The sequence below is a fragment of the Dendrobates tinctorius genome, unplaced genomic scaffold (genome assembly GCF_039654945.1).
Source record: "Dendrobates tinctorius isolate UK_male_01 unplaced genomic scaffold, ASM3965494v1 ptg000075l, whole genome shotgun sequence".
NCBI lineage: Eukaryota > Metazoa > Chordata > Amphibia > Anura > Dendrobatidae > Dendrobates > Dendrobates tinctorius.
In genome coordinates, this window is record NW_027361743.1 from 24,019,502 (window position 1) to 24,091,590 (window position 72,089).

The window sequence follows — 72,089 nt, forward strand, 5'->3', positions numbered from 1 at the left end:
GACCTTGGACTTTGTTCTGACCATCTGCCTGTTTAATCCCTTCTGCTCTGATCTGTTATCCTCTGTTACCTGACTACGCTTTTGTCTCTTCGTTCTGTTTATGACGTACCCTCCTGGCTTCTGACCTTGAACTCCTTGACCACTCTGACTCACAGCTTGACCATGAGTTGTGACTATTGTCACAGTCATCATGGTGACCACCTGCTGATTTTCACATACTTTGCATAAGTCTTGGATATTTGCAATCATTGGAAGAAATGTCTAATGGGGGACTGTTATGATTGAGTCACCGTAGGAGGCAAAAACAGAAATGCTAGCTAAGTCCAGAAAACCAGAGAGGTTGGCAGCTATCGGATTGCAGACCCCTGATCCTATCCACAACAACTAACAGTAGCCGTGGGGGGTTCCTACGATGCCCTAGACCCCTCGATCACAGCCGGAGAATTAAATAGGCCTAAAGAAAGAAAGGGGAAAACTAAACTGCCCCAGAGCAGACCCCAAAGCAATAGGCAGCCCCCAACATATAATGACGGTGAAGCAAGATGAAAACACTAACACAGACAGAAAGATAGACTGAGCAAAGACGGGGCCCAAGCTAACTAGATAGGAAAGGACAGGAAGGCTGCTGTCTGCAATCCGTGAAAAACCCTATGAAAATAAGAGCCAACAGACTGACAGTGAAAAAGGCCCTGAAGACGCTAGGCTTCAAAAAAGCTATGTCAGTACTCAGGATTATTCTGAAGACAGAGCAACCGGCAAAAGGAGATTCAGCTCACCCCAGCAGGGAATGGCAGAATCCAGAAAAGCAAGGAAAACAAAAACAAAACACAAATGCTAACAGGCAAAGCAGAAAACTTAGCTTTAAAGGAGCAGAATCAGACTGGTGTCCTAGAAGTCCACAGAGAAATCACCCGCAGGGCAGAAGGGCGTCGGCAGCCTTATATCCAGTCCGTGACTCCACTCAGCCAGTCATCCTCATTAGGCTCAGGTGCCTGATAATCAGGCTCATTACCTTCCTTTACCAGAATAGGGAGTTCACCAGACCTCAGTGACGAAGGGGAAAATGAACTCACAACAGGGGACTGAAAAAAGTGCACATGCGCACAGTGGACCTACACCAGCAGATGACATGGCTCCCGAAACCATTGATTGTGGATACTTCACACTAGACCTTGGAAAGGTCCCAGAGTCTGGAGGAAGAGTGGAGAGGTACACAATCCAAGCTGCTTGAGGTCTGGTGTGAAGTCTCCACAATCAGTGATGGTTTGGGGTGCCATGTCATCTGCTAGTGTAGGTCCACTGTGTTTTATCAAGACCAAAGTCAGCGCAGCCATCTACCAGGAAATTTTGGAGCACTTCATGCTTCCCTCTGCCAACAAGCTTTTTGGAGATGTAAATTTCATTCTCCAGCAGGACTTGGCACCTGTCGACACTGCCAAAAGCACCAATACCTGGTGTAAAAACAGTATCATTGTGCTTGATTGGCAGCAAACTCGCCTAACCTTAACCCCATAGAGAATCTATGGGGTATTGTCAAGAGGAAGATGAGACACCAGACCTAACAATGCAGATGAGATGAAGGCTGCTATCAAAGCAACCTGGGCTTCCATAACACCTCAGCAGTGCCACAGGCTGATTGCCTCCATGCCACGCCGCATTGATGCAGTAATTGATGCAAAAGGAGCCCCGACCAAATATTGAGTGCATTTACTGAACATACATTTCAGTAGGCCAACATTTCGGATTTTAAAATCATTTTTTCATGCTGGTGTTATAAAGTATTCTAATTTACTGAGATAATGACTTTTGGGTATTCATTGGCTGTAAGCCGTAATCATCAACATTAACAGAAATAAACACTTGAAATAGATCACTCTCTTTGATATGACTCTATATAATGTGTTTCACTGAAATAAATTAACTTTTTGATGATATTCTTATTTTGTGAGATGCACCTGTATAATATATAGGCTATAGCACAGTATAGTACATAGTACAGTGGGGAAAAAAAGTATTTAGTCAGTCAGCAATAGTGCAAGTTCCACCACTTAAAAAGATGAGAGGCGTCTGTAATTTACATCATAGGTAGACCTCAACTATGGGAGACAAACTGAGAAAAAAAAATCCAGAAAATCACATTGTCTGTTTTTTTTTCATTTTATTTGCATATTATGGTGGAAAATAAGTATTTGGTCAGAAACAAGCAATCAAGATTTCTGGCTCTCACAGACCTGTAACTTCTTATTTAAGAGTCTCCTCTTTCCTCCACTCATTACCTGTAGTAATGGCACCTGTTTAAACTTGTTATCAGTATAAAAAGACACCTGTGCACACCCTCAAACAGTCTGACTCCAAACTCCACTATGGTGAAGACCAAAGAGCTGCCAAAGGACACCAGAAACAAAATTGTAGCCCTGCACCAGGCTGGGAAGACTGAATCTGCAATAGCCAACCAGCTTGGAGTGAAGAAATCAACTGTGGGAGCAATAATTAGAAAATGGAAGACATACAAGACCACTGATAATCTCCCTCGATCTGGTGCTCCACGCAAAATCCCACCCCGTGGGGTCAGAATGATCACAAGAACGGTGAGCAAAAATCCCAGAACCACGCGGGGGGACCTAGTGAATGAACTGCAGAGAGCTGGGACCAATGTAACAAGGCCTACCATAAGTAACACACTACGCCACCATGGACTCAGATCCTGCAGTGCCAGACGTGTCCCACTGCTTAAGCCTGTACATGTCCGGGCCCGTCTGAAGTTTGCTAGAGAGCATTTGGATGATCCAGAGGAGTTTTGGGAGAATGTCCTATGGTCTGATGAAACCAAACTGGAACTGTTTGGTAGAAACACAACTTGTCGTGTTTGGAGGAAAAAGAATACTGAGTTGCATCCATCAAACACCATACCTACTGTAAAGCATGGTGGTGGAAACATCATGCTTTGGGGCTGTTTCTCTGCAAAGGGGCCAGGACGACTGATCCGGGTACATGAAAGAATGAATGGGGCCATGTATCGTGAGATTTTGAGTGCAAACCTCCTTCCATCAGCAAGGGCATTGAAGATGAAACGTGGCTGGGTCTTTCAACATGACAATGATCCAAAGCACACCGCCAGGGCAACGAAGGAGTGGCTTCGTAAGAAGCATTTCAAGGTCCTGGAGTGGCCTAGCCAGTCTCCAGATCTCAACCCTATAGAAAACCTTTGGAGGGAGTTGAAAGTCAGTGTTGCCAAGCGAAAAGCCAAAAACATCACTGCTCTAGAGGAGATCTGCATGGAGGAATGGGCCAACATACCAACAACAGTGTGTGGCAACCTTGTGAAGACTTACAGAAAACGTTTGACCTCTGTCATTGCCACAAAGGATATATCACAAAGTATTGAGATGAAATTTTGTTTCTGACAAAATACTTATTTTCCACCATAATATGCAAATAAAATGAAAAAAAAAACAGACAATGTGATTTTCTGGATTTTTTTTTCTCAGTTTGTCTCCCATAGTTGAGGTCTACCTATGATGTAAATTACAGACGCCTCTCATCTTTTTAAGTGGTGGAACTTGCATTATTGCTGACTGACTAAATACTTTTTTTCCCCACTGTATATAACACAGTATAATACATAGAATATAACACAGTATAATACATAGGATATAACACAGTATAATACATAGGATATAGGATATAACACAGTATAATATATAGTATATAACATAGTATAATATATAGGATATAACACAGTATAATACATAGTATATAACATAGTATAATATATAGGATATAACACAGTATGATACATAGAATATAACACAGTATAATACATAGTGTTCTGTCCAGCCATATAATTGCTGTCTAGAAGGTCTAGTCATTTTTTATGTCTTCGATTATTACAGACATTGTATTTTTGTGTGTATTAATCCTTCATATATTTCATACTGTAAGGTAACAGCACCACCTGCTGGCCATTTAATGCATAGATTCTAGTTTAATTTGCAATGTATTGTGGGATTGTTCCTGTTACATCATAGTCTTGTTTATGATACTGTGAGGGGAACAGCAGCCATTATTCCTCCATGTGTCTTAGGAAAAACTACACCATTTGTGTTCTTCATGCTTCCTAAACAGCCTGCTCTAAGCATAGTTGGTAAGCACTATCCAGGTGTTATAATCCTGTGTTTATAACGTTTGTTGTATAAAATAGGTAATCATCAGCTATGTATTACCTCATGGAACCTATGTATTACCTCATGTTACTGTGTATTGCAGACTATCTGTATTTTATGATCTGTGCAGCTATATATTCTGAAATGCTCCTGTTATTGCATCCTATAGTTTCACCCTTTCCTGTCACATCTGCAATCAATAACAGAAGGTTACAATTTTACAGCCTCTTTTCTTAAAGAAGACAGGGGGTTTAGCTACATGTCTCATTGCACACCCTGCTAACGTGTATGAGGACAGTATAGTGAAACACCTGCTGACAACAAGCTCAGAAGATCTGACGTTACAGAGCCCGCCATTATCCAAACATACGGTTATTGCATACGGATATTGCAGCAACCTCCCAATGGTCGGACCGAATAATCGGACCATACGCAGCAACCTCCTAATGGTCGGACCGAATAATCGGACCATACGGAGCCCGCCATTATCCACGCAGAGCTGACAAAGGGATATCACAACGGTCACCTAACTGTTGAATCATGTCTCAAGGACGAGCATCCTCTTTCAAGATGAGATCACGAGTTGGTTCCTCCAAGACATCATCCGTCAGCAATGCCACAGCTATTGCCCGCGCAAAAGCTGAAGCGGCAAAAGCAAGAAGCACCTTTGCTGAGCAAGAGATAGAGTTGAAACTACAACAAGCATGCCTGGATGCAGAGAAAACACGCCAACAAGCATGCCTGGATGCAGAGAAAACACGCCAACAAGCATGCCTGGATGCAGAGAAAGCACGCCAACAAGCATGCCTGGATGCAGAGAAAACACGCCAACAAGCATGCCTGGATGCAGAGAAAGCACGCCAACAAGCATGCCTGGATGCAGAGAGAGCGTGCCTTGAAGCAACATTACAGAAACTTGCTATTGAAAAAGCAGCAGCTGCCATAGCAGAAGCAGAAGCCTTAGAAGCTGCCGTATATTCTGACGATGAACACAGCAGACACAGTAGTGTGCTAGGTCTACAACAAGTTACTCACGATCCATTGCAGCGTACTGCAGAGTACGTCCATCAGCATTCCAAATCAAATGACGATCCAGACCCACAGGCGAAGGCAGAGCATTTTGTCGATAAGCCAAGCCAACCAGATAATTCGGACCCCCAGAAAGCCAACTATCAGTCTCCCTACCAAAAGCAAAGAAATACACATTGGGATGATACTGACTACAATAATCTTTCTCCAGAACAGAAGATCCGGAATTTATCCCGGCTTAAAGAGAATCCCTTCGCTTCAGAAAGGTACTACAGCAGTTGGACCAAACCAGAGACATCTAACAGGTATGATCGCACAGCACACATGTACTCTGACAACACTGCATCAGCTGGCATCAGTGCCAATCAAGCCACGATGGACTTTGCCAAGTTCCTTGCTCGACGTGAGTTGGTCACTAAGGGACTTGTAAGTTTCAGCGATCGCGCTGAAAACTACAGGGCTTGGCGAGCCTCCTTCAAAAATACCATAAGAGACATAGGTCTATCATGTAGTGAAGAAGTGGATCTCTTGGTAAAATGGCTAGGAGGTGAATCTGCCAAACACGCAAAGAGAATCAGAGACATTAATGTAAATTTTCCAGATGTCAGCCTCATAAGAATTTGGAATAGACTTGATGAATGCTATGGCAGAGGTTATAGAAAGTGCCTTGTTTAAAAGAATAGAGGACTTTCCTAGAATAGCGAACAAGGATTATTCAAAGCTCGGAGAATTAACTGACTTATTAATGGAGTTGTGTGTAGCAAAAGCAGAAGGAGATCTTGTGGGGTTGACATATCTCGACACTGCTAGAGGTGTGAACCCCATAGTTCAAAAACTCCCATATAACATGCAAGACAAATGGGTTACATATGGTTCGAGGTATAAACAGACTTACAATGTACCATTTCCTCCATTCAATGTGTTTGTAGATTTTGTCTCAGAACCAGCAAAAATTAGAAATGATCCTAGCTTTGATTTCATGCTGTCATGTGCCAATAACTCTGTTAGTAAACCTCGTAGAACAACTGTAGAGGTCCACCAAACTAACATTTCTTCCACAGGTTCAGTTCGCAAAGAGTTCAGCTCCGGTCAAGGAGAAGACAAATCCAAGGACCCAAGCAGGCAGTGTCCCTTACACAAGAAGCCACATTCCTTACTTAAAGGGGTTGTCCGGACTTTTCACATAATCTCAGTGCATATCTGGGCTGCAGAATGTTGACAATAAGTAATTTACCTTCTGCTGCCAGTTTGCAGCGTTTGCTAGATATCATCTCCTGCTTGTAAGAAAAACGTCCAGGGGTGTGTGTTCTGGCATTGAAACGAGAACTGGTCGTTTCCTCCTCAATAGTTTCACTTTCCATAGATCACTGTTCAGCGTGTGTCTGGGGGAGGAGCAGCTGCTCTCTGCACTGAGGCTGCTAGAGGGGGAGGATTTGTTACTGTGTGAGGAGGGATAGACTTGTTCATGTGGTCGGGGAGAGCCTGTTGCTATGGAGGGTGGAGTTGTTGCTATGGAGGGCAGGTTTTTAGTAGAGTAGGAGGAAATGACCAGTTCTCATTTCAATGCCAGAACACACTCCCCCTTGGACGTTTTTCTTACAAGCAAGAGATGATATCTTGGAAACCCTGCAAACTGGCCACTGAAGGTAAATTACTTATTGTCACCATTCTGCAGCCCAGATATGCACTGAGATTATGTGAAAAGCCAGGACAACCCCTTTAAGTGCAGAGCTTTCAGAGAAAAGTCATTGGAAGAAAGGAAGGCCTTCCTTAAGGAGAACCACATCTGCTACAAATGCTGCGCTTCAACATCCCACTTCGCCAGGGACTGTGAGGTTAGTGCAAGGTGTACCGAATGTGACAGCACCGAACATAACTCAGTTCTACACCCTGGACCACCATCGGATGCTTTGCCCCAAGAGCATAGCGGGGAGCTGAATGACTCAAATACTGACACTCCAGCCATTACTTCTAAGTGTACAGAAGTTTGTGGAAATCTCATAGGAGGCAAGTCCTGCTCTAAAATTTCCCTAGTGAGAGACTACCCGGCAGACGAAAAGGAGAAAGCCATCAAAGTATACGCGATTTTAGATGATCAGAGTAACAGGTCATTAGCCAAGTCTGCCTTCTTTGATAGCTTTAACGACAGAGGACCCAGTGCCCCCTACTCTTTGAAAACTTGTGCCGGTATAGTAGAGACAGCTGGTAGGAGAGCAACAGGCTACGTAGTCGAGTCTATAGATGGCCAAATGCGTCTGCCCTTACCAACCATATTGGAATGTAACCAGATTCCTGACAACAGGTCAGAGATACCTACGCCTGAAGTGGCATCATATCATCCTCATCTGAAGCGTATAGAACGCCTGATTCCTAACCTTGACCCAGAGGCTCAAATAGTCTTGCTCCTTGGGAGAGATATTCTACGAGTCCACAAGATTAGGCAGCATATCAATGGCTCTCACAACGCTCCATATGCCCAGAGACTCGACCTTGGGTGGGTCATTGTAGGAGAGGACTGTTTAGGAGAAGCACACAAACCGACAGTGGTTAACAACATGCTTACCAGTACGCTTGATCTCTCTCTCCTTCAACCATGTGAAAATCACTACTTCATAAAGGAGTTGCTACACAGCACTTCAACACCAAGTATCTTAGCGAGTCGTGCTAATGATGATTGCATTCAGAATTGCGACCAAGATCACCTTGGGTGTACGGTCTTCCGCAACACCAAAGAAGATAATAGTACAGCAATGTAATTTGAAGATAGACTGTTCCTAGAGATGATGGAGCAAGGAATGGTGCAGGACAAAACAAAGAGCTGGATTGCATCTCTACCCTTCAAGCCTCAAAGACAACGCTTGCCTAACAACAGAGTTTATAAACACTTTGTCTCCCTCATGCACAGCTTCTGTAGTAGACCAAAGATGAAAGACCATTTCTAAACCTTCATGGAGAAGATATGTAGGAACGGTCATGCAGAGTTAGCACCTACACCTCAAGACTTTGAGGACCACTGGCACCATGGTAAACACGTCCACACAGCTCTACAGCTAGAGCAGTCAAAGAATATAATTATCCGAGCTGTACAACGGGAAAACTACGCCATAGAAATCGACTGTGTAACCAATCAAAAACCAATACCAAAAGATAGTGTTCTGAGGAAACTCGACCCAGTCATGGATGGAGACAGTCTCTTAAGAATAGGAGGACGCCTTAAAGAGGCAAAAATAGGTTCTGCAGAGAAACATCCCGTGATAGTTCCTGGACAACATCACATAGCTACTCTGCTTGTTCAACATTATCACGAGCGGACAAGCCACCAATGTCGTCTGTTCACAGAGGGAGCCTTAAGAACATCTGGTCTGTGGATAGTTGGAGCTAAGTGATGTGTGTGCAGATTCATCTTTAACCGTGTTACTTGCAAGAAACTTCGTGGTATGTCACAGATTCCGAAGATGGCAGATCTTCCATATGACTGATTTAGCACAGATCCACCTTTCACCAACATCGGTCTAGATGTGTTTGGTCCTTGGTCTGTGATTGTCCGACAAACCAGAGGAAGCCACGCAAACGTGAAACGATGGGCGATTATATTCACTTGTCTATCCATTAGAGCAGTCCACATAGAGGTAATTGAATCTATGTACACTTCGTGCTTTATAAATGCTCTCCTGCGTTTCATTGCCATCAGAGGACCCGTCAAACATATTTGTTCAGACCGAGGCACAAACTTTGTTGGAGCAGCAAGAGAACTGCAACTCTCTTCCAACTTGGATATGAAGGACGTAGAAAAATACCTAAGTGTACATGGGTGTACTTGGACTTTTAACCCACCACATTCTTCACATATGGGAGGTGTATGGGAGAGAATGATAGGTGTCGCAAGGAGAATCCTCGATTCAATCTTCTTACAGGAAGGATCTGCAAGACTGACACACGAAAGCTTGACAACATTCATGACCGAAGTGTCAGCCATCATAAACGCCAGACCGTTGACTCCAATTTCCAGTGACCCTGATGACCCAACTGTTCTCACCCCAGCCCTGCTACTTACGCAGAAGACCGACCCTAATTGCTCTCCACCTGGAGAATTTAATGTTAAAGACCGTTACAGGAGTCGATTGAGACAAGTACAGAGTCTCTCCAATGCCTTTTGGGACAAGTGGAAAAAACAGTACCTGCCTACTCTGCAACAGAGGAGAAAGTGGCAAACCAGCAAGCCTAACCTCCAGCCTGGCAATATAGTACTAATGAAAGACTGTCAGTCTCGAAGAAATGAATGGCCATTAGGTCTCATTACCCAGACATTCCCAAGTAAGGATGGAATCGTACGTAAGGTGGAAGTAAAAATAGGAAAACAAGGCGACACCAAATTGTTCCTCAGGCCAGTAGGGGAACTCGTTCTGCTGTTCTCGTCCAATAAACACAATAGTGACGTCGGCTGATGTCAAGCGGGGAGTGTTCTGTCCAGCCAAATAATTGCTGTCTAGAAGGTCTAGTCATTTCTTATGTCTTCGATTATTACAGACATTGTATTTTTGTGTGTATTAATCCTTCATATATTTCATACTGTAAGGTAACAGCACCACCTGCTGGCCGTTTAATGCATAGATTCTAGTTTAATTTGCAATGTATTGTGGGATTGTTCCTGTTATATCATAGTCTTGTTTATGACACTGTGAGGGGAACAGCAGCCATTATTCCTCCATGTGTCTTAGGAGAAACTACACCATTCGTGTTCTTCATGCTTCTTAAACAGCCTGCTCTAAGCATAGTTGGTAAGAACTATCCAGGTGTTATAATCCTGTGTTTATAACATTTGTTGTATTAAATAGGTAATCATCAGCTATGTATTACCTCATGGTACCTATGTATTACCTCATGGTACCTATGTATTACCTCATGTTACTGTGTATTGCAGACTCTGTATTTTATGCTCTGTGCAGCTATATATTCTGAAATGCTCCTGTTATTGCATCCTATAGTTTCACCCTTTCCTGTCACATCTGCAATCAATAACAGAAGGTTACAATTTTACAGCCTCTTTTCTTAAAGAAAACAGGGGGTTTAGCTACATGTCTCATTGCACACCCTTCTAACGTGTATGAGGACAGTATACATAGGATATAACACAGAATAATACATAGGATATAGTATCCCACATTCCCACATGCTTTATGCCTCCATTAGCCCTCTGTGTCTGTACTGTTACACACTTAACATTATGACTGGTCCATACAATCAGGGTAACTGTTACCACCCACCTTTAGTGTCTCCCTCTTTCCTCATAGACTGTAAGCTTGCGAGCAGGGCCCTCACTCCTCTTGGTATGTGTTATAATCTACTGTATGTGATTATTGTTATGCTGTAATGTCTATTGTCTGTACAAATCCCCTCTGAAATGTAAAGTGCTGCGGAATATGTCGGCGCTATAAAAATAAAATGTATTATTATTATTATTATTATTATATAACACAGTATAATACATAAGATATAGCACAGTATAATATGTAGAAATCGCAGGAACTCAGGATGTCACCACGAACAGAAGACAGATCAAGAGTTAATAGGTTTTTATTAACAACAAATATACTCCATGCAGTGAGTAGCAGGGCGTGGAGGAGTGGTAATAGGGCAAAGGATGGAAAAGGGAGTTTGGACAGGGTAGAACTGGGAGTGTCACATGGTTGATACGGGACGAATGAGAGTTCAGTAAGAATGAGTTTAAACTTATCGGAATGTAGTCTTCAGACGTGAGGAGGTTCAGGGTTCCAATGGTGGCACCGACAACAGCGGTCAACCTCCTTACATTTACATAGGATATAACACAGTTTAATACATAGGATATAGTATATAACACAGTATAATACATAGGATATAACACAGTACAATACATAGGATATAACACAGTATAATACATAGGATATAGTATATAACACAGTACAATACATAGGATATAACACAGTATAATACATAGTATATAGTATATAAGGCTACTTTCACACTTGCCTTTTTTTGCGCTGCGCCTCGTGCACATTCCAAACGCTTGCAAAAAATGCATTAAGCGTTTTGCATGCGTTTGCTGTTTTTTTGCGCATGCGATTTAACCAGTTTGTCGCTATGTTAACTCTAAAAACACATGCAATTTTAAACGCATGAGTGCACATGTCCTAGTGCACGCGTGCGATCCCATAGACTGTAATGTTGTCTTTTTTGCATATTCCGAGCGCTAACGTGCGCATGCGGTTTTTGGCAGCAGTTGGGTGCACAGAAAAATGCAACATGTTGCGTCTGGTGCGCCTGGGACACCTGGAAAAAACTCAGCACACGAAAACGCACATGATCGCGTACAAGCGCTCTACCATGCGCCCACCATGTTAAAGATAGGGGAGCAATGCGCATGCGCACGAGGCGCAGCGCTAAAAAACGCAAGTGTGAAACCAGTGTGAAGGGTTAAAACTAAAATCAAAGCTGAAGTTTCATTTTGTCCATTCTCTGAAGGTTTCGTTTCTCCATTTTTGTTGCTGTAAGATAAATTTTTGTAATTGGGATGGGCTGTCATGAAACCAGACTGTTCCCAACAGGTGCAAGATAAGGGAATCAGGGGTGTAGAATTCTGAAGAATATGCCATTATACTACTTTTGGATACGGACATATATGTAGTTTCCGGTTTTCTTGCAATATTATTGGCTTATAAAGTGAAGTGTTACCATGATGCTATTGGTCGTTGAGAATTAAGCAAAAGATTATAAAAGAAGTGACTAAAATAAAGGGGACTGGTGATCTGTCTCGATCCTCCCGTACAGAGACCCCCGTCTCTGTGTGGTCATTTGAGTTGCTAGCAACACTCTGTGGAATAATTTGGACATCACTGGCTCAACCGAGAAGGGTTAATTTAGCACTCTCTCAATAGCTACCCCGACAGCAGCCTAACACAGTATAATATATAGGATATAGTATATAACAAAGTATAATACATAGGATATACAGTAGGATGTAACAGTATAAGGCTGGAGTCACACTTAACGTATAAAAATACGGACCCTATTGTACGGTCGAAATACTCCGAAATATTCCCTGAACAGTGATCCGTATGTCATCCGTTGTCAAGGTGTGGCCGCGTATTTTGCGCATGTAAGCATCTGTATGTAATCCGTGTGGCATCCGTATGCTGAGATTTTCTCGCAGGCTTGCAAAATGGACATATAATGGAGCCCAATGACAGGGTTTCTAACAGAAACCAAAGATTAGATATACACACATAGAATGCATATATATATATAGGTAGATTTATATTTCATAGAGTTCTACATAGCAGAATAGCTGCTAAATCAATTACCAGCTTCTGTAAAATCAATACAAAACCCGACATGAAATAACACATGCTTTACATACAGTAAACCAATTCATTTCCTGTATTTTTTATATGTCCCTGACTAATAATTAGATGAGGGTTTGTGTGCAAAATTTGGTACATCTAGGTGTTAAATAAAGGGGTTAATTCGTTGTAAAAAAATGCGTGGGCTCCCGAGGTAAAAATTGCAACCAGAGAGGTAAAGCCAGTGAGTGAGGGCAGATTTTAATAGCCTTGAGAGGGACCATTGTTTTTGCCCCCCCCCCCCGCTACATAAATCTGCCCCCAGACACCCCAGATAAGGCGCATCTATAAGATGCTCCTTGTCTGGCACTTATCCTCTCTATTCCCATTGTCCTGAAGGGTTGGCTAATGGGTTAATAAGAAGGTGTTAATGTCACCTTACTATTGGAAGGTGACATTAAGCCAATTAATAATGGAGAGGTGTCAATAAGACGCCAATCCATTATTAACCCAACACTATGACAGGGTTAAAAAACACACAGACATTAATGAAAAATTATTTTAATGAAATAAAGACAAGTTTTTGACCAGATTTTTATTCCTCTGCTAATCTAAAACTAAACCATTGACCTGTAACAAAAATAAAATGAAAAAGCAACCATATCCTTACCTCTCCGCTGCTCAGTCAGGTCCCCTGCTGCCATCCATCAGAAGGGGTTAAGTGGCTTACACAGGGACCGGTGCTAATGTGACCAGACCCTCTGTAAACCACTGACAGAATGAATTATTTCATCTCTGCGCAGCCTCCTTGGCTGCCCGGAGATTAACTAATGAGCATGGGAAAGTTTCTGCATTTTCTCCCACGCTCATTAGTTCACCTCAGGTCAGCCAGGGACGTCAGTGAGGCTGCGCGGAGTCCCTGAACACTGTAGTTGACGTCTCAGGCCTCTTTCACACAGTTTTTTGCCATCAGTCACAATCCGTCGAATTTTGACAAAAATGGATCCAGCGACTGATGCCACTGCATCCCTTTTTTTTTCCCATAGACTTGTATTAGCGATGGATGGCAACACGTTTCATCCGTTGTTCGACGGATCCGTTGGAAATTCTTTGTCCATCAGCCGAAGACAACGGACAAAGGAACGTTTTCTGTCTCCGTTGAAAAGTTGGACAGCAACGGATTCTGTTTTTTTAACTGAGCATGCTCAGTTTACCTCTCGTCACTGGTGTCAGCTGATAGGACAACTGATCCCATCATCCGACACCTACTACTAATTGCAGTGAGAGCAGGAGCGGCGGATGGGAGTATTCATCTGCCTCTCCTGCGCTGAATATAAATAAATAATAAACATAAAAAAGTTGTGGGTCTCCCCTTATTTTTGATAACCAACCAGACAAAACTCAAAGCTTGGGGCTGCAACCCTCAGCTGTCAGCTTCAGCAAGGCTAGTTACCAAGAATAGAGAGGTCCCCATGCTTTTTTATTATTTAAATAATTAAAACAAAACGGCGTGGAATCCCCCCCATTTTTGACAACCAGCCTGACTAAAGCAAACAGCTGAGGGCTGGTATTCTCAGGCTGGTATGGGGCTATTGATCTTGGCCCCCCCCCCCAGCATAAAAATAGCAGCCCGCAGCTGCCTAGAAAAGGCGCATCTATTAGATGCGCCAGTTCTGGTGCTTTGCCCGGCTCTTCCCACTTGCCCTGTAGCAGTGGCAAGTGGAGTAATAAGGGGTTAATGTCACCTTGCTATTGTAAGGTGACATTAGGCCTGGGTTAGTAATGGAGAGGTGTCAATAAGAAACCTATCCATTACTAATCCTAGATTAAGAAAAGGGTTAAATAAACACACAATAAGTTTTTTTAATGAAATAAACACACAGGTTTTCCATCTTCATTGTTCTCTTAATTGAATCGAAGCACTTGATCTCCTGAAAGAAAAAATAAAAACCCAACAATATACCCATACCTGTCCGGCGAACAGTCAAGTCCCACGGCGTAATCCATACCTGGGGTGTAAATACTTTACAACCGGGAGCAGTGCTAATGCGACCACCCCGACTGTGAAGCACTGAGGAATGAGCAGCTGGGAGCGGAGGTTCAGTGACTAGCGCTGATGTCACTGAAGCTCCGCCCCCTCACAGCCTGACCGGGAGTGAACTCTGAAGCGTGGGAAAATCCATGGGAAGAGGTTACCGCAGGTAATGTATCTATTCTTTCTTTCTTTCTATTCTATCTTTCTATCTCTATTTTAAAAAATTGGATCCGTCAAAAAACGGATGAAAAAACGGAGGTGACGGACACCTTTTTCGATGGTTCTGTCAGTTGGATCCGTCGAAAAAACGGATCCATTGCATCAGTTTTTCACAATCTGCAACGGACCCGACGGATTGTGACTGACGCCAAAAAACGTAGGCTGTGTGCACACGCAGATTTTTGTCCTGCGGATTTTTCTGCGCGGATTTGGAAAAATCTGCAGGTAAATTCTTAGGTCAAAAGACTTGCGGTTTATCTGCAGTTTCACACCTCTACAATGGAGAAAGTGTGAAACCGCAGCGGAATCCGCACAAAGAATTGACATGCTGCGGATTTGAACCCGTGGAAAAATCTGCAGCATGTGCACAGCGGTTTTCAGTTTACCATTGAAAACAATGGTACTGTACAACGCACCTAGATCTGTTGCGGACCCGCAGAGCCTGAAACGCTCCTGAAACGCTGCAGATCCGCACCGTGTGCACATATAGTCCACCAGCCTGGGCACCGCGGGGAGCTGCTCTCTCATTACCTGTAGTTAGCGCCCTCTGCTGGCCGCCTGCAGAACTGAGGCAGTGGGAGGAGCTCCTGCGCCCCGCCCCTTCTTGTGTAACATTGCGGCAGGTTCCGGGCCCCGCCTACGTCACGCACAGGGACAGACATGGCTGCGGTGTGCAGACTGGTCGCCGGCTCCCGCTGCCTCCTGGCCGTGTGTAGGAGCGCAGTGTCCTCGGTGCAGCGGCCGCTGAGGGCTGCAGGGTGTCTGGGCCCCGGAGCGGCGCGGCTCTTCAGGTAACCCTGGGTGTAGCGCAGGTCGCTGTGACCCCGGCGGGCCGGACAGTTACTCCTAGAGCCGCCGCTGACAGCAGCTCCTGTGGTGGGGAACTACAGCTCCCGGCGTGCTTCTCGTTCTCTTACAGTTAATGGTATTGGAGTCTGCTCGCAGGGCTTTCTGGGATGTGTAGTTTTGGAGGCTGCTGGTGTTTGTGGCAGAACTTTCTTCTATTCCCCGACAGGTTGCGCTGCGCCTTGTAGTCCCACAGTGTAGCCATATGGTGACTGGTAATGAGGAGGTCTCCAGGGGTCTGGTTACCTGGGCACAGGTTACCTGACGCTGTGCTGAGACCCCTGGTGCTTCCATCCTGTGACAGCTGGGCTCTGGGAGGTGACAGGCTGGGGCATTACTGGTGCCCGGCAGGGGGCGCTGGGGGGCTGTGGGTGCCAGTGCTGGTGGGGTCCTGTGTGCTGAGGAGACCTTGGTTGGGGGTCTCCTGGGTGAGGGGGTGGGATCCTCAAATATGAGGGCACTGGGCGTATTTCATTATTGACTTTTGGTTTATATAAGCGACCTGTGCTCTGAGGTCAGACGCTTCGGTGTAAATATTCTGGTTTGTGAGAAATGGAATGAAAGATTTATAATTTTCTTTTTTTTCAAATTTATCACTTGGAGACGAATCTGTGATGCAAATGGGGGAAACCTGCCGGTTGTGACGCCGTGTCGGCTCCCTGTAGTCAGGCTGCGTCTCCCCCACACCCACAGATCCTAAGGCCTGGTTCACACTTCAGTTTTCAGCGTCAGTCAAAATCCGCCGTTTTGACGGAATGACGGATCTGTCGAAGTTGGTGAAAAACGGATGCAGCTGATCCGGTTTTTTTTTTTTTAGTGATCCATCTAGCAGATCCGCTGGAAAAAACGGAGCCGTGTAATCAGTTGCATCTGTGGTTTTTTTTTTTTTCTTTTTTTCATCCATTTCTTCAGTCGAAACTTCAGATTTTGGAATGTAGGGAACATGATGAGAGAGAGAACTTTTTGGTGCCAGAAAGACTTTTGGGGTTAAATTAAAGGAACAGAAATGAAAAAATGGAATCCGATGACGGATCTGTTTTTTGATGGACAGCAATGGATCGGCCACCCATAGGCGTCCATTCTAGCTGATGACGGATCCGTCACTGTCTGCCTTTTTGACTGAGACAAAAAAACGTTCCTAGGGACGTTATATTCTGCCTGACGGACATCTTGGAAAAAAAATAAATAAAAAGCTTCCATGTTTTTTTTTTTTTTTCTGACTTCATAGACTTGAATGTGTGGCTCCACGTCTTATATATGCGTATTCCATGTGTGCGTCCCATAGACGCTTTTATCTTCCGGAACGTTCTCGTGCACTCATCTGATCCTTGCTGTCAGTGAATAGGGGTGCTCGTGTTTACCCCCAGGCTGAAAACTCTTACTCCACGTTTAGATGACTGTCGCCCATGCGTGCTCTGTGCAATATTACTTTTTATCTTATTATTTTTTTTTCCCCCAGTGTCACTGCTGAGAAGGGCCAATACAAGTCTATAAGTTTGTGACAAACATGGATGGCATCGGTACAGTCCATGTTGAGGTGGTACTTAACATTGCAAAGCATAGGAAAAGCTTTGTAATCTATCCATGAAAAAAACTGATGTGGGGGGGGGGGGGGGAAGGACCATGCACTGATGCTAAACACTGACACATCGCACCATTTTTTTTTTCATGTATGTGTAACAAGGATTACCCTTAGCAAACACACAGATACTCAAGTTAATAAGTCTGCAACTCTGGCATATCATAGAAAATATACATTAAATTACCACTCCAACAGTGTGTTGGTTTTTTTTTTTTTTTTCTCCCAGTGTTGGATTGGTGCTACTAATGTACAGCTACTTTCACACTTGTGTTCCTTGGAGCTGCGTCAGACTGTGCACGGCCTCCGCTAAGCTTTGCCTCCTCCGGTCAGCTTCACCTATGGGCGCATGACGCTGCATGCGACCTGCGTACCCTATCTTTAGCATTGGGTACGCAGGCCGTGCGCAGGTATGCATTTGCCGGCGCATGCGTCCTTTTGACGGTGCGCCGACCTGCGCCAAACGCACCATGTTGAATTTTGTTGCGCTCAGCGCACCGTCAAAAGGACCCATGCGCCGGCAAACGCATACCTGCGCACGGCCTGCATACGCGATGCTAAAGAAAGAAATGAAGGTCTCCTGTATTTTTGACAACCAGTCAGGCAAACCTGACAGCTGCAGGCTGCAACCCTCAGCTTTCAGCTTCAGCAAGGCTGGTTATTAAGAATAGAGGTGACCCCACGCTGTAGAGATTTTGTAATGGGGGGGGGGGGGGGGGAACCTGGTGTGGGGTACCCCCAAATTTTGGCAACAAGCCTTGCCAAAGCAGCAACTGGGGCTTGTATTCTTGAGCTGGTAAGAGGCCATGGATATTTCTCATATGGCGGGACTGGATCTTATGTTAGTAGCATAATAAGAATAATCCTCTTAAATGGGTTGTTCTCTACTCGGTCAGTCTCAATTACTTTATTCGAACATATTGGTCAACAGCCAGTACTCTCCTGTGCTGGCGGATCTTCCAGAGTTTTTGTGACGTTATGTCAGGTAAGCCCTGCAGCCAATCAGTTGGCAGCATCCTCCAGATCTAACTGACATTCAAAAGAAGTCGCAGAGCAGCTCCAGCTCTTAACCTCTTCTGGGGAGTCCATTTCACATGACTTCACAAGAGGCTCCGTGCCAACATCGCTGAAACTGCACTGGCACCTGAGTAGTACAGGCTGTTATACATGGGAGCAATCTAGTGATTGAGAAGGTGTTTTTTTTTTTTCCTTTTGTGTAGTGGACAGCCCCTTTAATCAAAAGTGCACTGGAGAAAATATTCATTATAACCTGTATTTTAATCCTCCTGCTCTTTCTGGGAGTTTGGGTCCAGTGGTTGGTCCTAATCAGTGACTGAAAGTTTTCTCTGTGCATCCTGATGGGAGGACCACCCACTGGACCCAAACTCCCAGAAAGAGCAGGAGGATTAAAATACAAGTTTATATTGAGTGTTTTTGTTTTTTTTTGAAAACTATATATCAGTCTGCTCATCTCTCCCTGCTCTATAATATAGTGCTTGTTGCAGAATGGATGCCATTTCCATGACAGGTTCCATTTTAAATGGCAAAAACCTTGTGACCAATTCCCTTAAGTGTTTAGTTCACAGAGACTTGTCCACACGAGTGAGAAGTCTGAAGCTGCAGATATATTTTTTGCTTCATCATAAAGGGAGTGTACATGGGGATGTCTCCACATATGCCATTGACTAAAGCTGGAGTCACACATAGCGACTCACCAGCGATCCCTACAACGATATCAACGTGTCAGGATCGCTGGTGAGTCGCTATGTGATGGCTGGTGAGCTGTCAGACAGGCAGCTTCACCAGCGATCAGCACCAGCGAAGCCGAGTGCGCGGCATCACTGTGTACTTTAGTTACCAGCGCACTGATGCAGGGAGCTGGTAACTAAGGTACACTTCGGGTATCTAATGTACACACCCCTTGGATACCCGATGTGTACGTTAGTTACCAGCAGATCGCTGGTCTCCCGCCTGTCACACGCAGCGATGCATGCTGGCCAGCGGGAGACCAGCGACAAAAGAAATGTCCAGCAGTTTCTTACAGCGATAAGCGATACCGGCAGGTGCACAGGGATGGGACTATGTACTGGGTCTTCTGCTCCTCCGCCTGCTTCTGATATTTGAAGTTTATGTTCAGATGTTTGAACAATATGTTCGAGTCCCCGCGGCTGCATGTCTCACGGCTGCTAAAACAGCCGCATCACATGCAGGGATTGCCTGACTAACGGGTCATCCCTACATATGTTGCAGCTGTCGAACAGCCATGAGATGTGCAGCTGTGTGGACTTTAGCATTTATTTTGAGCACGCCAGTCACTCGGTTAGCACTCGGGCATGGTCTGATTACACCTGATCCCAGCACGTTTGTTCATCACGACTCGTAAAGTAACTACCGTAACTCCAGTTGGTGGCACTAGAAAGCTGGCTTTTTTCTGCGTTGCCGGTCCTATAAGTCTGCCTTTGCCAGCTGTCGGGGTCTCCTCCACCAGGAGAAACTGTACCTCCCACGGCAGGTTGTGGGTGTCACTATGGACCTCCATCCATATATGCACCTATTAGAGAACTGTCTGCTTCAATTGTACAATCTGCACATAGTGGACTTGAAAATGAGGGGACGAAAAAAAAAAAAAAACACAAATCAAACCTAACGTGTAATGAAAAAGATATGTAAAAAAAATAAATAAATCCAGGAATATCCCACTTGTTTGTTGGCATGTATCAAACACTTTAGGAGAGCAAACCTGTTGCTCAACAAGTTGGGCAACTTTTGCGCACTGCCTGGCATTGATATCTGTATAATAGTGGAGGAAGTGCCTGCCGTAAAGGGTTTTGTAGCTGAAATATGAACAAAATATACCTGTCTGCACCTTTTTTGACCCTGTTTTTTATAACTAGGACTACAGGTGAGCCCATGAGTCCCGCAAGGCCACATGATGACTCACTCCAGTGTCACTATAGCAAAGCAAGCCCATCTGCAGATTTGGCAAATTTTCCTTAAAGCTTCCACTACTGTGTACATTATAATGCTCAGATTTCTTCTGTTCGCATGTATGCTTTAGATTTTAACACCTGCCTCTGATTTTATACCCATTTTGTTGTGATTTTCCCATTTCTTTGCCAAAATTTGGGGTGATCAGATCTAAACAAGTATCTGCTGGATAAGTGATAAATTCTAGAACCTTGAGTAGCGCTTTAATATATGTGGATTAAAGGCCATCTCTGGTGTGTACAGGTGGCCCAGTGGCCTTACCAGATATCTGGCTATGTTCTTGTTGGTTATGGGTCTCTGGTTTGGCCAGTAGATGGGATGTTCATTGTGCAAATTATCTTTTTTTTTCTTTTTCTCTTTGCAGCTCAGAAGATAAAGTAACAGTGAAGTTTGTAAATCGGGATGGGGAGGCCATTGTGGCAGAGGGAAAGATCGGAGAATCACTTCTGGACCTTGTTGTAGAAAAAAACTTGGACATCGATGGTTTTGGTAAGTAGATGGCGACGGCTGCAGCAAACGGCGTGGAATTTTTACAGGTGTGGAGAAAATTCTGCAAGGAAAGAATGCTTTCGGAAATGGTGTGCATTTATCAACGAATAAAACAATTTGAATTAAAAGAATTATGAATCTAGTCAATATTTGGTGTGATCGCCCTTTTCCTTTCCAAACAGCATCACTTCTAGGAGCACCAGTTTTTTGAAGGCACTCGGCAGGGAAGTTGTTCCTGTCGTCTTGGAGAACTGACCACAGATCTTCCATGGATGTCACTTGCACATATCCTTCAGTCTCTTCATGTAATGCTGCAGACTCTGAGATGAGGGCTGTGTGGGGGCCATATCATCACTTCCAGGACTCTGTTCTGTACAATGAACATGGTTCTTAAAGGAATCTTATTAATAGTGATGAGCGAACGTGCTCAGATAAGGTCTCAGGCTAGTTTCACACTAGCGTATCTTCACGCACCGCACGGCCTCCGGTCATCTCCCTACTATCGCACAGTGCTGCATGCGATCTGTGCACCCTATCTTTAGCATAGGGTGCGCTCGGCGCACCTTCAAAAGTGTGCAGCGCACGCAAAAATCCTACTAGCACACGGTCTGCGCACCCTATGCTAAATTTAGGGTGCGCAGATCGCATACAGCGCTGTGTGATAGTAGGGAGGAGATGACCGGAGGGGGTGGGGCATAGCGGTGCCGTGCGCTGCGTGAAGATACGCTAGTGCGAAACTAGCCTTAACCGAGCATGCTTGGGTGCTTGGAAGGGAAGCTGCACCATTTGACTCTTTGAATGCAAAATTGGCTGGAATCGCCAAGACGTAGCGTTTTGAGAGCCCTTGATGTGCCTAAACGGTGACCCCATTTCGGAAACTAGAAATCACCCCCCCTCCACCCAAAGGAAATTGCTTAGATGTGTGGCAGGCAACATGACACCCCCCCCCCCCCCCCAGGTATAATGTAGAGCCTTGATGACTAAAAAAAAAAAATCACATCCAGATCTACCCCCCCCCTCCCAAAAAAAAAAGAAAGGTTTAGCCCCAATTCTAGTTTCACAAGGGTAACAGGAGAAAATGGACCCCAAAAGACTTGTGCAAGTACGCAGATACCCCATATGGGGGTGGGGGTGGGGGAGGGGGTACTACTGTAGGTCACACGGCAGGGCTCGGAAAGGAAGGGGTGACGCAGACTTTGATGGACTGGTCTGTGGGTGTCATGTCATGTTTGGAGAGCCCTGATGTGCTTACGGTGGAACCCCTCGCCCTTAAAAGTGACCCCGTATTTCATTTTGTTTTTCCTGGTATGTGAATTTTTTTTTTTTTTTTTTTTTGTGGTGGCATACGTGAGTTGTAGAAGTCAGAAATTTCAGTCCATGGATGAGTGGTAGACTCAAACAGTCATTCATACACTACACAGACCTGGTTTATTAGCGCAGGTGTCACACAGATACATTGTGTCCTTTTGTATGCCACTTCTGTAACACATTTTGCACCTTTTTATGCAACCTTCCTCTTTCCAGCTTGAGGGATCTCAGCGGGGAAATGTTGTCTTGGTACAACACGGGCACTTTCAGCTCCGGAAGTACTGGGGCCCGCTCCTTCCTGAAATATATTGGGGCCTTGATCACTACTTTCAGGAGCTGATTGAAGGTCTTGGTCTGGTCTGCACATTGTGAACTCATGAAAGATGTATACATTACCATCTGTATCATGTACACGGCCAGCTTATTGTACCACACATTGGCTTTTCTCCTGGTTCTGCTGTATGACTTGAGACCCCCCTTCCCCCATCCATCGTCTTGTAGTACCCCATTTCGCCTTTATACTCGGCTATTTCTTCTCTTTTCCACTAGGCCTATGACATCAAGTGATTAAAATTAGCTGCATCTTTGTAAGCTCTATGTAGAAAAGGAGTTCAAATTTCTCTGCACAAGTAATGAGCCATTGCAAAAGTCACTGGCAGAGGGGAGGAGGAAGCAGCTGGGTCAGGAGTTTAACAGGGGAATGATAAATGCCGGGACAAGAGACTTCCTGTTTCTACACAGAACAGAGAAAATAATTTGTTGGGCAGAAAGGCAAAATGAGCAATTGTAAGTACACAGTGCTATATAATATTATTGCAATATATTAAGAGGATAAATCCTTTGATGGGAGGAGGGCTTCTTTAATTGAATATATGTGTGCTGTGGCCAATATACAAACACATACTTACACAATGCATCGGTACACTGCGATTAATGAATGTGAACTCCAATATTGCCGTAAACGTTAAAAACATTGGGTGCAATGTAACATGGGGAACAGCGGTGCTTGCATCGCTGGAATGGCCTCGCTTTAGGAGAAAAGTATACTCTGGTTTCATTTTAAATTTGATCCTGTACTGATTAAGCTGAGGTTATCTGGTAGTGGACAAACCTCTAAAGAAGTGTTCATTATAAAGAACAAGAAGTGGTGGTCCGGCCCCCACAGAGCCCTGACCTCAACATCATAGTTTGTCTGGGATTACATGAAGACGGAAGGATTGGCACAAGTGACATCCACAGAAAATCTGTGGTCATTTCTCCAAGATGCTGGGCACAATCTCTGCACATTTTTTTTTTTTTATTTATATATATTTTTTTTTTTTTTTTTTTTGCAGAAAATCTCGAACCACAAATTCTTTTAGATTTATAAAACGTGGTCATACCAAATATTGATTCGATTTTAGATCTTTTTTTTTTTTTTTCTTTGCATTTTATTTCTTTTAAAAGTGGCAGATGGGAGATGAGGGGTTAACATCCGGGGGGGACATATCGGTGCACCCAAAGGGGTCCAAGAGTTGGTAAGGGGGCCCATTTCTACCTCCAAAGCAGGTGCAATATTGCATTTTTAGGAGCCATTGGGCTGCAAACGCCCATATATTGACAGCTGAGTTTTTTTTTTTTTCTCTACGAGTTTTACATATTCTGCATTATTTTCCAAGAATTTTACTTTGTTGCAAGTTGCTAATATCCTCTTAGAGCTTAATGTTGTTATACTTCCCTTGACTATTGCACCCTTCATGTCTTCCTCCAGGTGCTTGTGAGGGGACGTTGGCCTGCTCTACTTGTCATCTCATCTTCGAGGATCCTATATTTCAACAGCTGGATCCGGTTACTGATGAGGAGATGGATATGCTGGATCTGGCCTATGGACTCACTGACACGTAATGTCTCTTCTTGGCCTACTGCTTATTGCTTTACCGGGTCTGTAAGATTCTCACGCGCCAGTTTTCCTTGCAGAAGTGTGTTTGTTTCTGCAAGTTTTACATAGATCTCTGGAAGCATTGGCTACAGACCCCTGACTGCTGCAGAAACTTTGCCACATGCGCCTACCACTAAGCTGAAAATTGGAGGGAACAAGAAGAGAAATGAGAGGGATTGTCACCTCTTCAGAAGTAGCTCGCTAGACTCGCAGCTTGTTGGGGAGCTTGTCATTCCTGATTGGTCTCACGACTAACTTGTCCCTTACAGGATGGTTGGTCTCCAGGATTTTTTTTTTTTGCGTGTTCCTGAAACGCAAAGTCTTGTAGTGAACACATGGGTTATGATGGTGTTCTAATGTTCACAAATGTATAAAATTGCAAAGCAGCTCTGCAATTTACTTGATAAGTTTTTTTTTGTTTTTTTTTTTTTTTTTCTTCAATGTAACTGCTGCCTGTGTCCAGCAGTATTGATTGTGTGCAGTGCTTGTAGGATCTTTCCGATAGATTTTTAGTTCTCCTCTGAAGCTGACGAAATATTACAGCCCTCTATGTTCTAATCATGGATGGTGTCGTGTAATCGCTCTCTGCTGATGCTCATGGTTTGGGTCAGCACAATTCTGCTGGTCCGAACAGTTCCCCTTGCACCCTAGATGTCTGCTATCACAAATCAACACAAGTGATTTTCATGTCATTCTGTGTTGCACGGTCAAATAACACTTCTTTATTCGGACTCCCATGACAGCACCACGAGAAAGGGGATCCGCCCATCAGGAACAGGAAACCTACAGACAAAAAGGGCGGCACCTCTCCAACGCATCAGTTGGTTTCCTGTTCCTGAGGGGACTGGATCCTACAGATGGAAGTCCGAATGGATCCACGGCTGGCCGACACAGGTAGCGGGGGGGGGGGGGGGGTCTCCTCCTTGGCCAGGTGCGGAGCTCCTGGAGATGCCACAGTGGTCCTTGCTGGGCTGCACGGCAGTGGCGTTTGCAGCAGGGAGTGGAGTCCGGAGGATATCCGCCTTTGTGAAAAAAAGCCGCCGCCGGTAAGTATGGCGCCTGGGTCTCCCTGCTCCAGCGGCACGGTGGCTGGGGTTAGTGTTGGCAGCACGACCGAGTGGTGTCCGGGACCCAGAGGCGCTGCAGGAGGATACCCGGGCGTCCCTCGTAGCTCCCTGATACACAGGAAGTGTTTGCGGTGACGTCGGGGGCGGAGCCGCGGGCACTTCCGGGTTAGCGGCGCCACTACACAGGTGCGAAGAAACTAAGATGGCGGCGCTCATCGGAAGAAGTGCCCGGTAAACGCCGACTCACCTAGCGATAGCTGCACCAGCTGAGGGGGGGAGAGACCAATCGGGGGGGGGGGGGCACGGCATGTCTGCTGACCGGAGGAGGGGTATTTAAGCAGGGCCCAAGGGGGGTTCCATGCTTCTGGCCACATTATTGCATGCAATGATGGAGAGCGAACAAGAAGAGCAGCAATGACAACCATCGCCGCCACCCCTAGAGGAACATCAGCACGTCGTGCAGAAATTACGGGACAGTAAGGAGCGTGCCAAACTGAGTGACCAACTCAGTCGTAAGAGCTCCTCCAGACGGACGGGAGCATCGGCTGAGAGAAATCCCCCTCAGGCTGTGTGCACATGCTGCGTATTAGGTGCGGATTCATCCGCGCGGATTTTGTAAAATCCGCAGGTGAAACCGCAGGTCAAAATACCTGCGGTTTTACCTGCGGATTGCTCTGCGGTTTTTCATTTCCTCAATGGAGGAGATGGCAAACCGCAGGGGAATCCGCAGAAAGAATTGACATGTCAATTCTTTCTGCGGATTGAAAACCGCAGATAATCCGCACCGTCTGCACTGCGGTTTTTGATTCCCATAGGGAATCATGGTACTGTACACCGCAGCAAAAGCTGCTGCGGGTCCGCAGCGGCTAAAACCGCTGCGGAACCGCAGCAAAATCCGCAGCGTGTGCACACAGCCTCATACTCCGGTACCCATTTGCTGCACTGGTAAGTGATCTACCTGAATGTTCACTCGGTGATGGAGCTTACCCCTATGTTTTATTTTCAGGGGAAGAAGTCCACGGGTAAGGCAAAACACGGGGAATGCGCTGTCTGTGGATGCCCACTACCGGATTCATGCCCAATAAAGTTGTGCCCCCCTGTATCCAACAGACGGTGGCAGAGGAATTGCCTAGTATCGCTGCAAGCTAAAAGACAGTCAGGGGAGAAATGAGAGAAACCTTAAAATACCTGTCCCAAGCGGGGAGCTCAAAGGTTATGGGCCCTTTGGATTCAGACTCCTCGGTGGAATGGAGGAGAAATAAGGACTCCTCTGATTCATCCTCCCCGGGAGGAAGAGGACTCCGGTCGGTTCTGTCTGTCCCTAGATTGGGTTGACAAGCTGGTAAAGGCGGTGAGGGGAACAATGGAGGTAGAGGATCCCAAACCACAGTTATCTATGCAGGATGTCATGTTCGGGGGGCTGGATCAGAAAAAGCAAAGGGTCTTCCCTTTGAACGAAAAGATTCAACAACTAATTTCTAGGGAATGCAAGAAACCAGAAAAGAGGGGTTCATTACCACCAGCCCTCAAACGCAGATACCCCTTTGATGATCTGACAGTTAATACTTGGGACAAAGCCCCTAAATTGGATGCGGCAGTCACCAAGGCATCAAAAAGAGCCTCACTAGCCTTCGAGGACATGGGGACCCTTAAAGACCCCCTAGACAGGAAGGCAGATACCTTCCTTAAAAGAACCTGGGAGATGGCAGCTGGTTTCCTAAGACCAGCAGTAGCTTCAACATGCACGGCCAGGTCCATGAAGGTCTGGTTAGACCAAGTGGAGTCTCAATTAAAACAGGGGGCTCCTAGAGAGACAATTTTGGGTACCCTACCAGTAATCCAGGGGGCCGCAGCCTTCCTAATGGATGTCTCAGTTGATGCCGTTAGAGTGGCCGCTAGGGCAGCAGGACTTTCCAATGCGGCCCGCAGAGCCCTGTGGCTAAAGTGCTAGCCGTGCGAAGGAGAATATTTGTTTGGGACAGTCCTGGATGAGTTGCTTGATAAAGCGGGGGACGTCAAGAAGAAGTTCCCTAATCTGTGGTCCGCATCCTACCAACGTTCATTCAATAGAAGGAAGTTTGGTCAGGGAAGAAGGCGCAACCCATCGCCTACTAGAGACTGTCCCAGATGGGAGGATAGGAGAGGTTCAGGCATTCAAGAGAATGAAAGAAACCTGCCCAATGACTAGCGATTCCTGTGGGGGGTAGACTGTCAGCCTTCCTTCCAGCATGGCTACAGATCACAAATAGTGACTGGGTGCGGAGCGTAATAGCCACCGGACTCAAGCTGGAGTTTAGTTATGTTCCCTGAGATACCTTTAAACTATCTCCCCTATGGTCTTCGCCACTTGAACAATCTGCTTTAGAAGCAGAAGTCTTGAGTCTATGCCTAAAAAATGTCCTGGTGGAGATTCCGGAATCTGAGAGAGGTAGAGGCCTCTACTCTCCCCTGCTCCTGATCCAAAACCCAGATAAATCATTCAAGACCATTATTAATTTACGTTCCCTTAATGAATTCTTGATTAACTGAACCTTTAAGATGGAGTCTATCAGTTCAGCAATAAAGATGTTTAAAAATTGTTTCATGGCAGTCGTGGACTTGAAAGATGCATACTATCATGTGTCTACCCACGCAGACTTCCAGCAATTCCTGAGAGTGGCAGTTTCAATGGGCGGTTTAATCTGTCATTTTCAGTTTAGGGCTCTCCCCTTTGGTCTCTCAGTGGCCCCCCGGGTATTCACGAAGACAGTGGCCGAAGTTATGGCTCATCTACGAGAGTCTGATATCCTTATTGTCCTGTAGTTAGACAATTTTTTGATTGTGGGTGATTTGGTGGACCATTGTCTATCTCAGAAAGGACTAGGTCCAGACTAGAGCACCTCGGGATTTTTCATAATTTATTATCCACCCGATTTCAGCCCTTAAGAGTCCAAAAATTCCTAGGCTTAGTGTTAAATTCAGAAACGCAGCAGTGTCTACCATCAGATAAGTTTGTACACATACAACAGCACGGCCTTAGAGGGGTCTCTACAAGGTCAGATATCATTGAGCCCTTCAACCCTTACATCTCTTAGATGGTGGCTTGACAAAAACAACTTATCTTCAGGGGTGCCCTGGGTAACGCAGATAACCCGCATAATAACCACAGATGCTAGCCCCTCAGGTTGGGGGGCCTATATGGGGGCAATAGTGGTCCAGGGACAATGGGACTCCAAAACTGAGACCTTGTCTAACCAGAGGGAGCTGTTGGCGATTGAGTTGGCAGTTAAAAAAACCTCATGTACTTACAGGGTCATCATGTGAGGATCCTCTCGGACAGCCAGGTAGCAGTAGCCTATATCAACCACCAAGGTGGAACGCGCTCCGGGGCCCTGATGCGGATAACAGAACGTCTATTTCAAATAGCCGAGAGAAATTTTCAATCTTTAACACTGCTCCATATCAGAGGGAAAGACAACACAAAAGCAGACTTTCTAAGCCGCAGGGCGCTAAGGCAAGGAGAATGGGCTTTAAACACAGACGTTTACAACCAGATTGTCCGCAGATGGGGTCAGCTGGAGGTAGACCTCTTTGCCAGCAAAGAAAAGAGGAAAGTAAAAAAGTTCTGCTCTCTGAACCCCAGGGAAAATCCACTGGCATTGGACTCTTTCCTAATAAAATGGGATTTCTCCCTGGCATATGCCTTTCCACCGTTAGCCCTCTTACCTCTGGTGGTGAGAAAGATCAGGGAAGATCGAGCAAGAGTCATACTAATTGCCCCATTCTGGCCCAGGAGGACCTGGTTCGCATGGCTGAGGACCACGTCAGTATACGATCCCTTGGTACTGCCGAGCCTTCCGGATCTTCTCTACCAGGGGCCAGTCAACCATCCGCAAGTAACGGGGCTCCATTTGACGGCGTGGAGTTTGAGAGGACACTGTTGAGGGAAAGAGGTTTCTCCCAAAATTTAATACCCATCTGAAGAGCAGAAAACAGACTACTACAAATATCTATGCTAGAACCTGGAGGCGATTCTTGTCCACCTCAGAGTTTAATCTCGGGGATGGAATACCCACGAGACAGATTCTAGAATTCCTTCAGAGGGGTCTCGAGTTGGGTCTTTCCACAAGTACCTTAAAAGTACAGATTTTAGCATTGGGGGCCCTATTTACCTGTGATATTGCCAGCAACTACTGGGTTACTAGATTCATCAGAGCTGCTAGTAGATCCAGACCCATGCACAGGGATAAATGTATACCATGGGACTTAAATTTAGTCCTTACAGCTATGACAGAGAAGCCATTCGAACCTCTGGATTCGGCCTTGTTAAAGATTATATTTCTTAAGACATCTTTTTTGGTAGCAATAACATCTGCACGTAGGATAACTGACATACAGGCACTTTCCAGGCTGCCCCCTTATACAGAGTTTTTACATGATAGAGTAATCCTAAGACCGGACCCAGCATATTTGCCCAAGGTAGCACCACACTTTCACGGGACACGAGATGGTTCTCCCTTGCTTCCTCCCTAATCCTACCAACCCTAAAGAGAAGCTTCATGCGTTAGATGTTAAGATGCCTACTAGAATATATATCGGCTACTGATCCTTGGAGGAAAGAGAACGCATTATTTTAATCCTTCCAAGGTCCTAAGAAAGGGTTTAGGGTATCAAAACGCACATTAGCAAAGTGGATTAGGGAGGCCATCTCTCTGGCATATACAGCAGGTGGTGGTCCGGCTCTGCAGAACCTGAGGGCGCATTCCACTCGTGCCATGGCGTCATTTTGGGCGGAGATATCTGGAGTGTCAATTGACCTGATATGTAAGGCGGCCACCTGGTCATCTTCCACCTTTTTATAACCACTATCGGTTAGATATGGGTGCCTCCTCGGATCTCACCTTTAGGCTAAGGGTGCTGCAGGCTGTAGTCCCTCCCTAAGTTAGTTTACATCTCTGTAATTCTCTCGTTCTGTCATGAGAGTCTGAATAAAGTATTAAGTTACGTTACGGTATTTTTCGGAAGCCCATGACAGCACCCTTAGTTCCCTCCCTTGTTCACGTGTGGGGGTGCACTCCTTCCTCTTAGAAGTTTGTTTCATGGGCGTGCCTTAATTTGGAGTAAAGATTGTATATAGATTATAAATGGGTTGTATATATGCTGTGCCACTAACCATGGTAGCCTCTCAAGCTCTGTAATTCAGCTGATGCGTGGGAGAGGTGCTGCCCTTTTTGTCTGTAGGTTTCCTGTTCCTGAAGGGCGGATCCCCTCTCTCGTGGTGCTTTCATGGGCTTCTGAAAAATACTGTTACTGGTACGTAACTTAATACTTTTTGTGGAGAGTCACATCCTTGAATGGGGACTTTTAAGTTTTTTAATCTGCTTTTTTTAATTTATATTTTTTAAGGATCACAGACCACGTGATCCTCAATACCTGCCATGAAGCGTGCATGATCCCTACTGATGATCGCACGTTCCAGCAGATGTCCGATATTACCTCACTTGCCCTGTTTGCCTTTGACATATTCCTTGTGGCTTTCCTTCATAGCCCATCTGACCCCATTGACTTCTAATGTAGCGCCTCCAGGGATTCTGTAATGTCATAGCACAAACAGTTCTGTTTTGGTGGCTCAGTAGCCGTCAGCGCACACGTGAGTTTAGCATCTTTTGTGTCTAAATCTTATGCCGTATTTTATTCCCCTGTAGCTCAAGACTCGGCTGCCAAATCTGCCTCCGGCCGTTCATGAATGGGATGACTGTGAAGGTTCCTGAAGCTGTGGCCGACGTACGACAAGCCGTGGACATGGGCAAAAGTTCTTAAAATAAGCCAAATATGAAGCAACTCAACTTCTAGTTCCTAATCTTGTGTAATGAGGTGTCTTATCCTATAGGACACCAATTAGCAAAATATATTTTTAAAAACTTTTTTATCCACCCTTTTTTTTTTTTTTTTTTTTTTTTTTTTCCCCCCCCAAGCAGACACTGTCTCCTGTACTGTCTGTGTATTATGGATATTAGGAAAAGCGTTGCCTCTACCACCTACCTAGTACATATAGGATCCTCCTATTACCTGGAGACAGGTGGCAACGAAATCGTGAGTGACGTATGGACAAGTCGTCTATAGATGAGCGCAGTCCTCCAGTCCAGGCCTGAGAACAGAAACTCTATGCATCTATCAGATAGTTCCCACTCCTTCTTCTCATCAATGATTTAGTCTTCATTTATGTCCATTTATAAAATTTTCCGCAGTCAGACTCCACATTTGTCTCTTGCAGACTTCACAATACTCTTATGAATCATTTTATGAATGTTTAAAAAAAAAAAAAAATGTGGGAAAGGGATGTAATGGACTTTAATTCTCAGATTGAGAGCAGTTGGTGTTCTGGGTATTTTGGTCTGGAAAGGAATCAAAATTAAGAATTTACCAAAAGCAGGGGCATACGGACACTTTCTAGGAGGAGACTGGGCTAATCAGAGGAAAGTCTCCACATGTACTTTTTTTTTCCCCCCCCCCACTGGATGTCCACTGCATTTATTGAAGAGCAGAAATTTTGATCAAACAAAAACAGGCTAGCTGCTGTCAATCTTTATTTTAGTCTCTCGCTGTGAACCTTAATCCTCAGTCATCACTTTGCCTTATGTTATGACTTCGTTCACCCTTTCCCATCGTGATTTTTTTTGTTACTTAACTTTTGTACTTTCACAGGACTCTATGTATTCCAGAGGACTGTGACTGTCAAACAGTATCTTGTTCTTTGAGCTCCTTCCCAAAACTATAAGCTGATCACAGGATGTCCCACTGCTGAGGCCCACACAGGAAACGAAACGTTGTGTGCGCCACTTTTACAGGTCCCAGCCTCATGCACCATTAAAGGGAATATGTCACCCATATTTAGTCATATCATGTAAAGATATTACTAAATTGTGCGTCCCATAAGGATTCTATTCTGGCTTTTGACTCCCCTGACCCCGCACCATTGAGGCATAAATACCTTTTTAGCTTGTTGGGGATGCGTGCAAATTGCCGCGGTCCTATGGGCGTGGCTTAGTGGTCCCCCCCCACCTCCTCGACTTGCTTCACGTAATCTTCGTCAGACGCCGTTGGTTTCCGCACTTGCGCAATATAAAGGCCCCCGGCGCCTGCGCAGTATGCTTTGCCCAACTGTGGGCGAAACATAAAATCGCTACTGCGAAAGCGCCGGTATTTTCCAGCGCGGTCTATGCCCCGGAAGTCTTCACATGCAGGACACACTTCCGGGACATAGACCGCGCTGGAAAATACCGGCGCTTGCGCAGTAGCAATTTTATGCTTCACCCACAGTTGGGCAAAGCATACTGCGCAGGCCCCGGGGGCCTTTACATTGCGCAAGCGCGGAAATCAACGGCGTCTATGGTATTCATGTGAAGCAAGCCAAGGAGGTGGGGGGGAGAAGACCACTAAGCCACATCCACCGGACCGCGGCGATTTGCATGCATCACCAACAAGCTAAAAAAGGTATTTATGCCTCAAAGGTGTGGGGTCGGGGGGAGTCAAAAGCCTGAATAGAATCCTTATGGGACGCACAATTTAGTGATATCTTTACATGATATCACTAAATATGGGTGACAGATTCCCTTTAAGTTCATGTCATAGCTATTGCCCACAAGGTACTACAAATGCACCCGGCTCTTGCTGACTGCGACACTAATAATGATGACGTGTGGTGACCATGGATTAATTCGTCTACAAAAGGAGTTTTATTTTAGAATGATCCAATTAAATAATTTTCAATAAAAATACCTTTTCCAGATGTTTGTATGGATTCTGTTTTTTTTTTTCCCCTATATTTTGCACTTTGCATACACTGCAGAATTATTACGGAAGAGTATTATGACCGTATCATCACGTTCATGAAGATTTTTGGACTCTGGTGCTCTATAAATGTGACTGCTTCTTGGATGAATCGGTTCGGGTGAGGCCTAAGGATACAACACTCTATCAAGTTGATAGTCGCCCCGATCAGTCACCTTGTCGACGGTGGGACGGCTTTTATGCTATGTTTGATCAAATACAGTATTACCAAGTACTCGGAATTATTTATATGCACTTTTGCTTTTTATTTAATTACAGCAGGGTTTTTCTCATTTTGTCTTTTGTGGGTTTTGTATACTTTTATGGCCAATGTGAATACGTGTTTATGTGCTGCATGTATACCAACTCAAACCAAGCTCCCATTTTTGTTTTCTTTTTTTTTCTTTTAACTCTATCAAGTTGTGTAGAATTATTGGGCAGCTTGTTTTCCTCAGAAATTGGGCCAAAAAAATAGTTTTGTTTTTACTTTGAAATTGTTAGAATATTGGGGGGTGATCACAACCATCAAAAGTTTTGTTGCAAATGGGTACCTAGATAGGGGGGAAAAAAACATGTTGAGAAAGGGAGCCACCCATTAACTGCCAAAGATGGGACAAGAATCAAATGTAAAGTGACTAGAAAGCCATTATCCTCCAGTGCTGTCATATTCCAGAACTTCAGCCTTCCTGGAGGCAAAGAAGTACAAAATGCTCAGACATGGCCGCGGTAAGGAAGGCTGGACCTGACCACCACTGACCAAGAAACAGGAGGGGAAATATCAAGGTACAGACAAGAAGGGTATGTGCACATGTTGCGGATTTTGATGCGTTTCCGGCCGCCCGGAATTGCCTCAAATCCGCAGTGCGTTGTGCACATAATGTAAATGAATGGGAAAAGCAAAAAACGCTGTGCACATGCTGAAAATTCTGCGTGGAAACGCAGCGGTTTATTTTCCGCAGCATGTAAATTCTTTTTGCAGATCCACAGCTGCGGTTTCCATTCTGGCACATAGAGATCTCTTGACCTCGAGAGATCTGTCTCTCGATCTCGCTCTCTGTCTCTCGGTCTGCCTCAACTCTGCAGGAAAACTGCAAGCGTTTTCCGCCAAGAGGTGTCTCTTGACAGACCATATGGATGTACCTGTGGCTAGATCAGTAGCGGGCATAGACCTTCTCTTCCAGTAATGAAGAGGTGGGAACTGCTATGGGCTGGAATTATTTACGATGAGATAGTTGGACCTTTTTCAAGTTGAAGATGGACTCAAAATCAATCTTTCAAGAAAACCATGTTGATGGATTTTTTTTTTTTTTTTTTTTTTTTAATGCTGTGCAATGCTCCATCGCAACATCGAAGTCTCCACTGCTCGACTGCCAGTAAAGGCCTTAAAGATAAAAGAATAATTATCATGTCCCTTTCTCGCCCGACCTAAACCTTATGGAGAACTTGTGGCCATTAAACAGGAGACTTGCGGTGAAGGCAAACAGTTGCCTCTCTTTCCGTGTCTGGGAGGCTGGGTTGTTGGTGCCCAAAAAGTTGATTAATGGCAGGGTTAGAGACTGACAGACTTAATGGATGGAAGACTTATGATGGTTATTGATAACAAGGGGGGGGCTCTGATTTTTTTTTTTTCCTCACTGTAACAGATGGAAATTGGGGAAAATTTACATTTTAATTTTACTGCTTAATTCTGCATATTAACAATTGACCAATAATTCCACACACTAATAATTTTGCACACAGATATTCTCCCTAAAAAAAAACAAAAAAACCCTCACTTTTACTTTTCTTAACACCTTTACTCCCAAGGGTGGTTTGCATGTTAATGACAGGGCCAATTTAAAAAAAAAATTCTTACCATTGTCCCTTTATGAAGTATTAACTCTAGAACGCGTGCATGGACACTGGTGATTCTGAGAATGCTTTCTCGTGACATATTGTACTTTATGATAACGGTTTTAACTTACTTGATATGACGTGTTTATTTGACAAAAATGGAAATTTGGCGAAAATTTCACAATTTTCAAGCTTTCAATTTTTATACTCTTAAATAAGTCATCGCACAAAATAGTTAAATATTTCCCACATGTCTATTTTAGAGCAGCACAGTTTTGGAACCAAAATATTTTTGTTAGGAAGTTATATGGATTAAAAATTAACCATTGATTTCTAGTTTTTTCAACTAATTTTTTTTTTTTTTTTGGACCACATCACATTTGAAGTCACTTTTTTGGGGTCTATATGACAGAAAATACCCAAAAGTGACACCATTCTAAAAACTGCACCCCTCAAGGTGCTCAAAACCACATTCAAGAAGTTTATTAACCCTTCAGGTGCTTCACAGCAGCTAAAGAAACGTGGAAGGAAAAAATGAACATTCAACTTTAGTCGCAAAAATAATTTTTAGCAACTATATTTTTTTTTTTTTATTTTCACAAGTGTAAAAGGAGAAAATGGACCACTAAAGTTGTTGGGCAATTTCTCCTGAGTACGTTGATACCCCATATGGGGGGGAAAACTACTGTTTGGTGCACGGCAGGGCTCGGAAGAGAAGGAGAACCTTTTGACTTTTTGAATGCAAAATTGGCTGGAATTGAGAGCGGATGCCATGTATCGTTTGGAGAACCCTCAATGTGCCTAAACACTGGAAAACCCGGACAAGTGACCCCATTTTGGAAACTAGACCCTTAAAGGAACTTATCTAGCTGTGTGGTGAGCACTTTGAACCCCCCAGGTGCTTCACAGAAGTTTAGAACGTAAAGCCGTAAAAATAAAAAAATCATTTTTTTTCCAGCAAAATGATCTTTTAGCAACAATTTTTTTTTCACAAGGGTAACAGGAGAAAATGGTCTGCTAAAGTTGTTGTGCAATTTCTCCTGAATACACCTATACCCCATATTTGGGGGAAAACCACTGCTTAGGTGCATTGCAGAGCTTGGAATGGAATGAGTGACGTTTTCGATTGCAGGCTTTGATGGAATGGTCTGTGGGCGTCATCTTGCGTTTGAAGAGCCCCTGATGTACCTAGACAGTTTAAATCCCCCACAAGTGACCACATTTTGGAAACTACACCCCTGAAGGAATTTAACTAGAGGCATAGTTTTATAGTAATGATCATAATGATTTTGGTTTTGCTGGTGTATGAATTTATAATGTGGTGTTATTTGTAAGATGTGCGGGGTACAAGTGTGTTGTGTCAACAGGGTATAAACTAACTTTATTAATTTGTGGACATGTGGTACTCTTTGAAACAATCCTTAATGCAAAGGCCAGGTTTCTCGGCAGGTTTCACAATGGTAAGTTGTCCTTTCAGATTCCCCTCTTGGAACATACTCTGCACCGTTTTTGTGATCGTCCTTTCCGCGCTGTTTGGGGAACCTGCCCTGGGAAATGTTGACCTGGGACAATACGGGCACCATCAGATTTAGACGTACTGGGCCCCTACCTCCCTGAGTGCCAAACATTAGGGCCTTGATGACTACCTCCTGAAACTGAAGGAAGGTCCCCGTATTGCCTGCAGATGGGAACGGCACAAAAGCATTGTACAGTGCCATACTTTGGCTTCTCGCATGGCACTGCATGGTTGGAGGACCTGATCTGAGAGATCTACACTCCCCATGTACCGATTGTAATCCAAGATACAATCTGGCTTTGGAACTTGTGCTGTGGACCCACAAACCGTGACAAGGGTGCTGTTGTCACGGTGTATGGTGGTCAAGATAAGGACATCCCTTTTGTCCTTATACTTGACCACCAGCATGTTGTCGCTGCATTTGCCCCAACTAGCGGCTTGGAGAGGCCTCGCTGATTTTTTTTTTTTTTTGCATGATGCCACATGCATCTGTACCTCTAGCTGAGAGGGCCTTGAAGAATGGGATGCTGGTGTAAAAGTTATCAATGTAGAGGTGATAACCCTTAACCAGCAGTGGGTGCAGCAATTCCCACACAATTCTCCCACTTACCCCTAGGACAGGGGGGCATTCAGGGGAGGTAATCTGGGTGTCCTCCCCCTCGTAGACCCTAAATCTGTGGGTGTACCCTGAGGTATTCTTGCACAGTTTGTACAGCTTTATTCCATACCTGGACCTCTTACTGGGCAGGTATTGATAAGAGCGCTGCGGACACAGGAATAGCACGAATGCTCTGCGCAGGACGCCACACACACAAAGCGCTAAAAATTCATTGGGGGGGGTAATGAAACGGGTGGACGGGGACTGGGAAAAGGGACGCCGGCTACGCTGCTTTGCTACGTCTAAAACTACACTGTACTGACTACTAATTTTTTTTTTTTTTCTAAAAAAAAAAAAAAAAATTGGGACGTCGCTTAGACTGCGACGTCTGCTACGCTAACTAGCTAAACAAAGAAAAATTCCCGTGGCGCAGTCTCTGACAGCAGCAATACCGAGAGTGCTGTGGACACAGGAAGAGCAAGAATGGTCTGCGCAGGGCGCCGCGCACAGGAAAAAAGCGCAAAAAAGTGATAAAAATTCAATTGGAAGAGGGAGGGAAGGGGGAGGTGGGATACTGGAACAGGGATGGGGGATTGGGAAAGGTGGGGGAGGAACTGCTGCACACAGCAGGCAGATCACAGGAGGATTTTAATGGAGCAGCAGCACTTGGAGGCAGGAGGTCGCAGGGCCAATCGCACTGGCCACCAATGGATTCTTTCAAGTGACACCGAGGGGCTTGGTGAACCCCTCTGCACGCCAAATCTGAGGTAAAGATGGCGTGCAGGGCGATGATCCCTATTTTAGATTAACCCCTTTTGGCTCTGATTGCCTGAACAATAGCTTCTAGCCAATCAGCGCCATAGGGGTTAATCAGGTGAGGTGACATGGCGATCACCTCACCCACTGTGACAGCTGTGATTGGTGCTGTGTCACCAGCACAGATCACAGCCTGTCACATGCTTTTTTTTTTTTTTTTTTTTTTTTACAGCTTTATAGGTAACATTGCTGTGATTGGCTGGTGAGAGTTCACCAGCCAATCACAGCGATCACTGACAAGAGGGGACGGGTTAGCCCCCCGTGGTGACGTGCCGGGATGGTCTGCTTTCAGGAGGAGCAGCCATCCTAACCGGATCACCGCGTGATGCAGGGCGGTTACTGGAAATGGCAGTGCCGTACTAGTACTGTGGTTTGCCGAGACACAGTTCTCGCAGAGCAGTACTAGTACGGCACATGTCGGGAAGGGGTTAAACTTTATATTTTTTTGTAGCATTTTTAAAAACCTACTCTAAGTATCAGAAATGCTCACTTTCTATGAGACCCGACCACTGGGAGGCGCTCATAGCAATCTGGCAATGGCAACCACAATTATTCGTCTTGTAAATTATGTTGTAAAAATGAGAAATGTTTAAGGGTACGTGCACACGTTGCGGATTTGTGTGCGGATTCTGCAAAATCCGCAGGTCAAAATACCCACGTTTTTACTGCAGATGTCTAGTGGATTTGGCATGTGTTTTTACACCTGCGGATTCCTATAATGGAATGGGTGTAAAAACGCTGCGGAAACCGCACAAAGAATTGACATGCTGTGGAAAATCGCATTTCCGCTTGGATTTTTCTGCAGCACGGCACAGCGGTTTTTTTTTTTCTCCTTCGTCTCATTGGGGGACACAGAGACTGTGGGGTGTGTGCTTCTGCCGTCTGGAGGCCGACACTAAGTGTACAAAAAAAGAGTTAGCTCCTCCTCCGCCGCATACACCCTCGCCCCTAGGCCGGGCGTAACTCAGTTTTTGCTTAGTGTCTGATGGAGGCACACGCAGTCTGGAGCTCCAGACTAGATTTTTTTTTTTCCCTTTTTTTCTATGAAGATAAGACAGGGGCGACGGATCCTATAGAGAGGATCCGATCTCCCCAAATCATCAACGGGCGACCACGTGTGAGTAACCCTCCACGTGTCCTCTCCCGCACCGAGGGACACATCTGGGACTTTTTGCCAGACAACTATTTTTTAAAAGAGGGGCAACGCGTCCTGATAAGAGGATTCGGTTTCCCCATAACTTCATCAGGCGAGCACGTGTGAGCAGAACCAGGGGTCAGCCTCCACGTTGTTCCTCTCCTACAACAACAATGTATGGAGGCCCCTTCCACCCCTTGGTAGTGAGTCCAGGGGCTGATTTGGAGGCGCAGGTGAGCCGATCTAGTTTGTGGATGTGGCGAGTACAGGGGGAAGAAACCGGTACCAGAAGTCCCCCCCCCCCCCCCCCCCCCCCTGCCGGGGATGGAGCCCACGGCGGATGGCCCTGCTCACCTTTAATATTTGGGGGATCCGCTCCTGGAGCGCACCGCAAGTTTGCCCCGGTGAGTAACGGTAGCCAGAGTGGCGTTGCACCCGGATGCCGCACACCGCGTGTACCGGAGTGCGGCCGGAAGCCCGCCGGCGGCCGCGGCCCCGCTGCAGGAGGAGGTCCGTGAGTATCGCGCGAGGCCGCGCGCCGACTTCCGGTGGTAGCCGGAAGTCCCGCCCACTGACGTCGGGGAGACACGCTGTATAGGAGCAGGAGGCCTGGAGGTCAAGGGGTGGAAAACGGTGGGCGCACAGGTCCCGGAGAGGAGACTTCCGCCCTACCACCTCGCGTCCACGCATCCGGAGCTTCCCGGGGTACTTCAAACAGGAGTGGGACCCTGCCGGTGGGTGAGTGTAACTCCGTTTGGAGAACCGCGCTGGTTGTCAGGGAAGGGGTTACCCTCCTCCTCCTTCTACCCTGCCTTCAGCCTGTGCAAGTATGTCTGCCAAAGGGAAAGCTCACTCTTTCCTTTACGCGGTTTGCGTGTCCTGTGGGGTCAGGCTGCCAAAGGCACAGGCGGGTAAATATTGTGAAGCCTGCGAGTCGGAGCGCGCCCAGGAGCCCCCCACTGTTTCTGAACCCAGGGGTCAGGACCCCCCGGAATGGGCGGTGTCCTTATCGCATTCTATGCTGTCCCTTACAAGGGCAATTGAATCCCTTCAAGGCCCGGGCAGGAACAAGGATGGTGGTCTGCCAGCGGAAGAGAGCTCGTCCTCGTCTCAGGACCCTCCAACCATTAGAGGTCGCTCCAGTACCAGGCAAGCTCATATCAAAAGGGCTCGTTCCCCGTCGGCCGGGCCCTCCGGGGCTTCGGCGGCGGGTATTAGGGCATCCCGTTCCCCGTCGCTGAGCTCAGGGAGCGATCAGGATGAAGGAGAGGAGGAGGAGGCCTGGAATCTAGAAAGCCTGGGGTTCCAGGACTCGGTGGACAGTCTCATTGAGGCAGTCAACCAGACATTAGAGATCGAGGACGATGTGCCCACAGCCTCAGGTCACAAGGTCTCTTTCAAGAAATCCAGGCGACCACATAGAAGGTTTGCCACGCATCCGGAGTTTGAGGAGCTAGTCCAGAAACATAGAGAACACCCGGATAAGCGTTTTGCAATGCAAAAAGCGCTGCAAGCAAAGTATCCGTTTCCTCCTGAGCTCCATAAGGGTTGGGTAGAGTCGCCAGTAGTGGACCCACCGGTATCACGTTTAGCATCAAGATCGCTATTGTCGATACCCAGTGTTTCTTCTATAAAGGACCCAACTGATCGCCTCATGGACGGGCTTGCCCGCTCGGTATATGAGGCAGCAGGGTCGGCTCTGGCCCCCTCCTTTGCGGCAACTTGGGTGGCTAAAGCCATGGTTTCGTGGGGGGGCGCTCTGTATAAGGCCCTCCAAGACAGGGATCTGCCCGCGGAGGTCTTGGAGGTGGCAAATCAGATATCAGGAGCGAGTGATTATCTTGTCAGCGCCTCACTGGACGCGGCCGAGTGTTTGGCTGTGGCGGCAGCGAATGCGATCGCCATTAGGCGTGCATTATGGCTGAGGCTGTGGAAAGCGGATTCTATCTCTAAAAAATCCTTAACCTCATTGCCTTTTCAGGGCAATCGGCTGTTCGGTGAGAAGCTGGATAGGCTTATCTCAGAAGCCACAGGGGGGAGAAGTAGTTTCCTCCCGCAGCAGAGAAGTTGCCCGGCATTCAGGCAAACGCAGAGGCGTTTTCGACCCTTTCGTAGCCCCTGGGGGGGGACTTCGGCCAGGGCATACTCCTCCGCAAACGATGGCCAGAGTAGGGAAAAGCAAGCCTCTTACAGGGCCAATCCGCTGGGTAGAGGCCGAGGCCGTTTGCCCAGAGCGAGGGGGGCCAGGTCCCAAAAACCTCCAGCTAAATGACTGGAGGCGCTCCGTACCTACGGACGACAGAGTGGGCGGACGCCTACTAGGGTTCAGCCACGTTTGGGTCGCAGTGACACGCGACACTTGGGTGGCAGAACTAATATCGTCCGGGTACAAGATAGTTTGTCGGACGGCCACCACAGCGATTCTTCCGTTCCCGACTTTCCAAGACAGATTCGCAGGCGGAGAGTTTGTTACAGGCTATAATGACGCTACAGCGCAAAGGGGTCATCGCCCCAGTGCCGCAGGGCGAAGAGTCGCAGGGGTTTTACTCCAATCTGTTTTCGGTCCCCAAAAAAGACGGGACTGTGAGGCCAGTACTGGATCTAAAGATCCTGAACAGATTCATCAGGGTCAGGCGATTCCGGATGGAGTCCCTCCGCTCGGTCATTGCAGCCATGGATCCAGGGGAATTCCTGGCCTCGATCGATGTGCAGGATGCATATCTGCATATTCCGATATTTCCCCCACACCAGAGGTTCCTGCGATTTGCGATCGGAGGACGTCATTTCCAATTTGTGGCTCTGCCCTTCGGCTTAGCCACTGCCCCCAGAGTCTTTACAAAGATAATGGCGGTGGTTATGGCCATCCTGCATGCACGGGGCATAACGGTGTTACCTTACCTGGACGACCTTTTGGTAAAGGGGCCGTCGTTTCAGGAGTGCCAGGACAATGTCAGTATCACTCTGGATACCCTGGCCCGTCTGGGCTGGTTGATCAATCGGAGCAAGTCGTCCTTGGTTCCAGCCCAAAGAATCGTGTTCCTAGGCATGATTTTCGACACCTCCCGGGGGCTGGTGATCCTCCCTCAGGACAAGGCGCAAAAAATCAAGCAAGGGGTACGGAACCTTCTACAGCCGGGCACCAGATCCATCCGGTACGGCATGAGTGTGTTGGGCAGAATGGTGGCGGCGATGGAAGCAATCCCGTTTGCCCAGTTCCATCTCCGTCCGCTTCAGCATGCGCTCTTGACAGCATGGGACCGGAGGCTGCTGTCTCTCAGTCATCGGTGCAAGTTGTCTCCGCTGGTACGAGGTTCACTCCGGTGGTGGACTCGCGACTCGTCTCTGGTCCAGGGGAAACCCTTTCCCCCGGAACAATGGTTGGTGGTGACGACCGATGCAAGCCTGCAAGGTTGGGGAGCAGTTTTCCAGAGTCACATAGCCCAGGGGCGGTGGTCCGTTCAGGAGATAGTTCTCCCGATCAACATTCTGGAGATACGGGCAATACGATTGGCCCTGCAACATTTCCAGTGTTTCCTGAGACACCGGCCGGTGCGCATCCAGTCGGACAATGCTACAGCAGTAGCATATGTCAACCATCAAGGGGGCACGCGCAGCCAGGCAGCCATGCGCGAGGTCGGACTGGTACTGCGTTGGGCAGAGAAAAACCGCGTGGTAATTTCAGCGGTGCACATTCCAGGAGTCGAAAACTGGGCGGCAGATTTTCTCAGCCGACAGGGGGTCGTGGCAGGGGAATGGTCCCTGCACCCCGAGATCTTTCAGCAGATCTGCCAACGGTGGGGGACACCAGACGTGGACCTTATGGCATCCAGAGAGAATGCCAAAGTACAAAGGTTTGTCGCTCAATCCCTCGATCCGCAGGCAATCGCAGCAGACGCTCTGGTGCTCCCGTGGAGCCAGTTTCGTCTCCCGTACTTGTTCCCCCCGCTGCCGCTGTTTCCAAGAGTTATCAGGAAAATAAGGAGAGAGAAGGTTCCAGCAATTCTGCTGGCCCCAGACTGGCCCCGGCGGGCCTGGTATGCAGATCTGGTCCAACTAGTGGTGGACGTACCCTGGCGTCTTCCAGATCGGCCGGACTTACTGTCCCAGGGGCCGATCTGCCATCCGAACTTAGGGGCCCTGTGTTTGACGGCGTGGCCATTGAATCTTGGCTGTTAACACAGGCAGGATTCAGGCGCGATGTGGCGGCCACGATGGTGAGTGCCCGAAAGCCTTCCTCGGCGAGAGTATATCATCGAACTTGGGAAGTTTTTTTCCATTGGTGTAGGGATCGTGAAGTGGCTCCTCTGGTTTTTTCGATCCCCAACGTACTGGCTTTTCTACAGGCAGGGCTGGACGCAGGGTTGGCTCCGAGTTCGCTCAGAACGCAAATCTCGGCCCTGTCGGTGCTTTTCCAACGAAAAGTCGCTTCCGTCTGGCAGGTTAGGACGTTTATGCAAGGGGTCGCACATTTAGTACCCCCCTATAAGGCGCCGACGGAATCATGGGACCTGAACTTGGTGCTCAGGGCCCTTCAGGAGGCTCCTTTCGAACCATTGCAAGAGGTCTCCTTGCCTTACCTGTCCAGAAAGGTCGTTTTTCTAGTAGCTATAACGTCTATTAGGCGGGTTTCGGAATTGGCGGCCTTATCTTGTAAACCGCCGTTCCTGACCTTTTATAAAGATAAGGTAGTTTTAAGGCCAGCTCCTCCCTTCTTGCCGAAGGTTGTGTCTGCATTTCATATCAACGAAGACATTGTCTTACCCTCGTTTTGCCCGGCACCGGTGCACAGGGTAGAGAAGGCTTTGCACACCCTGGATCTGGTAAGAGCTCTTAGAAGGTATGTGACAAGGACAGCGCCATTCCGCCAGACAGACTCTCTATTCGTGGTTCCAGAGGGGCGGCGGAAGGGGCTCGCTGCGTCCAGAGCGACTTTGGCCAGATGGGTTCGCCTGACGGTCCAAGAAGCTTATCAAATCAGTGGCACGCCGGTTCCGGCAGGGATCAAGGCTCACTCGGCACGGGCAGTGGGTGCCTCATGGGCACTGCGACACCAGGCTTCAGCGGAGCAGGTATGCAAAGCAGCTACCTGGTCCAGTTTGCATACGTTTGTCAAACATTATAACGTACATACCCAGGCATCCTCGGATGCAAGCCTGGGAAGAAAGATTCTCCAGGCAGCAGTTGCGCACCTCTAATCAGGGGCGCAAATTAGCATGGATTGGGTGAGCTAAGATCCCGCCCAGAGGACTGCTTTAGAACGTCCCACAGTCTCTGTGTCCCCCAATGAGACGAAGGAGAAACATGGATTTTTGTGAGTACTCACCGTAAAATCCGTTTCTCCGAGACGCTCATTGGGGGACACAGCACCCACCCTATCAGCCAGTTGGCATTTACTTATTTTGAGTTATACAAATCCTTGTACAAGGTTTAGGGTGGCCCCCTTTTTCAGACATATAGTTTCTTGCCTGAGTTTAAGGCGCGTTCTCCTACTGCTTATGCACTAAACTGAGTTACGCCCGGCCTAGGGGCGAGGGTGTATGCGGCGGAGGAGGAGCTAACTCTTTTTTTGTACACTTAGTGTCGGCCTCCAGACGGCAGAAGCACACACCCCACAGTCTCTGTGTCCCCCAATGAGCGTCTCGGAGAAAAGGATTTTACGGTGAGTACTCACAAAAATCCATGTTTTCTCTCCATAGGGAAAATTGCGAAATTTTCTAAAATTTTTTTTTTGCCAAATTTCCAATATTTTCACAAAGAAACAATGAAAATATCGTCCTATATGTGCTACCAACATAAAGTACAATGTGTCATGAAAAAACAGTCTCAGAATCACTGGGATCCATTGAAGCGTTCCAGAGTTATTACCACATAAAGTGACAGTGGTCAGAATTGTAAAATTTGGCCTGGTCAGGAAGATAAAAACAGGCTGGGGTTTGAAGGGTTTATATCTACTAACTATATATACGTTATATATATATATATATTTATTTATGTGGACAGAACCCTGTAAGTAATGGCATTTATAAAAAATAAAATGCTAAGGATCCACGTGTATGCATTTTCGTTTGTGCCCACTAGAAGGCAGTGTTGGTTTACTGAAATTAGGTTTTTTTTTTTCTTTTTTTGTTAATACACTATGACATCTGCGATGGTTGTGTTTTCTATTAGATGTTATCGTTTATGTTTTTGTTACTCTTTTCTTGCATATATCCATATAGGTGAGATGTTGGGTTGTCCTATGCATTTGGCCATTTAATCTACCTCCTATTAATGCATAGAACGGTGAAATGTCAGCTACATTTTGTGGCTATAATTATTCCTGTTTTCTTCCTTCCCAGTCTCCACTTTGCTCTATTGATTGTTCAGATGTTCTGGATACTATTGAAGAGAAATAGTGCAATTTTGCATTATCCAGTGTAGGTATATCAATTTAAAAATAATGCACTCACCAGATGGAGCTTGTAATAAGCATGGAGGATTTGCTGCTGCAGGAACCACAGATCCACGAGGGACCGACGTAGAAAATGCAGGATAGGAGAAAAAGTGGTCAGGCAATCCGCGCTGCAAATCAATATGAACAATTATTATTACCGTGGTCTTTATTCGACGCGTTTCGAAGTTTCACAGAACTCCTTCCTCAGGAAAAAACCACATGCAAGTATCATGAACAGGTTATTGCTTGAACACATGGTAGACACTTAATAGACAAAATATATATAAATTTCTGTTATAAAATTATCTTTATTAACAATCAACGGAAAAAAATTATTAAAAGAAAATTTAAAAAGAAAGGGACAAGAACCTCCAAAAACGGGGGAAAAAGAAGAAATACCTTACAGGGAGAACATCCTCTCAAGAGAGCCACCAAGAAACCACACAAACAATGCCAAATCCAACAACATGTATAGAGAAACAAAATTATACCGTGAAATTTCTGAATAAAATAATCTTTCAAATGACATTTTGAATTAATATACAAGTCATTTTATAAAGCAAGTATAATAATTTTATAACAGAAATTTATATATATTTTGTCTGTGACCTGTTAGACGCCGAGCACCTTAATGACAAGTGTGCTGTTTTTTCTATTTAAGAACCTGTTCATGATACTTGCATGTGGTTTTTTTCCTGAGGAAGGAGTTCTGTGAAACTTCGAAACGCGTCGAATAAAGACCACTGTAATAATAGTTTATAGTGATTCGCAGCACGGATTGTCTGACCACTTTTTTCCTAACCTGCATTTTCAGATGTTCTGGATAAAATTGCCACAAAATGTTAAAAAAAGTAATTGAAAGTAAAGCAATAGGTTATCCTGAAAATCCCGTTGCCTGTAAGTGCTACAATGCTCTATAATCCTGGGGTGGAATAATGGGTGACGTACGTGCTGCAACATTTTTTCATGGCTTTTTTTTCAGTGCCCACTTTAAAATGGTAAAGACCCCCTTTATCAAGACTATAAAAATGATCACCAAATAAAATATTTTCATCTCCAGAACAGTTTGGCAGATTTGAAAATGTAAAAAAAAAAAAATCCGGATAACTCGGAGGACCAGCAGGAATAAAATAAGAGCAAAAATTGGCCACTCATGACCTGGTGGAGGGTCTTCTTTAATGGGAATCTGACCCCTATTTTTAGCCCTATGAGCTGCGGCTACCGCCATCAGGGGCTTATCTCCTACATTCTGCAATGCTGTAGATAAGCCCCCCTCAATGTAACCTGAAAGATAAGAAAAACGCCTTAGATTATACTCACCGGGGGGCGGGTCCGATGGGTGTCGCGGTCCGGTCCATGACTTCACCATGACTTTCGCTGTTGCAACGCTTTTTTTTAAGGCTTGGGTTACACGACGCCTGACTAAAAAATATTTGTTCTACTTGATGTAGCATGACTATTTCAGATTTGGGATTTATCTGCAGCACGTGCACATACCCTCACTAGTTCTCTAAAACACATTGACTAGTGTTTTTTTTTCAGTGGAGAAACCAAGCCTAATGTTGCACAACAAAACATAGTAACATAGTTTTGAAGGCTGAAGGAAGACCTAATGTCCATCTAGTTCAGTCTATTTTTAGTGCAGCTGTTCTGCATTGTTGATCCTGGGAAGGCAAAAAACCCACAGAGTAGAAGCCAATTTTCTCCATAGGGAAAAAAATTCCTTCCCCTAAGCTGGGTCAATCATCTACCTATAATATTCTGTTATTTGTAACCTTCTATACTGTTACTCACAAGAAAAGCATCCATTCCTTTCTTAAATTCATTCAGTGAGTTGGCCATCACCACTTCCTCAGGAAGAGAATTCCAGAGCCTCACTGCTCTTACCGTGAAGAACCCTCTTCTATGCTGGTGCAGAAATTGTCTTTCCTCCAAATGAAGAGAATGCCCCCTTGTTCTTGTCACAGTCCTTGGTACAAGCAGTTCATTGGAGAGATCTCTGTATTGCCCTCTGATATACTTGTACATATATATTAGGTCTCCCCTAAGTCTTCTTCTCTTTTCTAGAGTAAATAGACCTAATTTTGATAACCTTTCTGGGTATTGTAGTGAACCAACTCCATTTATCATTTTAGTAGCCCGCCTTTGAACCCTTTCAAGTTCAGTAATGTCTTTCTTGAGCACCGGCGTCCAAAATTGCACACAATACTCCAAGTGTGGTCTGACGAGTGATTTGTACAGAGGGAGAATTATGTTTTCATCTCGTGTCCCCAGACCTCTTCTAATGCATCGCATGACCCTATTTGCTATGGTGGCAGCTGCCTGACACTGGGCACTCCAATTTAGCTTCCTATTGACTAAGATGCCTAAGTCTTTTTCCATGTCTGATTTCCCCAGCAGTTTCCCATTTAGTAAGTAATTGTAGCATCTGTTTCTCCTTCCCATGTGCATAACCTTACAATTATCTGTGTTAAACCTCATTTGCCATTTTTCAACCCAATTCTCCAATTTACTCATCTGTCTGTAGTTGCAAACTGTCCTCCTTTGTGTTAACTACCTTACATAGTTTTGTATCATCTGCAAATACTGATATTTTACTGTGTAAGCCATCCACTAGATCATTAATAAATATATTAAATAGTAGGGGGCCCAATACAGAACCCTGTGGTACCCCACTAGTAACCCTGGCCCAATCTGAGTATGCCCCATTAATAACCACTCTTTGTTTTCTATCACTAAACCAACTACCTACCCATCTACACACATTTTCCCCTAGCCCAAGCTTTCTCATCTTACTTACCAATCTTATGTGGGACAGTGTCAAATGCTTTAGAGAAGTCGAGATAAATGACATCCAATGATTCTCCTTGGTGCATTTGAGAGCTTACATCCTCATAGAAGCTGATCAGTTTAGTTTGACAGGAGCGATCCTTCATAAATCCATGTTGGTATTGAGTTAAACATTTATTAACATTGAGATATTCCATAATGGTATCCCTTAGAAACCCTTCAAAAATTTTACCCACAACAGATGTTAAGCTTACCGGCCTATAGTTTCCAGGTTCCCTTTTACACCCCTTTTTGAATATTGGTACCACATTTTCTTGCCGCCAATCAAAAGGAACAAACCCTGTTTCTATAGAGTCTTTAAATAGACAGGCCTCTATTCCTTATATCACATTACTTTAACTCCCTTAATACCCGAGGGTGAATGCCATCAGGGCCTGATGATTTGTCAGCTTTAATCTTACTAAGGCGGTTCTGCTCTTCTTCCTGGGTTAGGCAGGTAATACTTAATGGGGAGTTTACATTATCACTCTGCATTTCCCCTGTGTGAACACTGTTGAGAAAAAAATATTTAAAACATTTGCTTTTCCCACATCGCTCTCTATGATTTCACCATCATTGTTCTTTAAAGGGCCGACACCATCAATTTTAATCATTTTACTGTTTATATAATTAAAGAATAGTTTGGGGTTTGTTTTACTTTCCTTAGCAATGAGTCTCTCAGTTTCCACTTTTGCTAAATGTATTTGTTTTTTACACATTTTATTTTTTTCTCTAACTTTTTAATGCTTCTTCATTGCCTTCTTGTTTTAGCTTCTTAAATGCCTTGTTCTTGTTATTTATTGCCCTTTTACATCCTTATTTAGCCACATTGGTGTTCTCCTGTTCCTAGCCCTTTTGTTTCTGTACGGTATGGCTAGCTCGCAGTGGGTGTGTAAAACGGATTTAAATATTTCCCATTTATTTTCTGTGCTCCTATTTTTGAGGACATTGTCCCAATCAATTCGGCGAAGGTCCTCTCTAAGGCCTCTTTCACACATCAGGTTTTCGCCGTCAGGCGCGATCCGGCTCTTTTGACAAAAAACGGATCCGGTGAAATGCAATGCCGGATCCGGTTTCCCCCCTATTGACTTGCATTTGCGCCGGATGGCCATGCGTTTCATCCGGTTTTCACCGGATCCGGCAATGTGTCGCAATCCGGCGTCTGGAAAAAATGGCAACTGTAACGTTTTTTGTCTCCGGCGAAAAAGCCGGACACGCCGGATCCGGCGCGTCCGGCTTTTTCACACAATGAAAGTCTGAGCGTCGCAATGCACCGGATCCGGTTTTTTGGGTCTGAGCATGCTCAGTAGCTCTGCCCACAGCACACATATATAAAAGCATGACAGTGGGACCCTCAGCCACACCCAACATGCCACCAAAGACAGGAACCAGGCGCAGGAGAAGGCAGGAGATCACTGCAGCAGCACCACCACCACCCCAAATGGAGCAGCAAAGGGAACATGCTGAACAACGGGAGGGGAGTCCAGCAGCAGATGAGAGACGGTAATTATCAAATCCCCCATTCCTCAAAACTAGGGCCATGGAATATCAAGATATATTCATTGGCCCTTTGTTTCTCTTTATTCAACAGCCGCTCAAGAGATGCAGCAGCAGCAGCAGTGGCAGCAGCAGCACCACCCACAGCCATGGAGTCTGGCCAGCAACATGACAGCACATCTTCTGGGAGCCCTCCCTCGCATCGTCAGCGTTTGACGGTAAGTTTTTATTTCCAAAATCCATCATCTCTGGAATATATGTCTATTCATTGCCTTTTATTTCAAAACAGAAATCACAAGCTGAAGAGGAGCTCCCAGAAGAAGAAGGAAGGGGTGGACAGACACCTGGAGTGGGCTCACAATTGGTAAGTTTTTTGCATCAAACGCAGAAACACAACATCACACTACACACAACACATAGAAAACAATGTACCGCAGACCTCACACAGCAAACAAATGCCAACATCCAAACACATAAATTTTTTCTTTTCTTCTCTAGTCTTCCCAATCTGGTGCTTGGCCAAGAGGTCCTCGCAGTGCCTCCCAGGGTCGTCGGCGACAGCAACGCGGCGGTCACCAGCGTGTAAGTATAATATTTAAGTTAAATTTTGGTACACTTTTTATTTCATGTCTTAAGTGTGGTGACTAATTTTGCTATTTTTCTATTTTACTGACCGCCGCCATGCTCACCTGATTTCCTCCCAGAGTTGTCGGGTAACAATCTGTTCGCTCCTTGTGGGCCGCTGGGAGGACCTCTATGCTCGGGGCCCAGATTAAAGAGCGTAAGTATATACAGTACCGGTTGCTTGATGTAAACCAGTGTTTCCCGAACTCCAGTCCTCGTGGTCCCCACGGATCATGTGTTCAGGATTTCTATTTACTATGGAAATCCTGAAAACATGACCCCTGGGGACCATGAGGACTGGAGTTTGGGAAACACTGATGTTGTATACTAACCACTCCTTTCTCGTTTCAGGGGACAGAATTGTGAGGCGGTGGCGGTCTGTGAGGGATTGTTTCAAGAAGGAGTTCAATAAAGAGATGCGGGCCCCGAGTGGATCTGGAGGATGCAGGAGCTAGTACAAGTACGCACGAGCCCTGTCGTTCCTCCGGGATACAATGGTCACCAGAAGGTAAATATTACACACCACATGTAAAAAAAAAAATGTTTAGATGTAACAATTTTTTTTCAGCCAGGGCCATGCCATGTCAGTATTTTAATTGTTTTTTTTTCTCTTTATTCCACAGCACGGTGAGCAGCACTCGGGAGCCTGCACGATTGGACCCTTCTGAGGCGATCCCTGAGGAGACCGGCACCGAGGGACACTTCGACCGCCCCGGTACATCTGCACCTTCCCAGCCTTCCCACACATTCGACCCATCTGTCCCATCCACCAGCACAGGAGCATCGTGGCCGCCTACATTACATGAAGCTGCTGGTGAGGAGATCGCTTTCCCTTTACCCCACCCTTCTGCCCCTGCCACCTCTAGTACACCTGCGGGTACTGGGCGGCAGCGGCAGAGGGGTCAGGAAAAGACTTATGCGCAAGAGTTCTTGCATCTGAATGCATCTTTCCGGAACTGTCTAAAAGTCTTGTCAGAGCAAATCTCCGCAGGCTTTCAGCAGATCAACTCCAGCATTCTGGAGGTGAAGACACTTCTGCAAACCATGCATTCAGAAGCAAGATCTTCGCCAAACCACACCTTTTTCAGGTCTGTTGTGGAGCGCATGGAAACGCTGTCTCCTACCCAGCAGATGCATGTAATGCATTCATGCCACGGTGCTCTCCAGCACATTACCTCCCAACCTCCTCCTCCCACCCCAGTAGTTCCTCCACCTGCACCCCCTCCAGCCACTTTCCATCCTCCCCCTCCTATTACATACCAGCAACCTCCCCAGTACCAGCAACCTCCCCAGTACCAGACATCTCCCCACTTCCAGCAACCTGCCCCGTACAAAACTCCTTCCCCGTACCAAATTCCTTCCCCATACAACTTTCCATCAACATCATCTGCTCCTACAGTCCCTGCCCAACCCTCCACTCCACCGCCCACCACCTCTTCTGCCTCCCACATGTCCACCCATTCTGTAGCTTTTTCCACACCTTCACCTCTAACTGTTCCTTCCCCACCACGATCCCAGTCCTCTCTCCACACTCCGAGTGTCGAAGTGTCCCGCAGCCCCTCCAGCAGTATTTCCACCCCACACTACACCGATTTATAATGTGTGTTTTGTAATAAAAATGCCCATTTGGTTTCAAACCTTTATTAAAAAAGTTTTTTTAACTTTAAAAACATTTTGCAAAAAAAAAAATATTTTAAATAAAAGTTAAATTATCGTTTTACAATGGTTGTCTGTCATTTCTTTCTGCGGCGAAATATGTTTTAAAAAAAAAAAGGTTAAATACAGGGTATTTCAAAGGTCAAAAGGTATTCAAAACCAGGTATATAACTGTGGTTAATTTTAGCTTTTTGCCACAGTTGTGTTTGAAGCAAAGTATTTCACCTAAAAAGTTGTGTTTATTGTTGGTGATTTCCTAAGAATGTACACAACTTTTGTTAAAAGGTGAAATACTTTGCATAAAACACAACCAGGTACACACCTGTGGCCTAAAGGTAAAAATATTAAGACCATGACAAGATAGCCAACTTTGGTTGGCAAAGGTATATACTGTTGGTACAGAAGGTACACAAGTTTGGTTGGGCACAAATCTTTCACACTCTGTCATCCTGCCAGTGTACTCTGCCTTGAGGTGACATAAAGTATAGTGCAAAATTGTCCGTCATTACTGAAACCGTCACAGAACTTCTAGTGGTAATGTCATGGTAATCTTGCAAGGTGGTTTCTTCAGAGGTGTCCTCAATGGAAATGGGTTCCTTGCAGATAACAAAATTGTGGAGTACCACGCAAGCTTTGATCACCTCGTCCACAGTTTGTCTTGAGGTTGATCGCAGTCAATAGGACCCGCCATTTGGCTGTCAGAATACCAAAGGTACATTCAACCATTCTTCTTGCTCTTGTGAGGCGGTAATTAAAAATGCGTTTTGTTCTTGACAATCCTCTGCTAGAGTACGTTTTCAAAAGGTGTTCTGACAGCTGGAAGGCTTCATCCCCTGCACAGACAAATGGCATAGGTGGACCAGATGTTTGCGGCAGCGGTCTAGGGGGTGGGAACTGGAAGGTGTTTCCATACAGTTTACGCCCCATAGCAGACAGTTTGAAAACTTGAGAGTCATTTGAGCGGCCATAGGCCCCAATATCAACAGCAATAAATTTGTATTCCGCGTCAGCGATGGCCATGAGGACAATTGAAAAATATTTCTTGTAATTGAAATATTCCGATCCCGATCCGGCTGGCTTTACAATGCGGATATGTTTCCCGTCCACAGCGCCCAAGCAGTTCGGAAACTGACATATCTGTAGAAACTTTTCTGAAATTTCAATCCACCTCTCTGTTGTGGGCTCTGGTAAAAACTGTTCAGCTAAGGAGTCCCACAGTGCACGGCATGTCTACTTCACTATTCCAGATATGGTGGAAATCCCGAGTCTGTACTGGAAATGCAGTGACGAAAGGGATTCTCCAGTTGCAAGAAATCTGTGGGAATTAAAAAAACAATCAATTAGTTTAAAATCACAGCATTACATACCAAAACTCAGCTATAACACTTGGAGATACAAACTACCACCAACAAGATTGCAGTGAAAGTGTGCTCTGATGCGAGCATATCCAATAAATGTGGCTTACCTTAAAGTCACCATCAGACGCTCTGCGGGTGAAACAGAGAAGCGGCAATAGGTGTCCGATTTTTTTATGAGGTGTGCAATGCGCTCCACCAAGTAATCAAAATTCTCCATTTTCATCCGAACATATCCAAAAAATTTATCCGGGTTTCGTCGAAGGTCCATGCAGAGCGTAGAATAGACCCCACGCGTCATTCTCTTGGCTGTGATGGGGTGGATCCACAAACGTCGTCTACGATGCTTGATGCGCTGCTGTCTCGCTCTCTCCTCCAGAACAATCACCCTCAAACGATTCGCCTCCGCTGTAAAATCCGCCAAATTCTTCAAAATATTTCCAATCACAACATCCATCTTCGTCAGTAACTTGCTCTTCTCTCCAACCTGCACTTTCTCCTCTACAATCTGTCAAAGAAGGGCTGTAGGAACACGCTATATATAGTTTTTCAGTAGCCAATCCCTTTCGGAAGGCCACAAGGGGCGATTTTAAAAACCGGATCTGGCGTAATCCGTCGAAAAACGGATCGAAAACCGGATCCGTCACATCCGGTTTTACAAAACATTTGCCGGATCCGGCGCTCCGGCACGACGCCGGAACGCGCCTGACGCCGAAAACCTGATGTGTGAAAGTAGCCTAAGCAGATCAAACTTTGCTTTCCTTAAATTCGTTTTTGTAACCCCCTTCCAGGGCACCTTACTGAAGGACAAGTGGAATTGTGTTATATTGTGGTCACTGTTCCCTAGGTGCCCATCGACTGGTACTTCTGTTATTCTATCTGGCCTGTTGCTTAAAATTAAGTCCAGAAGGGCTGTCCCTCTAGTTGGGCCCTGCACAAGTTGTGACAGATAATTATCCTTGGTCACAGACAGAAATTGGTTTCCTTTCTGAGATACGCAGGTTTCAGTTTCCCAGTCTGTCGAGGTAGTTGAAGTCCACCATAATAATCACCTCATTGTGATTTGCTGCTTTGTCTATTTGTTTCAATAATAGATTTTCAGTGGTTTCTGTTATATTTGGTGGCTTATAACAAACCCCTATGAGGATTTTATTACTTTTACCTCCTTATATCTCCACCCATAGAGACTCCACCTCTTCATTTCCCTCTTGTATATCTTCTCTTAGTGTGGGCTTTAAAGTGGAATATATATATATATATATATACACTCACTGGCCACTTTATTAGGTACACCATGCTAGTAAGGGGTTGGACCCCCTTTTGCCTTCAGAACTGCCTCAATTCTTCGTGGCAGAGATTCAACAAGGTGCTGGAAGCATTCCTCAGAGATTTTGGACCATATTGACATGATGGCATCACACAGTTGGCGCAGATTTGTCGGCTGCACATCCCTGATGCGAATCTCCCGTTCCACCACATCCCAAAGATGCTCTATTGGATTGAGATCTGGTGACTGAGGAGGCCATTTGAGTACAGTAAACTCATTGTCATGTTCAAGAAACCAATCTGAGATGATTCGAGCTTTATGACATGGCGCATTATCCTGCTGAAAGTAGCCATCAGATGTTGGGTACATTGTGGTCATAAAGGGATGGACATGGTCAGCAACAATACTCAGGTAGGCTGTGGCGTTGCAACGATGCTCAATTGGTACCAAGGGGCCCAAAGAGTGCCCAGAAAAAATTCCCCACACCATGACACCACCACCACCAGCCTGAACCGTTGATACAAGGCAGGATGGATCCATGCTTTCATGTTGTTTACGCCAAATTCTGACCCTACCATCCGAATGTCGCAGCAGAAATCGAGACTCATCAGACCAGGCAACGTTTTTCCAATCTTCTACTGTCCAATTTCGATGAGCTTGTGCAAATTGTAGCCTCAGTTTCCTGTTCTTAGCTGAGAGGAGTGGTACCCAGTGTGGTCTTCTGCTGCTGTAGCCCATCTGCCTCAAAGTTCGACGCACTGTGCGTTCAGAGATGCTCTTCTGCCTACCTTGGTTGTAACGGGTGGCAATTTGAGTCACTGTTGCCTTTCTATCAGCTCGAACCAGTCTGCCCATTCTCCTCTGACCTCTGGCATCAACATGGCATTTCCGGCCACAGAACTGCCGCTCACTGGATTTTTTTTCTTTTTCGGACCATTCTCTGTAAACCCTAGAGATGGTTGTGCGTGAAAATCCCAGTAGATCAGCAGTTTCTGAAATTCTCAGACCAGCCCTTCTGGCACCAACAATCATGCCACGTTCAAAGGCACTCAAATCACCTTTCTTCCCCATACTGATGCTCGGTTTGAACTGCAGGAGATTGTCTTGACCATGCCTACATGCCTAAATGCACTGAGTTGCCGCCATGTGATTGGCTGATTAGAAATTAAGTCTTAACACACAGTTGGACAGGTGTACCTAATAAAGTGGCCAGTGAGTGTGTGTATGTATATATATATATATATATATAGACAGACTCCACCCCCTTTCCTTTTTTACGATCCCTCCTAAACAAATCATATCCTTGCAAGTTAGCCACCCAGTCATAGCTGTCGTCTAACCATGTCTCAGTTATTCCTACTTTGTTGTATTTTTCCTCATACATTACCAACTCCAGATCATCAATCTTATTGGTCAGCATGCAGGAAAGAAGTTTTGCTTCCTTTTTCTTAGCTTTCTTCTGAGTACCCTGTCTTGGGTCCTCTTTACCACATCTAGTATCCTTGATTAGTTTGTCCTTCTGCTGCATGTTCTTGTCTGCTGTTTTTCCTCCCATTCCCTCTTCTAGTTTAAAGCCCTCCTGATGAGTGTGGCAAGTCGTCTGGCGAATGTGTGTTTCCCAGGTTTTGTGAGGTGTATCCCATCTCTTGCGAGAAGTCCATCGTAGAGGTAATTCACGCCATGGTCCGAGAATCCAAATCCTTGCTGCCTGCACCACCGTCGTAGCCAGTTGTTCACCTCTAGTATCCTATTCCATCTTCTGATGCCATAACCATCGACTGGGAGGATTGATGAGAAAACAACCTGTACGTTCCGTTCCTTTATTTTCTTCCCCAGAATTTCAAAGTCTTCGCAGATAGTAGGTAGGTCATTTCTTGCCGTGTCGTTTGTGCCTATATGTATCAGTAGGAAAGGGTAGTTGTCCTTGGATTTGAGGATAGTTGGTATCCTGTTGGCCACATCCTTGATGTCTGGCCTGCAGATAGTTGCCTCCGTGCCTCTTAGTAGTGAGTCGCCCATAACTACCACTCTTCTCATTCCGGACGCACTGCTTGTTGCTCGTGAGTGTTTTTGAGTGTCATTTGTTTCCGCCTTTGTTGACACAGTAACTTCTTTTGTTGATAGTGTGTCTTCTCTTGTAGCTACGGTATCATCCTGAGCTGTGCCATTTTTGTTATCCAGCATGAGGGCTTCATATTGGTTGCTAAGCTGTGTGGGTGGTGATGACCACTTGATCCGTTTGCTTCTTTTCATCACATGGCTCCACTTTTCAGCCTCTGTATGTGCTCTGAAGCTTTTCTCACTTTCCGTATCCTGAACGGTTGCTTCTGCTTCATCCAAGAAGTCCTCATGTTCTTTAATTACCTTCAATGTTGATATTCTTTCTTCCAGTCCCTGCACCTTTTCCTCTAAGAGGGCAACAAGTTTGCACTTCTGACAGTTAAAGTTGAGTTTTTGGGCTGGAAGATCCGTAAACATGTAGCATGTGTTGCAGGTGACCATGTGGATCTTCTTCTCTTCCATATTGCTATTGCAGTCTATGACGGCGCACGGTTTTGCGATGGCCTCAAACAGCGAGACCCGGCAAGTCCCAGCGATCGATCAGCTTAAGGCGACTCTTCTCCTCTTCCAAGAATGCACCGGAAATATGCAGATGAGCTTCCTGCTTCTCCAATCCCTGGTTGTGCGTTGTCCTCAAACAGCGAGACCCGGCAAGTCCCAGCGATCGATCAGCTTAAGGCGACTCTTCTCCTCTTCCCAGAATGCACTGGAAATATGCAGATGAGCTTCCTGCTTCTCCAATCCCCAAAAAAAGTGAAATAGTCTAAGGCTATGTTCACATTTTTTTTTTACTGTGTTTTTGTCAGGGTACATTTGTCTCTTGTGCTGATCAAAGTTTAGTGCATAAAAAAAAACTGTTTCAACTTCATCAGGTTTTGGCACCAAAAACACAGCAAAAACCGATACCTGTGCATTTTGCAGCTTTTTTTGCACCATCCACTGCAATGGGTGAAAAACCCTGAAACAAGTGACATGCTGCATTTTGTAAAAACCAAGTTCTTAGGGTCTGTGCACAAGTTGCCGATTCTGCTGCATTGTACAGTACCATTAAAGTCTATGAGAAATGAAAAACGATGTGCACATGCTGCGGATTTTTCTGCGCGGATTCTCTGAGGATTGAAATCCGCAGCATGTCAATTCTTTGTGCGGATCCGCAGCGTTTCGACACCTGCTCCATTATAGGAATCCGCAGGTGTCAAAACGCAGGGGAAATCTGCACAAAATCTGCACTAAAACCGCAGGTAAAACGCAGGTCATTTTACCTGCGGATTTAGCCAAATCCGTGTGGAAAAAAACGCAGGGTAATCCGCAACGTGTGCACATAGCTTTTCCATCAATTTAGACCTTTAGGCTATGTATTATATAATCACCATTTTCCCTTCTTAGTGGCAGTAATTGTGACCTGAGCCCATAGCCACAGTCCTTTGATGTGAGCTGTAAGTAACTTGCTTTTTGTGGTTGAGGTCTATCCGGTCCGTGCCTCGTGTACAATACAGATAATGTGATACAAGTCTGGACTATATGGACACAAAGGGTTATCCCATGGGACAGAAAAGTCTGTAATTCTCTGAATAAGGCCATGTGCACACGTTGCGGATTCTGCTGCGGATCCGCAGCAGTTTCTGATGCGGTGTACAGTACCATTGTACACCGTGTGCAGAATTATTAGGCAAGTTGTATTTGAGAGGATTCTTTTTATTATTGAATAACAACTATGTTCTCAGTCAACCCAAAAGACTCATAGATATCAAAGCTTAATATTTTTGGAAGTTGGAGTGGGTTTTTTTTTTTTAGATTTGGCTATCTTAGGAGGATATCTGTTTGTGCAGGTAACTATTACAGTGCAGAATTATTAGGCAACTTAATAAAAACCCAATATATACCCATCTGAATTTCCCCATGGTGGGACGATTAAAGGATTATCTTATTTCTTATCTCACTTGTTTATTTTCACCAGGTAAACAAATAGAGCAACACAACATTTAGAAATAAACATTTCTGACATTCAAAAACAAAACAAAAAAATCAGTGACCAATATAGCCACCGTTCTTTACAATGACACTCAAAAGCCTTCCATCCATAGATTCTGTCAGTTGCTTGATCTGTTTACGATCAACATTGCGTGCAGCAGCCACCACAGGCTCCCAGACACTGTTCCGAGAGGTGTACTGTTTTCCCTCCCTGTAGATCTCACATTTTATGAGGGACCACAGGTTCTCTATGGGGTTCAGATCAGGTGAACCAGGAGACCATGTATTTTTTTTTTCTTTTTTTCTTCTTTTAGAACTTTACTGGCCAGCCACGCTGTGGAGTATTTGGATGCATGTGATGGAGCATTGTCCTGCATGAAAAGCATGTTTTTCTTGAACGATACCGACTTCTTCCTGTACCACTGCTTGAAGAAGGTGTCTTCCAGAAACTGGCAGTAGGTCTGGGAGTTGAGCTTCACTCCATCCTCAACCCGAAAAGGTCCCACAAGTTCATCTTTGATGATACCAGCCCATACCAGTACCCCACCTCCACCTTGCTGGCGTCTGAGTCGGAGTGGAGCTATCTGCCCTTTACTGATCCAGCCTCGGGCCCATCCATCTGGCCCATCAAGAGTCAATCTCATTTCATCAGTCCATAAAACCTTAGAAAAATCAGTCTTGCGATATTTCTTGGCCCAGTCTTGACATTTTATCTTATGTTTCTTGTTGAAAGGTGGTTGTTTTTCAGCCTTCCATACCTTGGCCATGTCCCTGAGTATGGCACACCTTGTGCTTTTTGATACTCCAGTAAAGTTGCAGCTCTGAAATATGGCAAAACTGGTGGCAAATGGCATCTTGGCAGCTTGACGCTTGATTTTCCTCAATTCATGGGCAGTTATTTTGCGCCTTTTTTATCAACACGCTTCTTGCGACCCTGTTGGATATTTGCCATGAAACGCCTGATTGTTCGGTGATCACGCTTCAAAAGTTTGGCAGTTTCAAGACTGCTGCATCCCTCTGCAAGACATCACACAATTTTTGACTTTTCAGAGTCCGTCAAATCGTTCTTCGGACCCATTTTGCCAAAGGAAAGAAAGTTGCCTAAAAATTAAGCACACCTTATATAGGGTGTTGATGTCATTAGACCACATCCCTCCTCATTACAGAGATGCAAATCACCTGATTTACATAATTGGCAATTGGCTTTCAAGCCTATACAGCTTGGAGTAGGACAACATGTATAAAAAGGATGATGTGATCAAAATACTCATTTGCCTAATAATTCTGCACCCAGTGTAGCTTATCGACAAACTCAAAACGAGAAGGTGATCTTACCTGCTTCCAGTATCTGGGGATCAAGTTCCTGACAGCTGTAAGGAAATGCCTAAGAAGACCTTTTTTGAATTTGGAGACTGAAATGTCACTCAAGGACAGTATGGCAGCTTCCATTGTAGGTCTAATGTTGAAAATAGACAATCTATTATGTAGATCAAAGATTGCTGACCACAAGTTTTTTATGGGCGGACAGTGCCACCATATATGAGTAAATGTGCCCACCTCATGTAGGCATCTCCAACAAGTATCTGGGACTACTGGGAATATAGAGTGGACAGCTGAAGGGCATCTACACCATCTTGTTAGAATCTTGTAGCTTCTCTCCTGTGATGTAGAACATAGTGAAGACCTAAACGTATATAGAAGGATCTTTGATCTGTCTTCAGTCGACAAAGATCTTCCTAGATCAAACGCTTTGCAATTTGATTTGCTAAAAAAATAAATAAAAATACCCGGCAATCATTTTGGTGAACTAATTAGGGTCTGCAACTGGTACACTCTCTCCCACACACTCTCACTGTGCGAGTTTCAAATCCACAACATGTCAATTTCTTTTGCAGATATGCTGAGTTTTATGTACAGATTTTCCCCAAAGCCTTGCATTAGATGTGGAAAATGCACAGATGGAAAACACACTGAATGCCGTAAAAACTCATAAAATCCACACATGAATGTGGGTCGCCCTCCCAGGGCTGGTGGGGTACTCGGTACCAGGCCCGCGGATCTCCAAGAGGGGGTTTTTGTCACGGCAGCTGTGACCCGGTCCGTGGCCCTGGGCGCCCATTGTAGACAGCAGAAATGTTCATTGCATGTGTGGGCAATGGTTGAAATTTGGTATAGGAATGATTCGTGACGCCACCTGTGGTGTTCGGCAAGGAAGATGTTAAGCCGACGCTGCAGACAGATCCTCTGGGACAGATGGTGTGGTGCAGCAATGATGCTGTGGCCCTCCACAGGTAGGGCAGTAGTCCCAGGGCAGTGTAGGAGATAGAAAGGAGACGTAGTTGGTGCAGTGTCAGGCACAGCGATGTAGCAGTGCTGAGTGTGTTGGCGCAGGAATAAGTGGAGGACACCCGGGCATGTAGTTCCAAAGCTTTACTCACAGTCTGTTGTGCATACAGGTGCCCGCATCCGTGCCGTGTCCTCCGGGTCAGGAGCTCAGCCAACCTCCAGGCAAGATGAAGTACTCCCTTCCCACACTCCGCCAACATGTGCCTTTTCTGAACGTCTCCCTTTTTGCGCCTATAGTGAAGTACTTTCAGTACTGAATTACACTGGAGTTCCTCCTGTCAGATGTTCCTATGAACTCTACTTGTATGGCAGACAGCTGTAGCCTGCTTCGGGGACTCCTTGCTACTAAGTCCCGGCTCACTCACGTTGCTGTTGTGCCCCCAAGTCTTGTGTGGGAATAAAGTGGTGACAACTTCTATTCCTCCAGTGTCTGCTGCAGGACCATTAGTATCCATACAACCTTGGGGACCGGACCCCGGCCTTGCGCTGTGAACCTGGGAAGGGTTCTGCTCTAACCCTAATCCTCAGTCCTCCTCCTTACGTTCTGTTCAAATCTATCTTTATTATAAAGAGTCAGGCTTTCCATCAATGTCTCTTTCGTGTGCCAGCAGACCCAGGTCACTGAGGTCCGCTGCAGCACTTCCCTCGTCCATCCCACTCCGGGGATCTCTCTCCTTCTGACCCCGTCAGACTGACTTAGTCTGACTCCTGTGACAGACTGACAATCCTAAACTCTTCCCAATCTTTTGGTGCAGACTAAGCTCCACCCACCTCCCAGCACTCTTCGTGTTAAAAGCAGGGAGGTGCTTTGCTACACTACTATGTTGAGTGGGATGCAGGTGTTGGAGTGTGATCAGGTGTCCCCACCTTACCTGGATGGTGGAGTACCACACCTCAGGAGGAGGAGCAGTACCTCTGTGGCGACTGAACCCTCAGGGGCGCCACAAATGTCTCAAAGTTTTGTCTAAGGCTGGAGTCGCACAAAACATCTAAAAAATCGGTCCGTTTTTGACGGACCACAATCACACAAATGTTTCATGAATAGTGATCCGTCTGTCATCCGATTTTCATGCGAGTATGCGATTTTATCGCATCTAAGCAGCCGTGTGACATCCGTCTGCCGAGATTTTGTCGGCGGCTTGCAAAGTGGACATATAATGGAGCCCAATGACAGGTTAAAACACAAACGAAAGAATAGATATATACACATAGAATACATATATATATATATATATATATATATATAATGTCATTGAGCCACATATATTCTGGCACTTAGCCTCTCTATTCCCATTGCCCTGTAGCGGTGGCTAATGGGTTAATGTTAATGGGTTAATGTCACCTTGCAATTGGAAGGTGACAATAAGCCAATTAATAATGGAGAGGTGTCAATAAGACACGGATCCATTATTAACCCTAGACTATTAAAGGGTTAAAAAAAACACATTAATTAAAATTATTTTAACGAAATAAAGACACCAAGGTTTTGACAAGATTTATTCCTCTGTTAATCCAAAACTAAACCATCGACCTGTAACAAAAATAAAACAAAAAAGCAACCATATCCTTACCTCTCCGCTGGTCAGTCAGGTCCCCCGCTGCAATCCATCAGAAGGGGTTGTGGTTTAGAATGGGACCGTTGCTAATGCAACCAGCCCTCTCTAAACCACTGCCAGAATGAATTAGTTTATCTCTGCGTAGCCTCCCTTGCTGCCCGCAGATGAACTAATGAGCGTGGGAAAATTTCTGCATTTTTTCCCACGCTCATCAGTTCACCTCAGGTCAGCCAGGGGACTCCACGCAGCCTCACTGACGTCTATGTATTCAGCCTGTCTACAAGTCGCAAATCATGCAGCTGAGACAGGAAAACTAAATCTCCGAGCACACCAAAATACTCGGGGACCACCCGAGCATGCACGGGAAAACCCGAGCAACGAGTATACTCGCTCATCACTAGTGCAGAAATGTGGGCCATCAAAAACTCACCAAATGCTCATCGTGGGAACGCAGGCTGAAATCACACATGCAGTTTTAGTGGCAGTGTTTGGTTCATATTGCTATACGAAAGAGTTTGTCTTTCCTTCATTTGGATTTACACTAGTTCGCATCATCTATCTGGTCATTATTAAGTTGGAGGGGTTCTACTATCATAACGGTGATGTGAGTGAATGTTTTCTGTTCGTTCCTTAAATACGATACTGAAAATCTATATCCCATTAATATTTTATCGATACAAAACTCCAATATTCACATCCGGACAATGGAGGCACAAAACCTAGACCACTCTCAGAAAAATCCTTTTTGAATCCAGGATGCGTCTTGGAACAAAGGCAACCTTTGCAGTTCTCCTCCTAGTTAAAATTAATCCAACATCAAAAGGAAGGTTGGATTGTAAGCTCTTCTCCGTTATAGGTTGTTTCCCCCCCACCCGTATGTTCAATGTAAGGGGGCATGTCGCTTCCTTGGGGATGTTTTTATGGATCTTAATTTTATTCTGACACACACCATAAGGCTGGGGTGACCCTTGCGAGTGTGATGCGAGAAACTCATATCAATACCTGGCACGCGGCACCGGAGTGTGCAGCTGCATGTATTTCTATGCAGCTGAACGCTCCTGCTGAACTGCTGGCGGCAGTGCCGGGTATTGATGCGAGAGACACGCGAGTTTCTCGCATCACACTCCCAAGTGTGACGCCAGCCAAAGGCACATAATGTTACAGTGGCTTGTGAAAGTATTCACCCCTTGGCATTTTTTCGGGTTTTACTACATCCTGACCTGGAATTTCATGTTTTTTGAGGGTTTGCATTGGTCCATGTAAATAACATGCCTACAACTGTGAACATTTGCTTTTATTTTTATTGTGAAGCAAACAACAAATTGGTACAAAATAACTGAAAACTTAATTGTTCATAATTATTTATCCCCCTAAAGTCAATACTTTGTAGAGTCTCTGTTTGCCACCAGTACAGCTGCAAGTCGCTTTGGCTCTATGAGCTTTTCACATCTTGCCACTGGGATTCTTGCCCATTCCTCAAGGTAAAACTGTTCCAGCTCCTTCTAGTTAGATGGTTTCCTCTGGTGAAGTCAACAGCAATCTTCAAGTATGACCACAGATTCTCAATTGGATTAAGGTCTGGGCTTTGACTTGGCCCATTCCAAAACATTTACACATTTCCACTTAACCACTCGAAAGTTGATTTTAGCAGTGTGCTTTGGCTCATTATCTTTTTGGAAAGTGAACCTCCATGTCATTCTCGAATCACTGACAGACTGAAACAGGTTTTTGCTCAAGGAAAACCGTGTATTTCTCACCATCCATCTTCCTATTAAAACAGGGAGGAAATGGTTGAGGAGGTAAAAGTGGCTGGGACCCTAGGAGGTAGCGACCATGCTATTTTAGAATTTTGGATAACTAGAGGTGGAAGACCTGTGAAGACTCAGACGTCAAGGTTAGATTTCAGAAAGGCAGATTTTAAGGGATTCAGAAAGAGAATTGGAGGGATCCAATGGCTGGATATCCTTAAAGACAAAAATGTCCAGGAAGGATGGGAAATCTTGAAAAATGAAATTCTCAAAGCACAGTTGTTAACAATTCCGAAAAGAGGGAAGAATAGGAAGCATTTAAGGAAACCAGGATGGATGAACACAGAACTTAAGCACATGCTAAAAAGGAAGAAAAAAATGTTTATAAAATGGAAAGAGGGAGGCATATCTAAAGAAGAATATAATGCTGTCTGCAGAACCTGCAGGGCACAATTCAGATTAGCTAAAGCTGAAAATGAACTGAGGCTTGCAAGAGATGTCAAAAGCAATAATAAAGGATTTTGGGGATATGTCAAAAGTAAAAGAAAAGTCAAAGATGCTATAGGATTTTTACAGGATGAAAATGATGAAATGGTAAGACAGGATGTTGAGAAGGCTGAACTTTTAAATTCCTATTTTGCATCTGTTTTCTCTCAGAAAGGAAATGCAACATCAACTGTTATTCACTGTCCTATTATGGGAATAGAAGAATCCAGGATATCTATAAACAGAAAGATAGTGAGGAAACACTTAGCTAACCTAAATGAATTCAAGTCTCCAGGTCCAGATGAATTACACCCCAGAGTACTGAAGGAGATAGCAGAAGAAATTTTTGAACCCCTCTCCATAATCTTTGAAAATTCTTGGAGAACAGGAGAAGTGCCAGAAGACTGGAGAAGAGCAAATGTTGTTCCTATCTTCAAAAAGGGGAAGAAGGTGGACCCAGGCAACTATAGGCCGGTGAGTCTGACTTCTATACCAGGAAAGATCTTTGAACAAATTATTAAACAACATGTATGTCAATACCTGGATAAGAATGAAGTGATTAAACAGAGTCAGCATGGGTTTCTAACTAATAAGTCATGTCAGACTAACTTAATTTCCTTCTATGACGGTATCACTGATTGGGTGGATCAAGGAAATGCTGTAGATATAGTATATCTTGACTTCAGCAAAGCATTTGACAAAGTCTCTCATACAATCCTTATTGAAAAAATGACTAAGTATGGAATGGACAAGGCAACTGTTAGGTGGATTCATAACTGGCTTAGTGATCGGACCCAAAGAGTGGTCGTAAATGGCTGCACATCCAGTTGGAAGAATGTCTCAAGTGGGGTACCACAGGGCTCTGTCCTGGGCCCTGTATTGTTCAACATCTTTATCAACGATTTAGATGAAGGAATTGAGGGTAAACTGATTAAATTTGCTGATGACACAAAGCTAGGAGGGATAGCTAATACTAGAGAAGAGAGAGAGAGGATTCAAAAAGATTTAAATAAACTGGAGAAGTGGGCAGCAACTAACAGAATGGTTTTTAACAGGGAGAAATGCAAAGTACTACATCTGGGCAATAAAAATGAAAAAAGCATATATAGAATGGGAGGAATAGGGCTAAGTGACAGCACATGTGAAAAAGACTTGGGTATACTAATAGATCACAGACTGAATATGAGTCAACAGTGTGATGCAGCAGCAAAAAAGGCAAATGCAATTCTAGGATGTATTAACAGAAGCATACAGTCTAGATCACGTGAAGTCATTATTTCCCTCTACTCCTCTTTGGTCAGACCTCATCTGGAATATTGTGTCCAGTTTTGGGCACCACATTTTAAAAAAGACATCAACAAACTGGAGCAAGTTCAGAAAAGAGCGACCAGAATGGTGACCGGTCTGCAAACCCTGTCTTATGAGGAAAGGTTGCAGGATTTGGGAATGTTTAGTTTGCAAAAGAGAAGACTGAGAGGAGACTTAATAGCTGTCTACAAATATCTAAAGGGCTGTCACATTGTAGAAGGATCAACTTTATTCTCATTTGCACAAGGAAAGACTAGAAGCAATGGGATGAAACTGAATGGGAAGAGACACAGATTAGATATTAGAAAAAACTTTTTGACAGTTAGAGTGATCAATGAGTGGAACAGGCTGCCACGAGAAGTGGTGAGTTCTCCTTCAATGGAAGTCTTCAAACAGAGGCTGGACAGACATCTGACTGGGATGATTTAGCAAATCCTGCTTTGAGCAGGGGGTTGGACCAGATGGCCCAGGAGGTCCCTTCCAACTCTACGATTCTATGATTCTATGATTCTATTGACTCGGACCATTTCCCCCGTCCCTGTTGCTGAAAACCATTCCCACAGCATGATGCTGCCCCCACCATGTTTCCCTGTGGGGATGTTGGTTTTTGGGGTTATGAGCTGTGCTGGTTTGGTGCCAGACAAAGCGTTTAGCTAAATGGATGAAAAGTTAAAAACGAGCCTTACAATTTTTCTGTGTAAGTAAGGCTTTTTTCTATCCACTCTTCATAAAGGTCACCTTTAGGGGCTGTATGGCTTAGTGTGGTCGTGTGGACAGATACTTTAGTGTCTGCTTAAGAATTCTGCATCTCCTTCAGGGTTACCTTTTCGTCTCTGTGATGTCTCTCTGATTAATGCCCTCCTTGCCATGGCTGAGAGTATTGGTGGGCAGCCCTCTCTTGGCAAATTTGTTGTCACACCATGTTCTTTCCATTTGATGATAATGGATTTGATGGTGCTCTGGGGGATCATCAGAGAATGAATTTTTTTATTTTTTTTTATAAACCAACCCTTGTTCTCAACAGCTTTGTCCCTGACTTGTTTGGAGATCTCCTTGGTCTCCATGGTGTTTGGTTAGTGATGCCTCTTGTTAAGTGTTGCAGTCTCCGTGGCCTTTCAGAAAAGATAAAGTGTATATACTGACAGACATGTGACACTTAAGGGGATTTTACACATAGTGATATCGCTAACAATATCGCTAAAGCATCACCGATTTGGTGGCGCAGCAGCGATATCGCTAGCGATATCGCTATGTGTGATACTTACCTCCGACCGGCTCCGCCGCTGTCCATCGCTGATCGCGCAGCTCCATTTCTCATCGGGCTCTCCCTGCTGGCGCCGACGAGCGACGGGAGGACGTCAGGATCACCGCGTCTGAAAGGTAAGTAACGACCGCTAGATCGCTGCTGCATTGCTGTGAGATCTGCCTGTGTGGCAGTTCACTAGCGACCATTTAGCGATGCACCAGTGATCCTGACCTGGTCGTATCGGGATCGCTGGTGCATCGCTAAATGTAAAGGGGCCTTTAGACTGCACACAGGGGGACTTCTTTTCAATAAGCATGTGCTTGCACCTGAAATTTTTAGGGGCTTTATAGCAAAAGTGAATACAGATGCACATGCCAATATTTAGTTATTTGATCCCATAAATTTTATTTATGCCTATATTTTTCTCACTTCACTTCAACAACTTAGATTTGTGATGCGTCAGCACTAAATAATCGGATTATAAAAATATTTAAATGCCGGTTGTAATGTAACAAAATAGGTAAAAAGCCAAGAGGGCTGTACTTAATTAGAATTTATTCAGAATATCTTATGTATAAATCAAACTGTTGTTGGTACAGGAATACTTGTCATGCCACACACTGGATTCAGTTCTAAATCCTGGTTAGCCTTATTTTGGGGGAAGCCCACTCCATACCATGGACTTTAATGTGTGAACAGTGACCATTACTTGCACGTCTGATAAAGGTTATATGCCCCAAATGCTCCGTATTCCTTTATGACTACAGTGTGATCTGTAGATATGAGAAATTCTGAATAAATTCTAATTAAGCATCTCGACATATCTTACGGTTTGCAATTCCTTAATCCTCACTAATAAATTCTACAGGAGCTCAGTGGTTGGCTCCAAAGGAAGTAGCACCCTTAACAACTCAGACCATCATATACAGTAAGGGTGTGCCACGTACCTTACTAATAGTCAGTCTGTAAGCCATAATCATCAACATTAACAGAAATAAGCACATCCAGTTAGTTTTATGTGTGGCGGCTCCCGAAGATGGAGGCCTGGAGACAGTGCAGGCCTGTGGCCTATAAATGAGTGTGATGCACACCTGCCAACACATTGGGACTGGAACATGATTTTCCTGTAAAGTCCCAGGGCATTTTGGAGCAGCAGCTCATCCACGGCTACCGCCCTCGGTCACCTTACAGCAAGTTTTATTGATGGAGAGTGAACGCTAGCCTATCTGGTACGATCTACTGTAGAGTTACTGTAGAACAAATATCTAAAAAGTCTTACTGCTGGCCATGATAGAGAGGTGTCAAAACAAATAGAACATCACTGCTTCCTGTGAATGGGGCTACACAGCTGTAAGGGGGTGAAGAGGAAGAAGAGCTCAAAAGGTGTTACCTCTCCTGCTCCATGTCTGGAGCCACCTAGCCAGACAGCAGGTTTGCCGGGGGGGGGGAAGGCTTTCTGACCTGGACCGACCAGACCAGGGGCGGGCTGGGCCGGGTGACAGAGAGGAAAATGCCCCCCGGGCCGCTTCCCCAGCAGCTGTGCAGGGCCGGCCGCCTGATGGCCCAGCACAGTGTACTGCGTGCGGCCGAGTCTGCTGTGCTGTGATGTGATCGGCAGCAGACACGGCCGCGCACTTCATAGTCTGTCTCAGCCGTGGTCTGTGGCTTATGAGACAGACTGTGTTGTGCTGGCAGGCGGCGCGATGACATCATTGTCTCGTGCCGCTCTACAGGCCAGAAGAGGACACGGAGGCCGCGGTGCCAGGAATCAGGAAAAGGTGAGTATAAACTTTATTATGGTTTATATGAACGGACTGTGGGGCCATCATACTGCATATATGGGGTAAAACAGGGGCCATCATACTGCATATATGGGGTAAACCAGGGGCCATCATACTGCATATATGGGGGCTGCTGCCATCCTTCTGTATATAGGGGGGTACTGTGGCCATCCTACTGTATATGGGGAGAAACTGCAGACATCATACTGTATATGGGGAGAAACTGCGGCCATCCTACTGTATATATGGGGAGAAACTGTGGCCATCCTACTGTATACATGGGGAGAAACTGCGGCCATCCTACTGTATATGGGGAGAAACTGCGGCCATCCTACTGTATATGAGGAGAAACTGTGGCCATCCTACTGTATATGGGGAGAAACTGCAGACATCATACTGTATATGGGGAGAAACTGCGGCCATCCTACTGTATATATGGGGAGAAACTGTGGCCATCCTACTGTATACATGGGGAGAAACTGCGGCCATCCTACTGTATATATGGGGAGAAACTGCGGCCATCCTACTGTATATGAGGAGAAACTGCGGCCATCATACTGTATATATGGGGAGAAACTGCGGCCATCATACTGTATATATGGGGAGAAACTGCGGCCATCATGCTGTATATATGGGGAGAAACTGCGGCCATCATACTGTATATATGGGGAGAAACTGCGGCCATCCCACTGTATATATGGGGAGAAACTGCTGCCATCCTACTGTATATATGGGGAGAAACTGCGGCCATCCTACTGTATATATGGGGAGAAACTGCGGCCATCATTCTGTATATATGGGGAGAAACTGCGGCCATCATACTGTATATATGGGGAGAAACTGCGGCCATCATACTGTATATATGGGGAGAAACTGCTGCCATCCTACTGTATATATGGGGAGAAACTGCGGCCATCCTACTGTATATATGGGGAGAAACTGCGGCCATCATACTGTATATATGGGGAGAAACTGCGGCCATCATACTGTATATATGGGGAGAAACTGCTGCCATCCTACTGTATATATGGGGAGAAACTGCGGCCATCCTACTGTATATATGGGGAGAAACTGCGGCCATCATACTGTATATATGGGGAGAAACTGTGGCCATCCTACTGTATATATGGGGAGAAACTGCGGCCATCATACTGTATATATGGGGAGAAACTGCGGCCATCATACTGTATATATGGGGAGAAACTGCTGCCATCCTACTGTATATATGGGGAGAAACTGCTGCCATCCTACTGTATATATGGGGAGAAACTGCGGCCATCATACTGTATATACGGGGGAGAAACTGCGGCCATCATACTGTATATATGGGGAGAAACTGCGGCCATCATACTGTATATATGGGGAGAAACTGTGGCCATCATACTGTATATATGGGGAGAAACTGCGGCCATCATACTGTATATATGGGGAGAAACTGCTGCCATCCTACTGTATATACGGGGGAGAAACTGCGGCCATCCTACTGTATATATGGGGAGAAACTGCGGCCATCCTACTGTATATATGGGGAGAAACTGCTGCCATCCTACTGTATATACGGGGGAGAAACTGCGGCCATCCTACTGTATATATGGGGCGTAACTGTGGCCATCCTACTGTATATATGGGGCGTAACTGCGGCCATCATACTGTATATATGGGGAGAAACTGCGGCCATCATACTGTATATATGGGGAGAAACTGCGGCCATCATACTGTATATACGGGGGAGAAACTGCGGCCATCATACTGTATATATGGGGAGAAACTGCGGCCATCATACTGTATATTATTATTATTATTATTATGCATTTATATAGCGCCATTTATTCCATGGCGCTTTACATGTGAAAAGGGGAAATATAGACATGTATAATAAACATGTGTAAGACAAGGGACACACAAGTACATAAGGAGAGGGGACCCTGCCCGCGAGGGCTCACAGTCTACAGGGATGGGTGAGGATACAGTAGGAGAGGGTAGAGCAGGTCGTGCGGTGGTTCAGTAGACCGAGGATCATTGCAGGCTGTAGGTTTGTCGGAACAGGTGGGTCTTCAGGTTCTTCTTGAAGGTTTTCGTTGATGGTGAGAGTCTGATGTGTTGCGGCAGAGAGTTCCAGAGTATGGGGGAAGCACGGGAGAAGTCTTGTATGCGGTTGTGGGAAGAAGAGATAAGGGGGAGTGGAGAAGGAGATCTTGAGATGATCGAAGGTTGCGTGCGGATACGTACCTAGAGACCATGTCACAGATGTATGGAGGAGACAGGTTGTGGATGGCTTTGTATGTCATGGTTAGGGTTTTGAATTGGAGCCTCTGGGCAATAGGAAGCCAGTGAAGGGCCTGGCATAGGGGAGGCTGGGGAATAGCGATGAGATAGGTGGATTAGTCGGGCAGCAGAGTGTAGGATGGACTGGAGCGGAGCCAGAGTGCTAGGGGGAGGCCAGAGAGTAGGAGGTTGCAGTAGTCGAGGCGGGAGATGATAAGAGCATGCACTAGTGGTTTTGTGGTTGAGGAATGAGCGTATCCGGGAAATATTTTTGAGTTTGAGGCAGCAGGAGGAGGCGAGGGCTTGGATATGTGGTTCGAAAGAGAGCGCAGAGTCGAGGATCACCCCAAGACACCGAGCGTGTGGGACTGGGGAACGAAAGCAGCCATTGACATTGATGGATAGATCTGGTGGAGGGGTAGAGTGAGATGGGGGAAAGATGATGAATTCTGTTCTGTCCATGTTCAGTTTGATAAAGCGAGCACAGAAGAAGGCTGAGATAGCAGACAGACATTGTGGGATTATATATATATATATGGGGAGAAACTGCTGTCATCCTACTGTATATGGGGAGAAACTGCGGCCATCCTACTGTATATATAGGGGGGGAACTGTGGCCATTATACTGTATATATGGGGAGAAACTGCGGCCATCATACTGTATATATGGGGGAAAACTGGGGCCATCCTACTGCATATATGGGGGGAACTGCGGCCATCCTACTGTATATGGGGAGAAACTGTGGCCATCCTACTGTATATATACGGGGGGGAACTGTGGCCATTATACTGTATATATGGGGAGAAAATGCGGCCATCATACTGTATATATAGGGGGGAACTGCGGCCATCATACTGTATATATGGGGAGAAACTGCGGCCATCATACTGTATATATGGGGAGAAACTGCGGCCATCATACTGTATATATGGGGAGAAACTGCGGCCATCCTACTGTATATATGGGGAGAAACTGCGGCCATCCTACTGTAT

At 45.4% G+C, this 72,089-nt stretch overlaps 1 protein-coding gene across 1 annotated transcript; it reads left to right on the forward strand.

Moving 5' to 3' along the window:
• The first annotated feature begins 15,389 nt into the window (after positions 1–15,389).
• FDX1 (ferredoxin 1) lies at positions 15,390–32,000 on the forward strand. The gene is made up of 4 exons (XM_073583102.1): positions 15,390–15,556; positions 20,543–20,667; positions 23,726–23,855; positions 30,645–32,000. The coding sequence occupies exons 1-4, from the start codon at positions 15,426–15,428 to the stop codon at positions 30,757–30,759; spliced, it is 501 nt and encodes a 166-aa protein (XP_073439203.1). The 5' UTR covers positions 15,390–15,425; the 3' UTR covers positions 30,760–32,000.
• Positions 32,001–72,089: the final 40,089 nt, after the last annotated feature.

Coding starts and splice junctions, on each gene's coding strand:
- FDX1 (XM_073583102.1), top strand. CDS start 15,426: ATGGCTGCGGTGTGCAGACTGGTCGCCGGCTCCCGCTGCCTCCTGGCC. Junction 15,557..20,542: donor GGAGCGGCGCGGCTCTTCAG/GTAACCCTGGGT, acceptor TTCTCTTTGCAG/CTCAGAAGATAAAGTAACAG. Junction 20,668..23,725: donor CTTGGACATCGATGGTTTTG/GTAAGTAGATGG, acceptor GTCTTCCTCCAG/GTGCTTGTGAGGGGACGTTG.